The following is a 60,976-nucleotide window of genomic DNA, read 5'->3' as shown; positions in this document are numbered from 1 at the left end:
ATATATATATATATATATATATATATATATATATATATATATATATATATATATATATAATTTGCTGTCTTTTATATTTTAAGGTGTTTTATTTTAAAGTAATAAAAGCCTGTAAATGTTTGAACAGGAAGTATGCCATACGAACAGGTAGCTACATCAATGGCAGTGAGAGGCATGCGTAAAATAACAAGCCCAAACCGAAGTCGTAAATCAGGAAAAAATGATAATACATCAAGGGTAAGCGTGAAAATTCGATATTATAATGAGATTCGTACATTCGCATAAGAAAGTGGTTTGAAACTAACAGTCGTAACTAAACTACCGCAGCAGGGATGAAACTAATTTACGTGAGAGAAAATGACTTTAATACATCGTGGGTTGGTCTACGAAGTCACAAAAACCTACGAAAAGTCAAGACATGAAAGAAAAATCAATGATACATAGAGCCCATATATATATATATATATATATATATATATATATATATATATATAGACAGAGAGAGAGAGAGAGAGAGAGAGAGAGAATATTAGATGGGCTTCCATCTAGGGTTTATGTGACGTCATAAACTACAAGACTGTTAGATTGAGTAGTTTATAACTGTTACAGAAAGCTGAGATGGAATTATTTTGCTGTAACTCACTGAAGCCTAGCTATTATTCTTTATAATACATGGATATTAGTATCTGTAATAAAAAAAAGACTTTAATGAATAATAACGTAAATTAAGTCAATATTAAATCATCTTGAATATAATTTTCTTTTTAAAAGAGCCAGGCTCCACCCAGAGTGGACACGCTACCGCTTCATTAAAAGAGCCAGGCTCCACCCAGAGTGAACATGCTTCCGCTGCATTAAAAGAGCCAGGCTCCACCCAGAGTGAACATGCTTCCGCTGCATTAAAAGAGCCAGGCTCCACCCAGAGTGAACACACTACCGCTGCATTAAAAGAGCCAGGCTCCACCCAGAGTGAACACACTACCGCTGCATTAAAAGAGCCAGGCTCCACCCAGAGTGAACACGCTTCCGCTGCATTAAAAGAGCCAGGCTCCACCCAGAGTGAACACACTACCGCTGCATTAAAAGAGCCAGGCTCCACCCAGAGTTAACACGCTACCGCTGCATTAAAAGAGCCAGGCCCCACCCAGAGTGAACATGCTTCCGCTGCATTAAAAGAGCCAGGCTCCACCCAGAGTGAACACACTACCGCTGCATTAAAAGAGCCAGGCTCCACCCAGAGTGAACACGCTACCGCTGCATTAAAAGAGCCAGGCTCCACCCAGAGTGAACACGCTACCGCTGCATTAAAAGAGCCAGGCTCCACCCAGAGTGAACATGCTTCCGCTGCATTAAAAGAGCCAGGCTCCACCCAGAGTGAACACGCTACCGCTGCATTAAAAGAGCCAGGCTCCACCCAGAGTGAACATGCTTCCGCTGCATTAAAAGAGCCAGGCTCCACCCAGAGTGAACACGCTACCGCTGCATTAAAAGAGCCAGGCTCCACCCAGAGTGAACACGCTACCGCTGCATTAAAAGAGCCAGGCTCCACCCAGAGTGAACACGCTACCGCTGCATTAAAAGAGCCAGGCTCCACCCAGAGTGAACACGCTACCGCTGCATTAAAAGAGCCAGGCTCCACCCAGAGTGAACACGCTACCGCTGCATTAAAAGAGCCAGGCTCCACCCAGAGTGAACACGTTACCGCTGCATTAAAAGAGCCAGGCTCCACCCAGAGTTAACACGCTACCGTTGCATTAAAAGAGCCAGGCTCCACCCAGAGTGAACATGCTTCCGCTGCATTAAAAGAGCCAGGCTCCACCTAGAGTGAACACGCTACCGCTGCATTAAAAGAGCCAGGCTCCACCCAGAGTGAACACGCTACCGCTGCATTAAAAGAGCCAGGCTCCACCCAGAGTGAACACGCTACCGCTGCATTAAAAGAGCCAGGCTCCACCTAGAGTGAACACGCTACCGCTGCATTAAAAGAGCCAGGCTCCACCCAGAGTGAACACGCTACCGCTGCATTAAAAGAGCCAGGCTCCACCCAGAGTGAACACGCTACCGCTGCATTAAAAGAGCCAGGCTCCACCCAGAGTGAACACGCTACCGCTGCATTAAAAGAGCCAGGCTCCACCCAGAGTGAACACGCTACCACTGCATTAAAAGAGCCAGGCTCCACCCAGAGTGAACACGCTACCGCTGCATTAAAAGAGCCAGGTTCCACCCAAAGTCAAAAAGCTGCCATGAATGAATCTAAAACATGTCTTGTGTATCGTGCAGTACGAAATAAAATTAACAGTAATTCTAAGGGAAATTGCCTATATGTATATGCCTATGTATATTGCAGCTAATGGTTAAACTCAGATTATTCTTTAGTAATGTGCGGCCCGCTATACACATTAGGTTAAACTAGTTTTCTGGATATGTGGCCCATGATAAAAGTTTGGTTGCGCACCTTTGATCTATAACTATCAATCTATATCTAACTATCTATCTATAACTATATATCTAACTATCTATCTATCTATATTTATTTAACTGTCTATCTATAACTATCTTCTATCTACGCATTTCATGTATTATGCATTGTTCCTCACTATCTTGTAAAGCGCTTTGTGATGGTGGTCCACTATGAAAGGCGCCATATAAAATAAAGATTGATTGATATGTATCTATCCACCCATTTCTCTTAAATGTTGCCATCTTCTGCGACTTCGCTCGAACAGTTTTTTGATTTAAGCTTTTTTCAATCGACTACTCAAATCAGGTTAAGAGTTAAGAAATTATGTGTAATTTGTATCCAAATAGATGTTGGTCCAATGTTGGTGATTTCCATGAACATAAGAACATAAGAAAGTTTACAAACGAGAGGAGGACATTCGGCCCATCTTGCTCGTTTGGTTGTTAGTAGCTTATTGATCCCAGAATCTCATCAAGCAGCTTCTTCTTATTATTATTATTATTTATTTATTAGCAGACACCCTTATCCAGGGCGACTTACAATCGCAAGCAAATACAAATACATTCAAGTGTTACAATACAAGTAATACAATAAGAGCAAGAAATACAATAATTTTTGTTCAAGTGTGACAAACCACAATTCAATAATACAGCAGATAATAGTGATAGTTACATCAGGATATGATTAAATAGTGATAGTTACATCAGGATATGATTAAGTACAAAATACTACAGGTTAAACACTTGGCAGATTACAATATTCTGAAGTACAGGATTAAATGCAGTAAAATAGGGGGCAGATAAGAGCAAAATAAAGCACATTTAAATGAAGGGTGATAGTGTCCCAGGATACAACAGAGGAGTTCTACAGGTGCTGTTTGAAGAGGTGAGTCTTAAGGAGGCGCTGGAATGTGGTCAGGGACTGGGCAGTCCTGACATCTGTAGGAAGGTCATTCCACCACTGCGGAGCAAGGGTGGAGAAGGAGCGGGCTCGGGAGGCAGGGGAGCGTAGCGGAGGTAGAGCCAGTCTTCTAGTGCAGGCGGAGCGGAGAGGTCGAGTGGGGGTGTAGGGAGAGATGAGGGTCTGGAGGTAGCTGGGTGCAGTCTGGTCAAGGCATCTGTAGGCTAGTACAAGAGTCTTGAACTGGATGCGAGCGGTGATCAGGAGCCAGTGGAGTGAGCGGAGTAGTGGAGTAGCGTGGGCGAAGTGAGGCAGAGAGAACACGAGGTGGGCAGCAGAGTTCTGGATGAGCTGGAGCAGATGGGTGGCGGACGCAGGGAGGCCAGCCAGGAGGGAGTTGCAGTAGTCTAGGCGGGAGAGTACCCGGGCCTGGACCAGGAGCTGGGTAGCATAGTTGGTGAGGAAGGGTCGGATTCTTCGGATGTTGCTCAGGAAGAATCGGCAAGTGCGTGCCAGAGTGGCGATGTGCTGGGAATAAGAGAGGCAGGGGTCCAGGGTGACTCCAAGGTTCTTAGCAGAGGAAGAGGGAGAGAGTGTGGTAGATTCCAGAGGAACAGAGATAGAGAGATCAGAGGAGGGGGAGGAGGAGGGAAAGAAAAGGAGGTCAGATTTAGAGAGGTTGAGTTTGAGGTGATGCGAGTGCATCCAGGAGGAAATAGCAGACAGACAGGTAGAGATACGGGAGGAGATTGTGGAGTCAGAGGTGGGGAAGGAGAGGAAAATCTGAGCATCATCAGCATAGAAATGGTATGAGAAACCATAGGATGCGATGAGGGGGCCCAGGGAGCGGGTGTAGAGAGAGAACAGGAGAGGACCCAAGACTGACCCTTGGGGGACTCCAGTTAAGAGTGGGTGAGGTGTGGAGGTTGCTCCACGCCAGGTTACCTGGTAAGTGCGGTTGGAGAGGTAGGAGGAAAACCAGGCCAGAGCAGTGCCAGAGATCCCCAGGTCAGCAAGAGATGATAGTAGAATAGAGTGATCAACAGTGTCAAAGGCAGTAGAGAGGTCGAGGAGAATTAGGACAGAGGAGAGAGAGGCAGCTCGGGCACACTTAAGTGAGTTGGTGACAGACAGGAGGGCGGTTTCAGTGGAGTGAGTAGAGCGGAAGCCAGATTGGAGAGGGTCAAGCAGAGAGTGGTTGGACAGGAAAGCAGAGAGCTGGCGGTGTACAGTCCGCTCGAGGGTTTTGGAGAGGAAGGGTAGGAGGGAGACAGGACGGTAGCTCTGTAGGGAGGTTTGGTCGAGGGTAGGTTTTTTGAGGAGGGGAGTGATAGAGGCTTTTTTGAAGGCAGAGGGAAAGATGCCAGAAAGTAGAGAGGTGTTGAGGAGTGAGGAGATGAAGGGGAGTAGAGCAGGAGCAGCAGCTTGAAAGAGCTGAGTGGGGAGGGGGTCCAAGGCACACGTGGTGGGTTTGTGACCCTGGAGCAGGGAGGAGAGGTCAGGGTCTGAGAGGGGCAAGAAGGTGGAGAAGGAGGGCGAGTTAGTAGGGGATGTAGTGGGTGTAGGGGTTGGAGCAGGAGGGGGTGCGGGGGAGGGAGAGGTGTTAAAGAGTTTGCGGATATCTGAAGGATCCCAGGGTGGCAGCTTCAACAACATTACAGGGGAGTTGGTTCCAGACCCTCACAATTCTCTGGTTCCAGACCCTCACAATTCTCTGTGTAAAAAAGTACCTCCTATTTTCTGTTCTGAATGCCCCTTTATCTAATCTCCATTTGTGACCCCTGGTCCTTGTTTCTTTTTTTCAGATCGAAAAAAGGTTGACATGTGGGGCATGTTGTCCATATTCTTCTTCGTAATAACTTGTGAAAAGTAATCATTTAATATATTTGCTATTTTTTTTCTTTGTCTATGATTTTGCCATTTGTATATCTTAGACATTTAACCTCCTCTTTGAATGTTCTCTTGCTGTTATAATATTGGAAAAACATTTTGGAATTAGTTTTAGCCCCCTTAGCATTTCTATCTCTCTCTTGGCCTTTCTAACTTCCTTTTTGACCTGTGTTTGCAGTTCCAAGTACTGTTTCTGTGTATTTTGTTTTTGGTCCCTTTTAAACGCTCGTAAAGTGCCTTTTTTTTAAATTGAGCTATTTTGTTTTAGATTTAGATTTGTCTACTTTTGGGATGTAATTGTTTTGCAATCTAGTACTATATTTTTAAAAAACAACCATCCTTTTTCTGTGGATGTTTTCTCTATTTTACTCCAATCTACTTCTGTTAGTCTCTGTTTCATACCTTCATAGTTTGTTTTTCTAAAATTGTAAACCTTAGCTTTAGTCGTTACTTTTTGGGTTTTAAAAATCACTTCAAATGAGATCATGTTGTGGTCTGAGTTTGCCAATGGTTCTCTGACTTCTGTTTTAGTTATTATGTCTTCGTTATTTGAAAAGACTAAATCAAGACATGCCTCCCTTCTAGTCGGTGCCTTGACAAATTGCGTTAGGAAGCAGTAATTTGTCATTTCCACCATTTCAATTTCATCCGTCATGCTCCCCACCGGGTTCTCCCATTTTATACAGGGGAAGTTGAAATCCCCCATTAGTATGGCTTCCCCTTTGCTACACGCATTTCTAATGTCATTGTATAACAGATTATTTTGCTCGGCATCTGAATTTGGCAGTGTATAGCATGTTCCTATTATTATGCCCTTTGAATTTTTGTCCATTATTCTGACCCATATTGATTCTGCGTTGTTTTCTTTGTCTAGATTTAACACCTGGGCTTCAAGACTATTTCTTAAGTATAGCGCTACCCCTCTGCCTCTTCTGTCCTGCCTGTCTTTCCTATACAGTGTATACCCACTAATATTATATTCATCTTCATCACTCTCAGACAACCAAGTTTCACAACCACCTATCACATCATAGTTACTTGTTAGTGCAGTAGCTTCAAGTTCTAACATTTTGTTTCTGAGACTTCTAGCATTTAGATAAATACATTTAATGGCTATCTTACCTGAGTTGTTGCCCTTGTTTTGATGTGGTCTCCCTTCTGTTTTTTTGTTTTTTCCCCCCTTCCTTTCTAGTTTAAATACTTCTGAACCTTCTCAACCTTTCTCCAAGTAGATTGGTTCCCTTTTTGTTTAAGTGCAGTCCGTCCCGCCTATATAGATAATCCTTGTTGTAGAATGAAAGTCAAAATGTTTCCATTGGTGCTGGGTGCGATACTAAGGCGGTTGTTGAACATGAACTTCTACATGCACTTGGATTTTATCATGAAGAGGCCAGAACAGACCATGATGACTATTTGAAAATCTGGTGGGATAAAATTCTGGTGGGTTTAACAAAATAGTGACAAGGACATACACCTGTTTGTTTACCTTTACCTTTAAAATGTATTGCTGCGCATATACATTTAATGTAAACTTGTTTTGAAATAGTAAAAGAGATTTTAATCTCAATGTGCTTACCTAGTAAAATAAAGGTTTAAATAAAAATATATATATAAAGTTATATGACCTGGAATAAGCAATACCTGGCACATCTTTTGAAATAGGAATTTGCAAGCCTTTAAGACACGATTGGGATTTGGGAGGATTCATAATTCTGTAGTACACCATTAATTAAGGATTGTATATCACTGTACATTGTTATTTCTACAGTGAGCAATCATAGCAACAAACTACGCACATGCTTACCGCTGGGTCACATGCTGAGGCGCTACGAAGCTCATTATTCATGATCTTTTCTCCTCAACAAACTATGCATCAGAAGAAATTGTCAGTGGAAAAAAAATACATGGTTACATTTTGGCTTTGACGGTAGTAAAATGAATTAGTTGTTAACTACAACTTAATTTAAGGTATTGAGAATTTGAATGCAGTTCTGTGTGTGAAGTTGAGTAGCGTTAGCTGTACAGAAGCTCAACCTGCAGTCGTACAGATATGTTTTAGGTCGCTCTTTGTGCTCTTTTAAAAAAACTTCATAAATTTACATCAATCAGAAATTCAACACATCTGCTGTACTGTTTATAGAAATACATCTCAACAAGAAGACTTTATCAATTGTGCGTATCCCATCAGCCATCAGAACTGCAGCCCACTTCTGATTATCCTTATAAAAAACACTGCAGTATATCATGGGAAAAGCCTAGCACAGTGTAGTAAATCTGAATAAAATCACAGATAAATTGTGATCAAGCACAGACAAACAAGGTAAATCACAAGCATGCTTTAAAAGTAAAAAAAACTGGTAAAAGCACCGGAAAACACAGCAGACTGTAAAAATAGATACCGTGTACATTTACTGTAGTAAACTATATATATATTTTTGTAACAGGCGATGGTAATTAGTGTTCCCATGGTACCCTGCGGTTTATCTGTAAACACAATAGGAGATATCTGCATTAAAATGTGACTGTATTAATAAAGACTTTTTTTTACAGGCAAAGAACACAACTTTAATAAATATGATGACACTGACCTTAACACTCCATATGATTATGAATCAATCATGCACTATCGGCCACTTTCATTTAACAAAAACAAAAGTGTGCCGACCATCACAACAGCAATACCAGCATTTAATGAAATCATCGGACAGCGCCTGGACTTCAGTGCCATTGACTTACTCAGGCTGAACCGAATGTATAACTGCAGTAAGTGTTTACAAAATCAGTTTACCCTCCAGAACTTCAAAAAGCTCAATCAGAATTGTGCAAGAAACAGAGGCAAGTCAACTAACGTTTCTGCTTTGCCTTCTTTAGTGTACTCTTAAGAAGGCACTAGCTGAAATGTTTGTATACTTGACTTTGTTTCTTATAGTTTTAACTTTAAATCGGTGTACTCCTGTAAATTCATAGTTTTTCCCCCAAAATTAAATGATCTAATATTATTGTTTGGATTTGTTGTTTTTTTCCCCAGCTTCTACCCATACGTTGCTGGACCAGTGTTCTTTTGAATTAATTAATATCTGTGGTATGGTTCAAAACATGAACGATGATGCTGATTGGGTTCAGAAACAGAGCACTCCAGGGATGGAGGATCACACTTTGATAGGGAAGTGCAGAGGTAAGCACTGTATTTAGTAGTCTGTTTGCACATTAGATATACTGTATGCAAATTGGAAATGTTAAGAAGTAATGCTATTCTTCTACCTACTGATGTTATTTTTTATTTTAAAATAATTTACAGTAAGGCATGACTGTATTTGAATAATCTTAAAAATACACAGTACTTTGCTTAACAAAATATGTTTATAGAAGCCCTACACATGAAAATGCCACAGATAATATAATCTGTCAATAGCTTTAGTTGCCAGTGTGACAAAAACAATGTTGAGAGGGGAGTAGTTAGCTTTTTACAACAATTATACATGTAAAAGAATGGGTGAATGTCATGTTTTTACTAAATACTGTACCTAATGTTATAGTGACTTCTTGCACGATTTAACATGTAATGTGTGTTTGCTGTTGTCTTAAGATGCAGGATATTTTATGCATTTTGATACCTCAGGTGGACAGAAAGATAAAAGTGCCCTGTTGGAGTCTCGTATACTTTATCCCAAGAGCAATCAACAGTGCCATCTGTTTTTCTACAAGATGACAGGAGGCCCTGATCATTTGTTGGTAATCTGTCTTAGATTGGATGATGGAACTGGGAATGGTTCGTAAGGCTATGAAAGTACAGACTAATAAAGGTATTTAATTAATGTTATTAATAATAGTAGTAATTATGTGAAAATAGCTCTGCTTAAACAACTAAAAACTAAAAACAAAAAAACTAGTTAAATACAGATGATTTGTGTTTCAGGTTTGTATTATCCAAATGTACCTGCAATAACATAAAGATAAGATAACATTTATAGTGCTAAAGAGACCAAAGTTCATCTTTTCATTTGGGGAACTGAAAAACGTGAATGTGTTGCCTTATGAATAAAAAATGTATAGGTTTAGTGTACTGTTTCTGCAGGTTGACAGTTTAAAAAAAAGTGTGAGATCAGTTGCTACTTTAATACAAATAGAAACACACTAACTGAACAAAACAATTGAAGAATATAAGTAAAATGAGAAAAGCCTGCAACATTTTTATGGGCATGTGGCGTGTCATGTGATCCACTAAAAGCTGCACGCATTTCAAAGTTTGGGGGCTCTATAACAAAAGGCCCTTCCTCCCCATTTAACATACTTTATTTTAGGGATTATCAGCAATCCCATATTCAGGGATCTAAGGTTACGATTGGGGATATATGTGGTAAGCAATACTCCTAAATAGGTTGGTGCCAAGTTATTTAGGGCCTTATATGTTAATAACAGTATTTTAAAATCAACTCTGAAATTTACAGGAAGCTTTTAGTCAAGATTCCAGCAGCAGCATTTTGAACCAGTAGCAAAAGACACAATAAACATTTGGGGATGCCAGAAAATAACACATTACAATAATCAATTCTGGAGGATACAATGGCATGTACCAGTCTTTTAGTGTCCGATGTAGAGAGTATAGGTCTGTTTTGCAATATTTCTCAAATGATAAAAAGACAATTTTGTAATATTTTGATATGTTTCTCAAATAAAAGAGTAGGGTTGAAGATCACAGCTAAATTTCTCATTTCTAGTGCAGGTTCAGAGGGTAGTCTGTTGAAATCCAGGCCAAATGATTCAGGCTTATCTAGCTGGTTTGATGAACCCACTAACAACACTTCAGTTTTTTCTGCATTCAACATTAAGAAATTTTGAGACATCAAGCCCTTAATATCAGTAAGACAAGATACTATATTGGTCCCAAAAGAGGCATGACCAGGTTTTAGAGACAAATACAGCTGGGTGTCATCTGCATAAAAATGGAAATTTACTCCATGTTTGCTTATAACATCACCCAGAGGGAGCATATAAATGGAAAATAATAAAGGACCTAAAATAGAGCCCTGTGGGACACCACAAACTTTCAGACAATGCAGATTTTTCATTCCCAATTAAAACCAATTGAGACCTAACAGAAAGATAAGACTTGAACCAGAATAAAACAGCTCCAGGTAAACCCACACAATTTTGCAGGTGATTAAGATAGAGTGATCCACGGTATCAAAATCAGCACTTAGATCTAATAAAATTAAAACTGATAAATAACCAGAGTCAGTGCCAATTAATAGATAATTTAATACTCTATAAAGAGCTGTCTTAGTACTATGTGCATGGCGAAAACCAGACTGAAGTTTTTCATAGATGTTGTTCTGTGTCAAAAATTGATGTAGTTGACTTGCAACTACCCTTTCTAATATATTTGCAAGAAAAGGAAAATTTGAAGTAGGCCTGTAATTATGTTGAATTGTTGGATCCAAGTTATGTTTCTTGATCATTGGCTTTATGACAGCTACCTTAAGAGCCGATGGAACCAGCCCAGAAGAAAGTGAACCATTAATAAAATTAAGAATACAGGTATTAAGAGAACAAAATATTTCTTTCAATAATTTAGTTGGAATAGGATCAAGAATACAGGTAGCAGGTTTAATATGCACGACTATATCATTTAAACCTGTGAAGGTCACTGGAGAGAAGGAATCAAAAATAACCAGAATAGGTCTGGTATCTAATGGGGTTAAGTCTTTCATCACCAAAGATATCTGTGAAATTTGATTTCTGATGTTTATAATTTTACTATGGAAACAGTCAATGAAGTCATTGCAAGAGACTGTGGCAGCAGAAGGATTACACGGAGGATTAACTAGTTTATTCAGCAAGATATCTAGAATTATCTTTGTTAAGTTTGGGTAGTATGTTGATCTGGCTGGCTCCATAATCTTGGCACACTTTAAAACAGGTTAGGTTTTTTTAACTTGTCTCTAAACTACAAATTAACCAATTTTAACAAGTCAAGTGAGTGTGAATTGTGTGAGTGGCTTCAATAAATGTATTTCATTGTTTAATTGTGGTGGCAATTCTAGTCGTGCAGAGCCTCATAACGATATGGATTAAAATTGTATTGCTTAAAATTCTACATGGTAAATGATATTTTATCAAAATAGGACAATTCTTTGATACAGAACTTTGCACTCACCCGCACTCTTTTTCGTTTATCTGTTTGTTATCAATAAACCTTAAATTGAGAATTCCACACTGTCACCCTGAGTCCTGCTTCATAAACTAGACAATATAGTGGCAGAGCAAGAGCTCTGCATGTAAATAAAGTCTGGGTGTTGTTTGTGTTTTGGTGGTGGTTGGCAGGGATGGGGTTAATTCCTGTCCCTGCCAAAAACATGTGAGAATGTGGCTGTTCCCAAACGAGATAATTGGTGTCAATTGGGAACAGCCACAGACTATAAAAGAGAGCCTCCAGCTACATTAGACCAGAGCTCACTAGGGAGTTGGTTTGTGAAGAGAAGTGCCAAGTTCAAGAAACAAAAAGATATTGTGTAAAGTGTTGATAAAGGTTTGCGACTGGTAAATGGTTTAGCCGTCCATTTTGATAGTGAGGGACTGCGCTTGAGCTAGGCTTTTGTTTTGTTGTGGGTTTTTTTGTGTGTTGTAAAAATAAAACTGCACGAAAGTGCTTCACTGTGCAATTCCTGTGTCTGGATCTATGTTCTAAAGGGCAAACGAGCCATGTACGGAGAGGCTACTTTACTCATATATATATAATGGAAGAAATATGAAATTTACATTTGGAAATAGAAGTTACAAACAGAATGATAGCACAGCAATAGGCTCAAAATTAGGTATGCATTTTGCAAGCACGTATATGGGCAAATGGGAGGAAATGTTATTGAGTAAACTAGACAAGGGACCATTAGAATACATAAGATGTGGATGACATATTTGGAATATGGACACATGGAGAAGAATCTCTTGTAAAGTTTCATGAATTAGCAAATGATATGCACCCTAACATTTTGGTGGATTTAAGGTGGACAGAAATCTAAAATTGAATTTAGACACCTTGGTTAAACTTGATCAAGGATCTATTAAAACAGATCTTTACTCGAAACCTACTTTGCATAAGTACCTACATCTTTCACCTGGACATCCTATCTATACTGAAAGAGCAATTCCTAAAGGACTGGGTATAAGGATAAAAATAATCTGTTCTGATGAAAATGACTATAAAAAAACAGAGAAATTAATTAAAAATAAATCTTAAAAGAGGATATAAAGAACAGATTATTGAAAGAGAATTGAGAAAAGCTGACAAACTCAGTAAGAATGAATTACTTGATTATATGAAAAGGGAAGAGAGGGTTAAGAGAGTATCATTAATAATAACATATTCTAAATTATTACCCAACATTTAAAAAATAGTTTGGAAGTGTTTACGTATAATTCATAATTCAGAACAAATGAAAAAAAAATAGCTTTTAGAAGGGATGCAAATTTGACTGACATTTCAGTCCACAGTAAACATAAAGGAATCATAGATACTTTAAGGGACATTGAAACCTGTAAAAGCACATGAAAAGTGTGCAAATATATTGGCAAAGATAAAAGTGAAATTGCAAATAAAGAAAAATAAAGTGGATCATCGTGTTGTGGACTGTGGGGATTTGTCAGTTACACTCAAATCTTGCGATCCACTCCTTCTTAAAAATCTAACTGGGAGAGTTTGTTCTTGCTTTTTCTATCTATCGTGACGTTCTCTCCTCAGTCTATTCTCACCGCTGCCTTGAGCTGGATCAATATCTTTTCTATGTAGTGGAGTTCTCTGTTAGATACAGGGGTACCATGTTCTATGAGTACCACAAGGCCTTTTCAGCCAAAGCTGCCTCCATTCTATCTGGTCTTCGCCAGATATGGATATTTTTAACCACATTTTCAGCGGTCTGCGAGCCAACGCCTGCGGTGTTTGCGCATCCACAGCACGCTCTACCTCCCTCTGTCCAAAAGCAACTTCCAGTTCTTTTAAAGTAGGCCAACGCTCCACCCCTCCACGCTTTACTGCAAGATTATCAGATCCAAACCCTATCCATGCTTCAGCCCCACCCGACAGACATTCAATCCATGACAAACATGGTCGCAACTTCAAGTTCTCCGGTGCCAAGCAGATTTGCAACAACTTTAATTCAGCAGTCTGTTACTCCAGTACTTGCAGAAATCAGCATGTCTGTAGCTTTTGCGGCGACGCCCACTCTAAATCCATCTGTCCATCTCTCCACAAATGACAATCAAACTTACTGTTAGCTCCAGACCCATAATCGTTCCTGCTTTAGCAGAAGTGCTGCATTTTCATCCAGAGGATTCTCCGCCGGCCTTAACACTTCAAGACCAATATCGATGCCCTATCAAAAATGCCAGGTGGCAAACAATTGTGCAACAATCTCCTACAATCCCAAGGATGCGCTTCATGCAGCTTAAACTTGCAATGAGTTTCTTTTCACCCACTTCAGCAGATCTCTGCTCTCTATAGCAGGCCACTGCACACTACTGATGCCAGTCCACCACACTCAATCTCCAACCTCCTGAAATCCGCCAAATGCTACATGGCTGCAGCCTTGGCCACTGCCACCAGATCATCTTACTCTACCAGCTTGTCAGTATTTACAACCTTTTGTGCTCAAATTCATATTCAGCCTATCCTGTTCAACCAAGACTGCATCCTAGCCTTCACCGTTTATGCAAGAGACTCTCTTCATCTGGCTCCAATAACCATTAAGTCATACATCTTCGGAATCCAGTATTTCTACCGCCTAATGTCGGTACCTTCTCCAATGATCGTATCCATCCCTGCAGCACGTCTAACTATCCTAAGGATTCTCAAGAACACCCCCCCCCCCCCCCCCCTCTGTTCACCTTTCGCCTACCCATATCAATTGACATCTTATATTCCTTAATATCAACAGTCTGGAAAGTCTGTTTTCCCCCTTTGAGGACCTGGTTATGGAAGCCATGTGTTTAACAGCCTTCTTCGGCTTTCTCAGATGTTCTGAGTTCACTGCCTCATCAATTTTCAGCTTCCCTGCATCAGGCATTTGTTCCTGCGATCTCTCCCTGTTCCCGGACTCACACGTCCTCATCTGGCTCCACACCTCTAAAACTGACCAACTTCACCAAGGACATTTCATTCAGCTCTCAAAAATCAACTTGCCAGTATGCCCCTACTCATCCATGTAAAAGTACATTGCCTCTAAGAAACCATTTCTCCCATCAGACTCACTGTTCATCCACTCCTTCCACACAATTATATCCCACCACTGGTTCTCCTCTCATCTTGCTACCCTTGTTGTCTAAGCAGGGCTGCCTCCTCAATTGTATTGCTTCCTCAGTGGCCGAGATATATGTGTATATATATATATATATATATATATACAGACGTGCTCAAATTTGTTGGTACCCCTCCACAAAAAACGAAGAATGCACAATTTTCTCTGAAATAACTTGAAACTGACAAAAGTAATTGGCATCCACCATTGTTTATTCCATATTTAATAGAAATCAGACTTTGCTTTTGATTTTTTATTCAACATAATATTGTAAATAATAAAACAAATGAAAATGGCATGGACAAAAATGATGGGACCCTTAACCTGATATTTTGTTGCACAACCTTTAGAGGCAATCACTGCAATCAAACGTTTTCTGTAGCTCTCAATGAGACTTCTGCACCTGTTAACAGGTAGTTTGGCCCACTCTTCCTGAGCAAACTGCTCCAGCTGTCTCAGGTTTGATGGGTGCCTTCTCCAGACTGCAAGTTCCAGCTCTTTCCATAGATGTTCGATAGGATTCAGATCAGGACTCATAGAAGGCCACTTCAGAATAGTCCAATGTTTTGTTCTTATCCATTCTTGGGTGCTTTTAGCTGTGTGTTTTGGGTCATTATCCTGTTGGAGGACCCATGACCTGCGACTGAGACAGAGCTTTCTGACTCTGGGCAGTACGTTTCGCTCCAGAATGCCTTGATAGTCTTGAGATTTCATTGTGCCCTGCACAGATTCAAGGCACCCTGTGCCAGGCGCAGCAAAGCAGCCCCAAAACATAACCGAGCCTCCTCCGTGTTTCACTGTAGGTATGGTGTTCTTCTCTCTCGTTCAATTGGCTTTAAAGCTCAGGTTATTCAGGATAACAAGCTTGTCAGCAGAACTTTCGACAATGTTTGATTTCTGTGTTAAACTGTAAGTTGTTTATTATTGTTTTTGTTCACAGAGTTAATTCTGTAGAATGTACATTTATTAACTTTTGCTATTTAAGCCATCAAAGTATACAGTACAAGCCAATAACTAAAAGTAAAGTCAACAGTTTGTGGTTGGATTGTTTTTACTAAAAATAACGCTGTAGTTATTTTAGTAATTCTTATTTCAATCAAACTATAAGAGTTGTACTGAGTTTGTACAGTACTGTATACTGACTGTAATTGATTCATTCACTGCAGTTCTTTCAACTGTTTTCATAAGGACATTTAACTAAAATAAACTTGTAAATACTGTACACATGTGAGTTCTGTTACTTATTTTATATGCATGTTAATGCCATGGCTCATGTGCACCCGTGGTTAACTCGACACACCATCAACATTAAATGGCATCCCCATGGGATGTTGAGTTAATCGAGGTTGACTGTATATATAACAAATGAAAGTAAGATGTGGATACATTTACATTTTCCAATGTGTAAATGCTCCTTTTCTAACGATATCTCTGTTTTTTGCATATTATTTCCTGTGTTTTGAATGGCCTCTCTGTAGCTGTTCACAGAAGGCTTCTGATCACTGTTGACCACATTACTGCATGTGCAATTAGTTTTGCATGATGTGACACATTCACCTTCATTGTTGTATTGTTCTCTAAAAAAATACTGTTTCTTCCTAGTGGAAGCCCTTAGATCCAGTGCACTGGGGGAGACAGTTAACAGAGTAATCAGGCAGAGTTTAAACTAGGGACCTGGGGGGCAAGGAGGCTAGAGCCAAGACTATAGCCAAGGGGAGTTACACTACAAACTACACAGCAAACAACAAATACAATAATTAAAAACGACTGGAAATGATGCAGAGTGGAACAATAATACAACAAACAAGTACAATCAAATAGTCACTGATGTTCATAAACGTATATGCCTATATTTAAATGCAAGAAGCATTAGAAACACATTCCTGTAAGTAGAAGCCATTATAGGAATAACTGAATCCTGGTTAACTCCAGACGATGGAGACGAGTTCAACATTATTTATATTGAAGGATATAGGTTAGTTAGGAAAGACAGACCCAATATAAAAATGACTGGGAAATACTGCAAAGTAATGGCAACAACAGTGAATCCATATGGATTTGATTAAGTGAACAATTTCCAATACACGAGAGTAGATGTTAAAACTTCATGCTGATTTGAACTCAGCTCTCGCCAAGATAAGCACCAACTAAGACGTAGCTTTACAGTAAACTAATGTGATCCATATGTGTCTCCATCCATTTGCGCTTCCTTCCATATGATAATGTAGATATCCTTCTGTCTGGTGTTAATGGCTGAAGTGTAATGCTGGCTCCAGGGATCAGCTTATTTTGCCTCCCTGGCGCATCAGCACACACAACGGCTGCGATGCTGGCTCCGGGGATCAACCACAGTGCGGCCTCCCTAGCGCATCAGCATGACAACCGTCTGGATTGAGCTAAGTAGGGTACATCTCTGGGGTCTTCAAGTGGGCACCTTCCATCCTCAGTGTTTTGTCGACTAGCCCACGACACCTCAAGAGGGCTCGACGGTGATTCTGGCGTCCCAGCATCACCCCCCTCCGTCCCCCACTCAACTCAGCCCAGCTTACTTAACTGTACATCAGCGTTTCTTTCTTTCTATTGTGCTTGAGATCCCCAGCCAGAATCTTTCCGTCTCAACCACAGCCAGTTGCTGCTCCTCTCTGCTGCTTCAGATAAGTTCTTCACTGTGCGACGCAACTCTTGGCCACTGAATCCGACGTCTCTGAGAAACTGGGTTGTAGAGTGTGCCACAAATCCTCGACAACCCACCTCCACTGGGTAAACCCGGACTGTCCATCCTCGCTGTTCCGCTTCAGTGGCTAGTTGAGCATACCGCAGTTTCTTCCTCTCATACGCCTCATCTACAGCATCCTCCCATGGCACTGTTAACTCTACCAGGTGAACAAGGCGTGCTGATCCAGACCACAAGACAATATCTGGTCGAAGGTTAGTGGTGGCAATCTCAGGTGGAAAAATAAGCCGTTGACCAACATCTGCCAGCATTTTCCAGTCTCTAGCAGCTTCCAGTTGTCCTGGGCGAGGCTTGGTTTTAACACCTTTTTTTGGTGGTTGCTCTCCTGGGCGGAGGAATGTTGTCTTTTGTGTGTAATGTTTTGATGGAACAGGTGGCAACTTATTGGTCATGTTACGCTTGTCTTCCAATGCTAAGTCCAAACATTGCAGCACCTGGTCATGGCGCCAAGTAAACCGTCCTTGGCTAAGAGCCACCTTACATCCTGTCAAAATGTGCCTTAATGTTGCAGGTGATGAACACAAAGGACATGAGGGATCCGCTCCTACCCAGAGGTGTAGGTTCTGTGGTGATGGGAGAACATCATAAGTTGACCTGATGAGGAAACTGATCCTGCTATGTTCCATTGACCATAGGTCTTGCCAGCCAATCTTGCGTTGTTCCACACTCTCCCGTCTCATCCATTCTCCCTGCTTGGCCTGGGAAATGGCCTTTATACACCTCATCCTCTCCTCCTGCTTTTGCACCTCGTTGACTACTAGCTTCCTCCTTTGAGCTGGGGCTGCCTTGTGCCATGTAGGAGGAGCTGAACTGAGACCAAGACCCCCTCTTCCATGCTGAACTTGCCCCATGATATCACCAATTCGAAGGGCAGCCTTTGCATCTTCCACAGCTTTCTTTGCCGCCCACTTTCTTCCAGTTTTCAACACAGGTGCTGCCTCCCTTACGCATTTGTCGCATGACTCTACTAATGTCATTTTCAGTCTGACCTTGGCGCACTTAAACTCCTCGGTTAGAGCGGAGACTGGTAGCTGCAGTATTCCTTTACCATAAAGTCCCACTCTGCTGAGGCAGCATGGAACTCCCAACCATTTCCTGATGTATGAACTGATTAAAGCTTCCAGCTTCTCTACTGTTGTCAAAGAAACCTCGTACACAGTCAGTGGCCACAGCAAGCTCGGCAGTAGACCGAACTGAAAGCACCAAAGTTTTAGTTTGCCTGGTAGAGCGCTGCTGTCTATGCTCTTCAACCCTTCCACTGCTTGTTGTCTAACTTCTCCTACACGAACTGTGTCCTTTAGATCCCCATCGTACCATCTTCCAAGACTCTTCACTGGCTTCTCAGACACTGTTGGTATTGCCTCACCATTAATGAAGAATGTTTTATCTACTACTTTGCCTTTAATTATAGAGATGCTACTTGATTTAGTGGGCTTGAATTGCATTCGTGCCCATTCAATGTTATTGGTTAATTTGCCCAATAACCGATTAGTGCAGGCTACTGTTGTAGTCATGGTTGTCGTGTCATCCATGTATGCTCGAATTGGTGGTAGTCGCATTCCAGAAGCCAAGCGCTGTTCTCCTACTACCCATTTTGATGCCCTAATGATTATTTCCATTGCCATGGTAAAAGCCAGTGGAGAAATGGTGCATCCTGCCATTATTCCAACCTCTAGGCATTGCCATGTAGTGCTGAATTCTGAAGTTGAAAAACTAAATTGCAAATCTCCAAAGTAGGCTTTCACTAAATTTGTTATTGTCATCGGTACACTGAAAAAATCAAATGCTGCCCAAAGAAGTTCATGTGGCACTGAACCATATGCATTAGCCAAATCCAGGAATGTCACATGGAGCTCCTTCCTCTCCTTTTTAGCTGATTGAATTTGATGCCAGATCACATTGATGTGTTCTAAGCACCCTGGGAAACCTGGAATGCACGCTTTTGGTATTGACGTGTCAATGAAGCAGTTCTTTAATAGGTAAGTTGACAATCTCTGAGCAATAATGCTGAAGAAAATCTTGCCTTCTATGTTTAATAGGGAAATAGGACGAAACTGACTGATGCTTGTAGAATCTTTTTCTTTAGGTATAAAGGCTCCACCTGCTCTGCGCCATGCTCTTGGTACAACCTATTTTTCCCATGCCACTTTCATCAATTTCCACAGAATTCATAGAACTCCTGAAGCACTCTTGTACACTCTGTATGGAACTCCATTAGGCCCTGGAGATGATGAAGCCCTTGCTTTTTTCACAGCTTGCTCTACTTCTTTCCACTTAGGTGCACAGTCGTCCATTTGGTATTCTGGTGGATTGATAGGTGGGATGTCTGAAGGAAATGACATAGGCTCCTGCCTTTTTGAATCTGTATGTGTTTCCTCCAAATATCTCTCCAGCTCAAACTTAGATGCTTTTAGTGTGCCATTCTTCTCACTGGTAAATAACTTCTTTACAAATTTGAATGGGTCTTTATAAAAGTTAGCTCCCGCATGCTCCTTCTTTTTGTAGCGTTTCTGTAGGCGCTCAGCTCTGCGCAATGTTGCAAGCTTATCTTTTATGACCCTTTGTAAGAGACTGAGTCCCTCCTTCTGACTTTGTTCTGATCTTCTCCATTGCTACCTCAGGCTGCCTCCTTCTCTAACTAAGCGTTCAATCTCCTGCTGCCATCTAGACTTTCCAGGAATAGTTTGTACTTTTTCCTTCCTTTTTTCAACTCCAAACCTCTCGCTTCCATATGCATAGATGATATCCCCAAATTTATCCATCTTCTTTTCAACTGTTCCACTTAATCTTTCCAATGCAAAGCAGAGATCTGTGTTTACTGTGTCCCATGCAGTTTTCTCACAAGCTCTTGGCCATTTAACTCCAGGCTTGTGCCTGTTGAGGTTCTTTTCTCTCTTATGCTGGTTTGTCTGACCGGGTTCACAAGGATCATTAGGTTCATCACTAACTGTGTCCATGCAAGTCCTCCTCACGTCTATGACAGGGGTGCTGATATCCTGTGAACTGTGGTTTGCATCCTGTCGCTGGATTTCATTCGACTGACTTGACTGACTTCGTAAGAAGTACTGATCAATGCGAGAACAAATCTAATGGTTTAATAGTGAGAGGCCCCCAAGTTCTGATGAATCATTAAACGAAAACTTATTGAATCATCAAAATATTAAGTAAGGAAGGGGACACCTTAATTATGGGAAAGTTCAACTTCCCAAACATAAACTGGGATCACATGACCTCAGACAACAGTTCAGACGTGGGAGAATTAGTGCAAGATTGTTTCTTATCACAACTGGTAAATGACCTGACTAGATTCAATTCATGTCTAGATTTGGTATTAACAAACAACAAAGCAAGGATCCACAACTTACGGGTAATAGAGCCAAATAAATCAAGGGCAGTACATAAATCAAAGACAATGGTATACAATTCCAGGAGAAGTTGAAAACAATTGGATTACATTTAGGGATACAATGTTATAAATGCAGGATACATTTATACCAAAAATGATAAAAGGTAAACTTAAGAAAAATAAACCACGATGGGTAAATCTATCTATTGAGCTGGGTATTAAAAACAAAATAAAATTATATATTTCTGTTAAATCAAAGGGAGCAGCCTCACAAATAGAATACAGAGAGGCCTGTAGAGACCTTAAAAAAACACACTAGGAGAGCGAAAAGGGAATTCGAGGGTCAAGTAATGATAGATAGTAAACTTAATCCAAAAGAGTTTTTTCAATCTGTTAATGCTAAAAGGAAACTGAAAGAGGAAGTCATTAGTTTACGTGACAGCAGTGGTAATTTAGTGACTAAATACAAACAAATCACAGATGTACTTAATCAATATTTTATACAATTATTAACAAAGGAAGATTTCTACAATATATCTATGTTAACAGAATGTACACAAACATAATTACCAGAGTTTGCTATAAAAGAGAATGGCGCTAGCAGCACCTAAAATAAACAAATCCCCAGGGCCCGATGGAATCTGTCCAGGAGTCCTCAGGGAAACTAGAGAACAGATTTTTAAACCAATATGTTATATATTCAACAAATCTATAAATAAAGGAGCCTTCCCACTGGACTGAAAATATTATTCCTGTATTTGAAAAGTATAGTAACAACATTATAGTAATGACATTATAGGGAACAACCAGCATGGCTTTAGGAAGGGTAGATCTTGTATAACTAATTTACTAGATTTTTTTCAGGAGGTGGCTACTAAAAGCTTTTGACAAAGTATTGCACGGAAGACTATACCTAAAGATTAAATCAGTAGGAATAAACGGTAAAGTAGCAGCATGGATTCATAACTGGTTACAAGATAGAAAGCAAGAGTTATAATTAGAGGCCATGCATCAAACGAGTATTGCGACCATTGTTATTCCTAATCTATATAAATTACCTGGACCACAAAGAAGGGGAGTCAGAGGCCACTTAATAGAGGTATTTAAAATTGTCAAGGCGTTTAACAAAGGAACTGCTGTGATTATTTTTCACAGGTCACAGAGAACAGAACCAGGGGCCATGGATGGAAACTGAAGAAGGGCATATTCAGAACCAAGGGGAGAAGGAGCTTTTTCACAGAAAGGGTGGTAAACTATTGGAACAGGCTGCCTGACAGAGTTGTTGAAGCAGAGACTCTCGGATCCTTTAAGAATAGACTGGATCATGAACAATATTGTATAACCCTCTCTGCGACCACATTAAGACCTTTAGCTAGCTGCCTGGAGGAAGGGCGGTCCATCTAGCCATGGATTCCCAGTGTTTCATTTCCCCTACTAACCTGGTTAGGGGTTTTTGTTTTTCCTCGCCAGAGTGCTAACAGATCACGCTGGCATCGAAGCGAGCGAGCACAGGTGGGCCGAATGGCCTTTCCTTGTTCTTGAATTTATTATGTTCTTATTTTCTTATGTTCTTATAGGAGCAAAAACAGCTGATACAATAATTATTCAGTGAGCAGGGATAGATTGATTTGTGCTTGTGTCCTGGTTGTCTTATTTTTCTTGTCCAGGGGTCGCCCTCTGGCTCGCTGTGAACCACTCTTGAGGAGTGGGGTGGTGGAGGGGAAGACGGAGAAGCAAAAAGGGAAACAGGGAGAAGTGCTTGAACTAGGGTTTAAATAGCAAGCTAATTGAAGGTAGGAGAGGATCCCTTCCTCCTGCCCCCTGAACCATGCTCCTGTTTCACAAGAGCAGTGCATGTTTAACTATATATAATAGTCTCCGCGTTTAGGAACACCTCTTAAGGGAACAATTCACCTAAGGGAACACCCTTGTGGTGAAACACAGACAGCGATTCATCCACAACTGATACTTGTGAGAGTGTCTTGAGGGACACTGATTGGTTTATTAAATCTTTCCAGAACCGGCATCTTATCATTGAATTGTTTTGTATTCTGATTTCCACGAATGCACCGCTACAAAATGGCATGTAAACAAATGCAAAATGCACCACTGTTTCTCTTGCTACACAAAGTTGGAAATTGTTCGAGCATTTGAAGAATCAGACACACGTCACTGAACAATTTGGTGTTTCCTGTTCTGGTGAGTTGCTTCACCATTCTGTTAAATAATAAGCATGTCTTGTATCTTGCTGCTGCATTTTGTAACGTGCATAGGGGTGCTGTGTTAATTTAGTTTGACAGTTTTTTAACGTTGTTATCCCTAAGTAACACCCATTATTTTTGCCTCTGACATTGTGATAGCCCGAAACACACCCACCAGCTAATTTCATAGTACATGGTGATTTAAGCTTTTTGACTTGTTGTTTTGCTATAATTTTATTAACGTTAATTTGTCTGTTACTTTATTATTACAGTTTATTAACATACACTTGCCTATTGTTTTGCTTTTACTTATTTAGTTCATTTCATATGTTGATGCATGTGCGTCATGACAAGTAACACATATGTATTTATTTATGTATTGATTCATATTGTGTCTGGTGGCTAACTGTCTTAGAGAACACTTCAGCTATAAGAACACTTCACTTGCTTCCCGAGGGGTGTTCTCTTACTGTACTGTATTCTATTTTAACAATATAAGTATTGAAGGGACCATAATCATAATCATTAATAGTCATAGTCATTAATTGAATATTTGATCAAAATACAAGAAGTTGCTTTGTAAAGATGCATTGAGTAATTTAAACTAACAGACCCTGGATCTCCCACCTCGGGGATTCTATACCTCCCCGTTTATGGTATTTATTTTTCTACATTATGAAAAGTCAACCCAAGAGCAAATATATACTGTTGTCCTATGGATGTCGCAATTTACATTCCCATCAAAGGAGTGGTCCTTTTTTCTGTAAAATGATTCAATAAATAAATGTTCTCTTGTGTAATATATATATATATATTCATGTTTAATCACCAAACTGTAACTGACCTACAGTATTTAGAAAGAATATATTCAAGAGCTTCATTTATACAGGTGGGTTAGTTCTTAGATGGGCGTGTGTGGGGCTGGAGTTGTGGTTGTGCTGGTAGAGCTGTGTAGTACAGTATATGCAGAGTTTATTTACTGTATAGTCGGTGCTTGGAGGCTGTCCTGGTTTTCTTGTGGCTCTATCTAGGAAAGACCACGCCACCCAAGTTTGTTATAACATAATTCAATAATACAATTGTAACCTTAATAATCAAATATCTTTATTTCAGGAATTATTTCTAAAACAGATACTTGTTTTAAATATACATTTCTAGGTGCGTGAAGTATTCCCACAACTCAATAGCTATTGCTAATGTTACTACAATTAGAATGTTTTAGACTTATTTACTAAATATGTATAGATAAAAAAAGTAAACCAAAAAAAAGTTGAAAATAAAATTAGACACATTGAAACTGAGTTATAATTAAGGTGCATATTACAAATCATTACAGGAGTGATAGGGGTGCGGTAGCTTTACATGGCTTTCATCATATATAGGGTTTACAGTTTTGTTCAATGGCTTTCAGCACCCCCACTTTAAAAATTGTTCCAGTGCCATTGAATCATCAGATATTATTTCACACATTTTGCTTTACATTGAAAAATACAATTATTTCTGACAGTTTTTATATTAAAAAAAGTAAAAATTGAATATTTAATAAAATAATGATCTAAAATTAATGATTCATCAATTGCTACATAAAAGGATTGTGCTTCTTAAAAAACAACAACAAAAAACAATCGAAAAAAAGAGTAGATATGAAAATATCATTTTTATTGATTCCTTACATTGCTATAAGTTGGGTTTATGATGAATGTAATCATTCTAAGTGGTTCTGAGTTTTGTTGCTTAAATAGTCAGTTATTGTTTCTTAACTGCCTGGCACTGAACAGTTTCCCTCCTTTCATACGAGTCATGTGACAATGAATCCTTTCAACTCTGCAGGTCCCACCTACTCTACATATATATGAGAGAAAGCAGGTGGGGGAGGACCCATTGTCACATGACTCAAATGGAATGAGTAAGTCTGTTCAATGCCAGGCAGTAAGGAATATCCATGTTCACAGGAAGCCAGGCATTATTGGAGCAACACCATCTAGAACCGTTCAGAATTATTGCAAATGCCATTCAATAAATACATTTAGACAATCAATTTAAATGACATTTTCAGCTATTTAACCAGTTAAAGGAAATCAATCCCTGACCCTCCCACCTGGGGGAATAATGCCAGAGATAATCAATGCCTGTTACAACAGTTATCAAATTCTCACGAATATTGTCTTATTCCCCAAGCAAATCCCCAGTATCTACAGCTATGGCCAAAAGTTTTGCATCACCTAGAATTTTAAGATTGAGACATAATTTACAAAAAAAAAATGATGTGAATATCATTTAAAGCTTTTATTTAACAATAAAGCTACCGGAAGCCATAATAGTAGTACTGTATTTCATGTTAGATTTCGAAATGTCACATTTTTCAGTTTTTGTCAGTTTTTCGTTAAGTATATGGAAAACTACAAAGGGGTGTGTAATGTAATATGCTTTATGAAGCAAAACTGTTACAGTATAGAGGGGCTGGGGAAGCAAAACAGGCACATTCCCCCCTTGGGCAGGATAGCATGGTAAATCTCAAGCTAATGCCCCACATTTCATAGCCCCAAGGAGGAGGGAGTGATGACTTTGACTGATGCATTACTATTGAGAAAATTTGTAATAATACAATTTTGTTTTGTGTTACAACATAGCTCTAAAAGTATGTATATTTCTCAGTACACAAATTATTACCAGTTTACTTTCAATTTAAATTTGGTTAAAAATAAGTTTGTCCATTATATATATATTAGAACCCCTTTGTTGTTTATTGAAAAAACTAAAATGTTTGGAACATTTTAGGGTAATATTTAAACTTAATAATAACTTATTTTTAAAAATCCTACATTTATCATAAGGGTCTATTTAAAAAACAAACAAAAAAATTGAAAATAAGTTCTCCTTTTTGTTCAGCAGTTTTTCACCAATGTTACAGATTGTTCTGCTAGTTTTGCTTTCCCACTTGTAAACAGTAAAACAGAGGGCTTGGTTTTCCAATGCTTGCAAATTGCCCACTTGATATATTATCTGTGGAGTGGGCTACTCCCCTTTCTAGTTGTCCATTGTGGAAAATACAGGCCAGTTTTATAGACTATACATTTCCTTAGGGAGACACAAAACACCTTCTGTACATATGTGCTGGATTTATGGAACCCAGAGTATTTTTTACAAGAGCTGTTTGAATTAATGTATTTTTATGTGTCAGTTTGTGCGCACATTGTAAATTGAGGTTGCAGTAATTACTAATGAGTCTGAACGGAAAAGTTGAAACAAGTAAGAGTATTATACAAATGCCAGAACAGATGCTTTTCTAATGCTTAAAAAAGGTTAGTTTCTAAACAAGGCAGCAACAATGACTACAGCACATTTGCAGCATACATCACTATTCTGGGCTGCTGTTTTCTTTAACAACAGTCTACAAGAGCTTAATTCATATCAACCTTTATTTTAATAACAAACAATTTACTTATTTAAATATCCTTGTAAAGAGGGCCTGAGATTGCATTCCAGGTTCTTCCAATTTCCAATCTAGAAAAAACAACAAACAAACAAACAAACAAACAATTATCCTTAGTATTAGGGCCCAACCTAAACCACTCCTGCACTTTAAAAACCTGACAGTGTAAAGTATGAATGTACAGGTTCTCTCTTTTGCCAATCACCCAATTAAAAATAGTGTTTTCTTTTTTGCACATGTGTATTCTATAGAAAAAATGTCATATAGGTAGAAATCTACTGGTAAATAGCAGGATATTAAGACACTTTACAATTAATTATTGTAATGTAACTGTTTACATATAATTTACTAATTGTACTAGTGCTGTAACAAAAGGGCAGAAATCTATCATGTGAAATACAAACACATATTCCTTTTGGAAGTGTACTAATTCTTCAATTAAATGGTTGCTTTTTCTTTGGTCTAGAAGAGGAATTATAAAAAGTATAGCATAAAGAGGGTCTATGAAAATCTTTAGTGTTCAAATGATATGCAAGGGACAGAAAAATGACAAACCTGTCACCGTTACTTCACTTCTTTACAGAATTTTAGGTTTCACTCTTGGACTGTGGAGCGTACTGAAATGTAGAAAGAAAGAAGATATGTTGTAAAATAATGTATACGTCTGAAAACTGTTAAAAGGTCATGCTAGAATTAGGAAGCAGTTCAAACAAAGATGCACTCACCACAGAGTTCACCCGTTTCAAGAGGGCTTCTCGCACCTATGCTCAGACATTAGAGAAAATTATACAGTTATACAGTGACCTGTTATTTCAGAACAAAAAGCTAGTAACAGTGGTTAACTAATGTATCTTACTGTGGTTTCATACAACGTTTTGATTGGCAGTACAGTAAAGTGAATAAAATAACAAAATAACTGCAAATATTTAGTTTAGCTATATATATATATATATATATATATATATATATATATATATATATATATATATATATATATATATATATATATAGCATCTATTTAAGTTTCCATCCACTATTTCATCAATTTCTTAAATATTTATTTTATTTTATTCTATTTTAATTTTACCTCCTTCATCTATCTTTTACCCATCTTTATGTACTACTGTTTTGTAATTTCTTTGTTTTCAATTTATTTAAGCTATTTACTTTCCCTACAACATTTCCCTATCGGCCTAGCTGACCAAAAATTTAACATTTTTAAATAGTAAGTGTCCAATTCACACTAAAACTGTACGAGGACCAATTAAGCAAAACAAACCCTTGTAACTTGGGGGAAAGGGCCATAGTAACACAAATTTCCCCCCAACTGTGTTTTCAAACTGATATCTTACTCAGGAGTTTACTGATCAAATTCAAACATTTGAAAATATGAAAATGAAAATACTGCTCATACACACCTTTTTCTCTGTAAAGCACCCAGTTATCAAAATAAGCAGGCCCTTTAAATAATAATAATAATACAAATATGTTAGTATACTTGTTAGTTTAGTATTGGCTTAACAGGTAGTTACACATTTATGAATTTTGAAAATGTAAAACAGAATCAACATATTAAATAATGTGTGCATACCTGTAATGAGTTAAATATAGAAAATAAGTAGTGAACTGATTTTGCTCCAAACGTCTCAGGTAGGTCAAATATCATGGTAAGGAATCCCAGGGCCCATGTTAATCCAAATGCTGGAGTCAGGATAATAACTGCTTTCAATATACTTTTCACATTCTCCTTGACATCTGCTTTATCTCCTTCTGATACTGAAGGTCTCATTACCTTTGAAATGACCACAACCAAAGCAAAAGTATTGATGATAACAATGATTCCAACAGGTAGAACAAAAGCAAAAATGGATCCCTTCATCCCCCCTTCATACATTAGCCAGCAGGAATCTTTCCTGTGGTATTTAGCAGGATTTACCATGTATGTTCCAATCACAATGCATATTGGGCCTAAGTAGCCAAGAGCAAATGAAAAAGATAGGTAAATTTTCTTTCTCAGTTGTTGGAAGAGGAAAATCATTTGGTGAAGGAGCATTATGCTTTGACAGAGCATCCAAAAGAACATCACTAAGAAAGAAATATGCATGGCCATTGCTAGAGGTAAACAGAGTTTACTGCCTTTGCCACCTTGGAAAGAAGCAGACAAAAAGCAGCAGTCTGCAATAAGCAAAGACACAGAAATGTTAACCAGGGCTGTGTGTCGAAAATGAGAGATGTTTGACTTAACTACTGAATTCCATACTAAAAATTCAATTATGAGACAGAGCATGAGGGAACAAATGGACACACCCACGCCAACATAACCAATTTCGTCAAGCCAAGGTAAACTGATAGGAAATTTTGACATTAGCACAGAGAAAGATGTCAAGTGGTCACAAACACAAGATGAGGTGGCTAAGTTTGAGTCTTGTCTGTCCCATCTGCAGCCTTCACCGGACCATCCTCCTTTTCCATCATTTGCTTTGAAATCCCAGTAAACACACATCATCTTATATTTTGAATTTGTTTCATTTTCCAATTGAAATGTAATTTCTACTCCTTGTGGTTCTGCATCTACTAATGTGATGGATTGAATTTTGCTGTTAACACCAAAGCCTTGCATTGTATTTTGGGGTAAAATTGAATTTAATGAAAAAAAAGTTAAGGTAGAAATTGTGGCTTTCGAGGAGTTTGTTTTAACGTTCATTTTGACAGGTGCATGTGCGGATTGTATTTCTATTGTATTATTTGCTAGTATAGGACTGCATATCAACTCAAGATTTTGAAATGTTTTAGAAAATGATCCATTGTTTGCAAATGCCAGCTTTGCAAAGTTTTCAATAGTCTGAAGGAAGTCAGAAGCTTTATTAGTAGATTCTTTCCATGTTGTTGTCAAAGAAGGGTCCAAGAGACAGTTTGCTCTAGCAACATATTCCTGCATGAGGTAAGAAAATCATAGTTAGCACAACATGCACTATACCATCAAAGAGATTATTTTTATTAATTCAAAATGAGCAAGTTATTTATACATGTAACATGAAAATAATAAAGCCAGAGGGTGATACAGACATTAATGTTGGTATATTCCGATATTGGATTTTATAAAAATAATATTAGCTCAAGTGGGCTAACTGTGACTATGAGAGGGTTTTTGGATAAAAAAAAGGATCATGCCATACCATTATGTCACACAGTATCATTAAGAGAACATTCACACTATCATTCACGGAGTCCACATAAGTATGTGAATTTCAACTTATTTCAACATTCAATCAATCAAATTTATTTTGTGTAGAACCTTTCATGCCAAGGCATCTCAAAGCGCTAAAAACATTGAAAAGAGCTAGTCAAAACATCTGTCACTGAACTTATTATGCCTCTATTTATAGGTTTCAGTAAAAAAAAAGACTTACTATCAAAACATCCCCTGAGAATGTGGTATTTGCCTTCATTGAAGCAGAAGTTATTAGTGTCAGAACATACAACGATGCATTAAGGGCTGCAGCTGAGATTGGTGTACTTGTATTTTCAATCTTTGCAAGGTCTGCTAACAAATTACTGACAACTTCTTTCGGGTTTCCAAGACCTTCTGCCAGTTTCTGTAAAAAAGACAAACATATATATATATATATATATATGATCATTCCGTGGGACATAATGAATATTTACATACTTTTAAGCAATTAGTTATGTGGCTAATATTAGGAAATACAAGTAAACTCAATGTGTGTGTGTATAGATGTGCATACAACATTTTGTCATTTTGAAATAATATTTTAATATACTGTAGTGTCAATCTGATAGTTTAAGTTAAACAAACAAACGATGGACAGTTCTTTTTCTTATCCTTCGTGAAATATATTAAATCAATACAAGTTACTGAATTTGATGTAAAGACGTGTAATGGCCAGATGAAGGCTCTTGAGCTGACATTGTTTTTCTGTGTTCTGACATAGTTTGTTTTATTCAACTACAAAGTTTTGTCTGTATTGGAAATCACATTGAAACAACATGAACCCTAAAAACATCAATGTTATGAAGAATAATAAAGATAACTATTTATACAATCAGTATATTCAGAGTTTTGTCTTGTCACTTGGCATATGTAAAGTCAAGAAAGATGATGGGAGACATACTGTACAGAATGTAACAAGCCGGGGTAAGTAACTGTAAAGTATGTTCTTTTGTATTCTGAATATAACAAAAAAGAAATATTTTAGACCATTAAGTTACTAGCCTTGTACCATTCATACCACACAGGACAATTTTACACCACATTTACCCAGATATCCCCTTCATTAAAAAAATTAAAAGCCATTTACAAGTTTTTATATTCTTTTTCATGAATTGAAGAATTTTAAATGCACAATGTTTTTAAAGATTTTTGGGACAGTGCCAGTACCAATATTAGCCTGTGGTATATAAATATACTAAAAGAGATATACTGAGACATCTGGCCTGCTCTGAATATGTACAGAATTCTCTTTCACTTGCTTGCAACAAAAATTTGGCATGACCTCAACATGAGAAAAACTTTCTACATCTATAAAACCAATCCCAGAAAAATAGTACAGTTTAAAATGTTTTTTCAGTATCGTATTGAGAAGACAAAAGCTAACACAGGCTTGTTAAATAGATATCCAGTACAAGCAAAGGAGCTTTGTTAAAATTTACCAGTGCATTTTGAAGTACTTCATATAATTTTCTGTCGATACAGTCTTCCAGTGATTCTTCCCATTTGCTTTCTCCACATTTCAGTGTTCGTGTCCCCACCTCAGTATCTGCACACTGCAGAACTGCCACTTTACCACTTTTGGTTAATGGCCAGTCTCCGTCTTTTGGACAAGTATTATCATCACCTGGAATTTTGATGGAAGCAACATCAAATCAATGTTTGTGATATTTCAAAATTGAAAGGTTGTTGTCACACAGTTCTCAGAGTAACATTTTCATATGGATATGTTTTGGTATTTACAGTTTTAATCATGTCTGATGGGAGCGATGGGATTTGAATACTGAATTCCTTGCTGCAGGGATTTAGGGGTATATTCATAGAGGGTTAACGCCTGTTGAAATGAGAAAACAGGAGTACATGATCGGTTTTCGTCCAGTTGCTATTCACGATTTTCGTCTAGAAGGCATATTTTTAACGAATTGAGAGAAAAGTTAACGATTACCTCATTAGCATAAAGTTTTCCTTGGTCCTGAGCGTCAACCTGATATTCATAAGAGTGAACGACAGCAAAATGCTGTTGATAACTAGGAGTTATTGAACACTGTCTACAGTCAAGTCTAAACTAACAGCAGCCTTGGCAGATTTTTTTAGACCTATTTTATTACTACAGTTGCTCTGTTATACAGTTTGACATACCCGTTATTTAACGCCTATTTTGAAAAAAAAATTATAATCTGTAGCTTTTATATGAAGGAACAAGTTTAATATAAATATATACTCACACAGGAACGTATTCTCTGGCATAATCATTTTGAAACAGCGCTGTGAGGCGGAGAGCACGTGAGAGACTGAGAATAGGCAGTTATTTTATTATTATTATTTCTTTGCCGTGATCCGCGGCTGACAGCGGTCCCTTTCTTTATATTTATTTTACCTGTATTCACAATAAACAGTTTGGATGAATACTGCCTGTGTAAACCTGTTTATTTTCATGAATTGTTACAATATACACTATATCAGTGCTGCTGATGCAGTAGGTGGGAAATTTGAGCTTGCTTTGTATTGCAAAAAACACTGCAGGGTCAGTGTTCGAAAGGGAATCTTTTTTTTTTTTTTCGCGCACCACAAAACGATTTTGTGTAGTGTGCAATACGGCGTAAAACTTTTACTGATTCATAAACATAAACTCATCCCTGATTGTTTCTCTGCTTAAGTGGGGTTTAATAATAATAATAATAATAATAATAATAATAATAATAATAATAATAATAATAATAGAATTACAGTAGAATGACAGTATTATCCAAAAGTCCTCCTACAGTGCTTTTAGTTTATTTTATTTTTTTTTTTTTTGGTTTGCAGTTAAGAATGGAAATCTTATACCTGCATATGGAAATGTGTTTACCAGCATTGCCAAACAAAACGAAAATACAAAGTATTTATTTAAAAATATATATATTTTTTCTAAATTATGACATTCTTAATTTTTGGCAGACGTGATAGGGACATCAGAATCAGGTTTTGCAAACTGCCCGTGACTGGCAGCTGCAGACTCGGGTTTCGGTAGTAGGCTACTGTCTGAGGATTCCGTTTTTCTTTTTGCAGCAGCTACCGACGCCACCCAGGGAACATTAATAATGACGATGTCATCAAAAAGAGGCAGATTTTTATTCTTGAACGACTGTATATCCATTCATAAAGTGCTTTGCGACAGTGGCATGTATTCTCAGATCATTTTATGAATAGCAATATGGACGACTTTCTTTAGTTTTATAATGAAATTCGTTTTATTACGGTAGTCGGCATGTACTTTTATAAATAGGGCCCTTAGTTTCAGTTAATTGCATCACTGTTTCAGAGAAAATAAGTTATATTAGTAATGGAATCAGCATAGATATGTTTTAAGTGACATTTTAAGTGACAGTAAGAGCTGACAACGCTGAAAAAGATGGGAAATTGTCAGGTAAGACCATCACTGCGCTTTTACTTCACCCATGTTGTGACAAGGCTTTCTAGCACCCGCTGCTTAACTGGTACAGTAGGTGGGTTCACTTCAGACAACATAGGTAGTCACCACCACTGGGCAGGTCAGTGGGTTGCTGAGGATTCAAAAGTTCTCTGAAACAGCCTAATATGCCTCAGATCGGTGGATCTCAATCCTGCTCCTGGGACCCGCCCTGTGTCTGCTGTTACTTTTTTTCCAACTCAATTTCTTTATTGAACATTCAATTAAACTAACAATTGAGCTAATCAAAGCTGTTGAATGATTTGAAAGAGATGGAGATTTCAAGTTATGTATAAAATTGTATAAAACTTGAAATCTCCAACTTCTTATAAGCTGAAGAATAGTTTAAAAATGTGATTAACCAAACTGTTCGTTCAATTGAGTGTTAATTAAGTAACTGAGAGCTCAGTTGGAACAAAAACCAGCAGACACAAGCGGTCCCCATGAGCAGGGTTGTGAACCACTGCTTTAGAAGTTAAGAAAGATCGCTGTTTGTGACTAAAACCATTGACATGTGAATTGCAAAAGAAAAAAGAACAATTAGAATATTTCTTGTGTTCTTTTTCAACTATATAAGCATTTCTAACAGTAACCTTTGTTTTAAACCCTTTCAGCTATTTTTATTTATTTTGTTGACAAAAGCCATACTCGTGTTTAATACGGTGGCAAATAAATTTGATGTATGTGTGGCATAGTAATGAGATCATTGAAAGGACATAAAATAGTGTCAATCAGCGTTTTGTTGGTTTAGCAGAAATGAACACACCTTTAGGTTGCCACAGAATGGTCATCTTTGTATTGGAAATTACACATAGTTGTGTAATGTTGTTCATAATGAACAGTACACAGTTTCACTGGAATACTTACAAACATTAAGAGATTAAACAAATGTCAACAGTCATTACTACAGTTGTTTTGATTTTAATCACAAAGGACCGTGACTCTTCAAAACTTCTAAAGGATCTACTGTATTAGGCTATTTCAGAGAACTTTTGAATCTTGGTGACTACCTATGTTGTCTGAAGTGAACCCACCTGCTGTACCAGTTACCAAACAATTTCCCACCTTTTTCGGCTTTGTCAGCTCTTACTGTCACTTAACATAGTTTTTTGTTTTTAATTTCAGTTGTTTTTTTCTACTGGAATGCTGAGTTAAAATATCTCTATACATATGCAATGGAAAATACATCCATTGTGGGTTTCTCTGTGTAAGTTTTAGGTTTGCAAACCATCTTAGTATTTGCAACATCCAGTTATTATTAAAGCAAATATTTCCAACTATGATCACATTTTAAATATATTATACACTTATACATAGACTTCTCATTAATAGACAGTGTATTTGAATTTTCTGTTTACTTATGTGGAGTCTGTGCAATGATGTGGAATAATAATAATAAAACAAAAAGTTGAAGGGAACAATACTTTACAAATGCATCAAATAACTGCTGCAAAAATTGATGTGCAATATTAGTATAAAATATATAACTGATTGGACTATTCCATTGGTCATGTTAAGCTTTATATGTAAGATGAACTAAACCACACATACCAGGAAAAAAAGTTAACATGAAAACAGTACAGAGTGTAAATAATGGTAGAAGTAGAATAGAAGACAAGCTTACCAGAAACGTTTTCTTTTCACATTTAATAATGCACTTATTTTACAGCCACATGTACTCACCAGGCTTTTTTTTTGCATACTATTGTATAATTGAAATAAGTTGCATTCGGATTTGCCTCGGTGCTGTCAATTTAAGTTTCAACAGTTGTACTGCTATGTGGCACTACATTATTTGCATTGCTAGCATTTGACTACCTAAACTTTGATTAAACTTTTATTTTTTCTTTTGCTCATGATTGGTGTTTAACTGTAAACTGTATTTTTTTTTTTTTTTTTTTTAATCGGGCCTACTACAGACACACACATATTGCTGGAGAGTGCACATCTGCATAGCAAATAACTTGCACAGTACAGTAATCTGTGACCCCTGTTTATAGCCTACAGTGTCCATTTTCTTAAATATATATATATATATATATATATATATATATATATATATATATATATATAATTCACGATAGGAAGCAAAATGCTACAGTATAGGGACGAGGCCCTTATCCCACGTTTGATAATGTCCAAACAGCATGAAGTTCCCCCGATTAGTTTGTGTTTTAAGTTTCCGTTCTTTTAGATATTCCCCTGGTCATTTAATTTTGTTTTTATGTATTGTTTTTATTATGACTGTTTTCGTTATTTTTTTTTGTATAATTAATATAATTCTTTCATAGTTTGAGTGTTATTCATTCACATATATAGGGTGCTATATGATGACATTTATAAAAAAAAATTATATAATAGCAGTTAGTCTTGTTCATAGTAAAAATGGTACTATGAACTGCATTACTTTTAACAAATGTATTTACAATGACTTTGTAAGATGTTAGAAATGAACCTGGGTTTACAAGAGATGTACTTCTTGTCATCCTAGCTTTTATTTTCTCTCTAACACTGATATCATCATATGGTACATTTCTTAAAGACATTGTATAAATCAACAAACAACTTAATCACGGCTACGATCCTGTTTATTGAAACAACTTAATCACGGCTACGATCCTGTTTATTGAAACAACTTAATCACGGCTACGATCCTGTTTATTGAAACAACTTAATCGTGGCTACGATCCTATTTTTTGGTGAGCTAAAATGTAGGCCTACTATAAGCGATGGTAGTACAATGTACAAGTTCCTGTACATTGCTGAACACGATTTGAATGTGGGTAACTTTTAGCTCCCGTCTTTAAAGTAAAACACCCAAGTCACTTTAATAGCTTTGCAGGACGAATTACATTTTAAGCACGCCTATGGCTGAAGAAAATACAATAAGATATTTGGGTTTAAAACGTAAAAAAGACCTGGAACAGAAAGATGGTTTAACAGGTGTTGATATATCAATGGAAGATGTAATCGGCTACTTGATCCAGACCGACCTTGTACTTGCATGAAGTTCAGCTAATGGCTGCTTTACAACAGAAAAAAAATAACCATACCTTCGTCTCGTTGACAAATCCTTTCTTTCCCATATAATAGATAACATAACTATCATGAAAAAACTAACAATTTAAATGACAAAAAAAAATGGAATGCAGTATTTCTACGGTTAAATTAATGCAATATAACAACTGTTAAATATTGAAGTATTGATGTATTTTTGTCTACTGGTTAGTTAAAGTTTGCAACAACAGCAATACTACAACTACGACTACTAATAATAATGAGCTTGTTATCTGAATGTCGAGTAGTGAGTCCCACAAACATTGTTTAATTTATTTAAAAACAAATTAAATGAAAACAACCAAGTACAACATTTACATTGATAAATAATGTATTGATAAAGAATAGCAAAGAGCTGTCTACAAAGTATTTGTTTAGCTTTAATAATAGCTTACCTAAAGGCTAGCTCTTTAAAGATCTGCTTCTGACACAAATTACATGAAATGGCAGACTTGTAGTCGAGTCCTCAAACCTCGAGTCTGAGTCATCAGTGCCCGAGTCACAGTCATTCGAGTCCGACTCACTGTCAGTCAAGTCCAAGTCTGAGTCCTTGGTCCGAGTCAGAGTCCTTGAAACTAACTCAAATCAATTTTCATTAAACTAGTGCTAGTAGTGGGGGAACAGTTTACCTAACGGACATTGTCTGATATCCCTCTGGAAAAATGCACAAATAATAAAAAAAGATGATTTCAATTTATTTTTTCTAGCTATATTATTCTAAACATATGCCTTTCAACTTGTCTGTCACTATCTTCTTTTGTTTTCTTTTGGAATTGGAATACTGTTTAAATGTACCTGAAGCTTATAGATAAGCTTCCAGTTCAAGTTTGTGTGTGTTGCTTTTCACTTGATAGAAGCCGTGATCTGGACTAGTATCTACTTTGACTTCAATTCAGGTAAAAATCTGCCAATCTGATTCAGACAAGTTTCGATTTGACTAGTGGCTTGTTTTACACTGAATTTGACAGGTGAATTCATTGACGTTGCTTGCAAACAGCGATGGTGTGAGCTGGAAACAAGTGGCGAGTAGAAGCAAAGTACAAAATGTTTAATCACACTAACTAAGAAGCTCTAAAAGTATGATTATAACTTATATGGTTATTCTTTTTTCATTAATTGTTTTCAGTAAACTCAAAATCACTGAAATTCAATGTTCTATTGCTTTCAGTGCAAATAAATGATATTCCAGAGACTCAGGGAGCTGAGCAATATAAAATTACTTATTTTTCAAGAATGCAGTTTAAGAAATGTAGTACAAAGCCTTGGAACACGGTTTAAAAGTAGTAAAGCGAAAGGCTCATTGAAAGCCAACTAATTCTTTACTTGTTAACCATGCTGACATTAGTTATTCCTTATAAAACTTAATGCAAAAGAGGAAAAAACGTGGTCTTTGCGATGGTTGCAGTTGGATTTATAGCTGGCCTCGGGGTGTGTTTAGGCTACAACTGTAATTGGCTGCAAAGACAACAGGGCTAACCAGTGATTGGACAATGTTTTGTTGGGTGGGTTTTTATTTTGCAGTTTCCTAGTAATGGAAGACGTTGTATTCTGAGAGATGTAGTTGTTGGTGTAAGTTTTAGGGGAAGTGGGACTGGAAAGGTAGAACTTCTTGTGTAATAGAAAATAAAAAAAGCACTCATCACAAAGCCTGAATGTCCGATTCGAGATTAAGTCTTTTGTGACAAAAAATGCGACTCAAGTCCAGGATTCGAGTCCCACAAGTCTGTGAAATGGTAACAAATGTTCCAACAGTCTTCTATAGGGTTACAATATTACGAATGTAGAAACATATATAGCACACCCAAAGTTGGCTTCTCAGTACTCATTCTTTGATATAAACATGTCCACACGTGTTCCAGCATTCGCTATGTTAGTTCTGTCTTTGTGTATGCTTATCAAAGTCACTGCATTTAAGATGTTTTTGCTTTTGCTGTGGAGAGTGGCTACAGCAGAAATAATTTAATATATTTTCTTTTTTGAAAAGCCTGTCTGTCTGTCTGCCACTGACATTTTGGAGGGTTCAGTACAAAAGTGCTTGATGTATTCATGATTTCTTACTAAAAAAGTAATTTGAGAACAAAAAAAATTACTTTATAAGATTGCCAGAAAAAAAAAAAATTCTACAATTTACGTTTTTTCAGGTAAGCATTTAAATATGTAGGAACATTTGTTGTATAATAATTTTGAATGTGACAATGCTATTTGTTCTGCTTTAATAAACGTTGTTTAATTGTAAAATACTTTGAAATACCTATTTTTAGACAGTCAAATGCTGTTAAAAAATACAGCCCTATAATAGAGACACACACGTATATTTCAGAAATACAAGCAATGGGTACAGACTGTAGTCTCCCAAAACGTAAAGAATGGGTTGTTTGTTAATGGGCTCTCTGCTCCTCTACTAAACCACAATGAATTTGGTTACACAACTACAACGGCTAATAAGAAATGTTTACCCGAGTTTGTATGTTTGTGTGGGACGGGGCCCAGAGGGATAATTCCTTAAAGCGACAGTAGCCTAATGTACATACAAAACATTGACAGTGATGCGGTGCGAGCGAGCATCCAAATTCAAGACCAAGGGAAGCAATATGTGGGGCCCTTTGAGGCGTGGGGCCCTGTGCGGTCGCATAGGCTGCATAAGGCCGGCCCTGTACGCAAGTGCCTTTTTCCCCACCGGCTACAGTTTAGAACAGACTTGCTAAACGTGCGTCATGAATACAGCACAAAAACGACTGGAGGTTTTATGCACAGTTAAAAATGATACATGCGCCTAAGACATATTATAACCCTCATAGCCCATCTTGGACAATAAAGTTTAGAGTAGGTCAGTGATTAACCCACATTAGATGAACGATGACAGCCTAGAATTCTGGAACTGTCCTTTTAAATTTTAAAAACAATCCGCTACATAGTGTAGTCTCCGGTATTGCAGCAGTTCTAAATAAATACATAATTAAATAAATACATAAAAATCTCTGTGAATTGATACATAGGCCTACACAACAGAAGTGTATGTGCTGTGGACGCAGGGGTTACAATTTCTCTTATGCGATCAAGTACAAATAGTACGATCAGACGTCCCGGTTTAACACAGGCGTGCGTGCTTATCCCTCAGTGCGCCGTGCATTTTCATTTAGTTTATATTCAATATGAATCTACAATATGATACAATATACAATACAATATGAATCTGAATATCCTCCGCAGCGGTTATTCCAGCTTGGATACGTGTAGCCGCAGTCAATTATCTAGCTGGAATCATCGCTGCATCGGACCATAGTGCGTAAAACTTACTTTTTAGTAAACTATTCCTGTTAGCTTTAGTGAAATGGTTTTCATCAAATCCTTAAATTAAAATTATTACAATAGCTATGTTAAGAGGAAAACTTACCTTTTATAATTGAAATGTTTATGCCTTGTGATTTCACCTGCCCCATAATGTTTTCAAATGAACACATTACAGTAATATCATCAGCAACATCAGCACAATTGACTGTTGTTGAAGATGTATAGACTTCTGAAAAGATACAATAGACTTAGTTACACAATAATATAAAAAACAGTAAAAGAACATTGATCTTGACATGAATTATCTCCAAATTCGTCTAGCTTTTTCAGGATATGCAATTATTCATTTAAATTTAGCCTATTTACACTAACTGCTTCACATGTTATATTTGATATTGTTTGTTTTCAACTGAAAGCCTTTTTCCTTAAGTGATATTAATTTAGCCCACCCCAGAATAAAATAACCCCCCAATCTTACCCAAACACAAACCTCTGCTGCTATAACAACCTTCCACGTTAATCCTCAATACAGTGCTTTTAAAAAACAAATTAAAATGAACCCCAGGACCAGGATATACTCAAGAGGAAAGTATTTGCTGCTCCACTAGCACCGGCAAAAGGTTATCAGCAGCTGGCTATGTTTTGTTATGTTATGTTAATACATGCACAGAGGTGATAATAATACATTCAGCCAGACTATCAATTTCAGTGTTGTTGACTATCAAGTTATTTACAAGGATCCAAGCATGTGGGATGGTTCTAACAGTACAAGTTGCAGTAAATTATAAGTAAAAAGTACAAATGTGATTTAAGATTATGGAATTCAGAAAAACAGGAATCTGTAGTTCCTGGGGCCAAAATACTGAAACATAGAGTTCTGGTTGCTTTTTAACTGTTCAAAATTAGATTTGTTTGATGAGGCGGCAGCCAGTTGTCCATCAAAAATTAATCAGCCCCCTCAAGAATATCCAGCCAATAGGGGCTCCCGAGTGGCACATCCAGTAAAGGCGCTCCACGTGGAGTGCAGGATGCGCCTTACAGCCAAGAGATCGCAGGATTGAATCCAGGCTATATCACTGTCGACCGTGACCGGGGGTTCCTAGGGGGCAGCGCACAATTGTCGGAGCTCTGCCCGGATAGGGAGGGCTTGGGTCGGCAGGGCAATCTGCTGTGGATCCGCAGAGTGAAATATGACGGATTGGCAGGAACATGTTTCGGAGGAAGCGTGTTTCAGCCTCCATTTCCCGAGTCGCCGGGGGGTTGCAGGGTTTAACCGGGATAAAAAAAATTGAACCACACAGTTCAATAAATGCTGTTAATATATGGAGTTGCATACTACTTAAAGTAGTAGTAGTAAATATTAGTAAATGGTAACTACAATGTGACTGCATGTAGAGTATATATGTATTACCTTTGCTCTGAAAATCCAGTGGAAACAAATTGGTGTTATTTGAAGGTTTTTCATAGCATTCTAAATGTATTCTTTGTTAAACTTTACAAATGTAAACTTTGATTTTAATTGTGTGTTTCTTACTTTTGAAAAATGTTAGAAGGAGTAATGTATACTTTGGAGTAAAAATAATAAGAATATTAATTCAAATATGAATTGGTTAATGGAAAAATTGAAATTATTTGATGAATCCAAAAAACTGTACTTCAGTAAATCTGACCATTTAAAACACAAGCTTCATACTGCAGACTATGGGACTTCATACAACATACACACAGGTACTGTACAGTTATGTACTGTACACAGGTACATTGAAAGCATAAAGCAAGAAAACTTTTATTTATTTTATTTACTTTTATGTATTTAATAAGGAGAGTCTTACCTTCAGTGTCTTTCAGATTTGAAATTGCATTAGTCCATTTCACTGTATAAGTTTCATTGCTCTTTTTGATTCTGCAGGTTGAATTTACTTGAATTACTCCGTTCTCCCTACAGTCAGGGAATTGTGGGTTTGCAACACCCACAATATAATCTGGTAAGAGGGCTACACGAAGGGTTTTGACTCCTTTGTGTTTTATTGAACCTTGTGAAAACTCACAGGTGTAGATACCTAGGAAAACATATATTTCAACAGGCAAAAAAAATAAAAATAAACCAGAAATAACTTTTAACAATACCTTCAGTTTTTATAATAACAACTTATTTGATCTTTGTTCTGTTACATTTGTTCAGCCCCCAAATAATTAAAATGCAGTTCTGCTGACATGTACTGGTGCATAATGACAGAGGACACTGCTTTTGATCTGTTTTTGTATTCTTCTTTTCTCCAGTACTAGCTTCACATGTCATTCTAAGTGATTTTTACATTTCCCTAACTTCTTTTCAGGATCGGTATTTTGTAGTATACTAGTATGCATGCCCATTTGTCTATTTTATGATTATTTGCAATTATTCTGAATGGTCTGGGTTCTGTTCCTCCAATATTAGTTGTTATCATTTTATACCTGTCTTTACTTAGCTTGCCCAGAGAATCGGTTTTCTTTATTATTCTGTTCAAATCATGTGACAATGTGACATTTTAACTCTGCAAGCTGATCTGGCCTGTACTCACTTGGAGGAAACTGTTCTTGATCACTGAGACCCATTTATGTATTCTCTTTTTATAAATGATCAAATTCTAATGTGAATAATGTGTTTATTTCTCAAACTCTATTTTAACCTGACAACAGGACATATGTACAGTAGTCCTCTTTTGACACAATACATGGTATACAAAATATAACTTTAAAGTGGAATTATAACCTTTAAAATTAACGTAAATAGTACTTTCCCTGGGCATATTTTAAATTCTACACTGGGTGATTATAAAGTCACTTTGAATTGAATGAGGCCATCTTTTATTGAGTGTTGTGTGTCCCTGTGAATATGCTGCCTTCTTTATGATGGAACACCTCTTCAAAACTAAGGGAGGGCATAAACTGTACCAATTACAGACATCTAGGATACAGTACTCCACATCACCCTCTTTGACTCATGGCCGTGTTTTTCCTCGCTCAGCTGCTTTGTTTTTTTTTCACAGTAATTGCAGAAGTGGCCAAGTGACTTTAAATTTACTCACACTAAGAGAATATTATGGCCAATCCATTCCATCACATGGCTTACCTCTTCCATAGCTAGGTATTTTGCATTGAAGAGTAATACAAATGTATACATACCTCCCCAGTTTTCACTGGCTTTCAAAATGGTAATACTGTAAATTGGTCCTACAGAACCAAATTCCACTCCGTTTCCTGGTAGAATTTCCAGTGATTCTCCTTTTTGACTCAAGAACCATTTTGGTTTCACTGTATTATCCTCCAGATTACAAGTTATTACAACCCGATCTTCAGATTTAACAGTCTTTCCATTTCCTTCCTTGATGGTCATTTCAACAATTCCTAATTCAAGAATTACATGGTAAATATATGAATAATATATTTGTTATGTTCAGTACTTTTATTCATCTTCATTTTTTATTAAGATCACTTTATCTTTTCTTGTTTCACTGTTTACCTTTGTCAGATTATATCTCCTTAGCAAGTGTTTATAATTTTTTAGGCCATGAAAAACTTCTTTGCTCTTAGTGGTAGGATATTGAAGTAAATAGAGAATGCGTGATGGTTTGTTAAAAATTGTAATAACCAGAAATCTGGACTCCTACTTAAACATTCAAAAATTATTGTTGTGGTCTCTGACACTGCCATCCCAATTGTTTGAACTGTCGGAGGAGGGGGTGGCGCTAGACAGTGACTTGGATTATTATTATTATTATTATTATTATTATTATTATTATTATTATTATTATTTAACAGACACCTTTATCCAAAGAGACATGATGACCCCTAATTTTGGTTTGTACCAAACCATTTCTGCTGGTACTCATGTGAGAACCTAATGTTAAAAGTCAACCCCTAGCTATTCCTGATGTCCAAAATATCATGCTTCATCGCAACATGCTAGGCTGAACAGACTTGTTATTAGGACTGTTGATATGACCTAAATTGTTTAGAACAGGTCCTTAAGTAACTCTCTTTAATTCAACTGGTCAGTACATTTCTCAACATTTACCTCGGGGCAGGAGAAAAAATGGTCTTCCAATGATTGTTGAACCCAGATTATGCTCCCTCCTGCAACAATACTGCTTTTCTGTTCACACAATAAGCTACTAATTTTAATCAGAGCACCAGACTTGTTGCATGAGGGAGCATGAACTGGATACAGTGGGATATTTAAAAGAGAAATATTTTTCTCCAGGCAAGTGCTCCCGAATAAAAATGTTGAAAAAAAGTAATCCCCTTGTTTATTTACACCCCTCCCCTCCCCCTGGGAAATAAGTCAAGTAAAAAAAAATCACATGCTGCTGATTCACAGATGAAAATACTAATATCAAACTTTTACCTTTAAAAAGCAATGCGTACCTGTTATGTTTACTGTCATCATACTGCCATTCAATGAACTAGAAAGATCCTCCATTCTGTGTAGAAGCATCTTATTGGTGAAAGGTGCATTTGTGAGCATTACAAATTCAACAATAATGTTTCCTGTGCTTGAATTGATTCTTTTTATTTATATAAAAAAAATGAAAACAAAAATTATTGTTAGAAACAAGAAGGAACATGCATTCATATATCAATATATATATATATATATATATTCTTTTTTTTACCTGAAGCTAATGATTTTCACACAGTCAAATTCATTCAAATCACTGAAATGTATCTTCAACTGAAACACAAAAAAGTGACATGTACATTATTATTTACAATAGAAAACTACCGCGGAACCTTTATTTACATAATCACATGGATCCCATGAATTTAAAGTGTAAACCTGGGTTTCAAATAGATTTGTATGTTTCCCATGTGTCATTGATGTTACTTGATTTCCAATTATTGCCTTTTTCTGTTTTTCATCACATCATTGAGACTTATTTTTAAGCAAGGTTCATAGTCACAATCCTTGCTGTTGAAGACCATTTCAAGATGTGTTAGTTCAATATCAAACAAGGACTTTTTGCTCCATTAATGTGAGACTTAAGACTAAGAGACTTACTAGGTTATACATCATAATGATGTGGTGTGAACAGAAACAAGACTAGTATTGGAAACTAGGCATGTGCTGAGCAACGTGTACCAACAAATAATTGTAAAGAGTCACTTTTGTTATTTCTCGTTTTCCAGAGAAAGAAAGTATGTAAGAAAAAAAAATGCATTGCGTTAGCTTCTGGCTCCAATAGGGCAGTGATGACTGTCAATCAAGTCTAGAGACAAAGAATGAATCCAGGGTGGGAAGGAGGAGGGACCATCAGCACAGCAGTTTCACTTTGAAGAAGGGATTTCCCAAGGATATGCTTTCCACTCTATTTTGAGTGTCTCCCCAAGAGTTGTTTAAAACACATTGTATTTTTTCATCAGAGATACATTAAATATCACTTTCAAAAGTTTGTGTGTTTGTGCATTTAAGTTGCAGATCAATAAGCAGCCATTAGCCTAAAATTGAAAATGTCTTTTATTTTGTTGTACGCAAGCACCTGTCCATCACAATAAATAACTAAAATCCCCAAATAACACTCAAATAATAAATTGTATGCCTTGAGATCTGTTGTCTCCTCTAATAATAATAATAATAATAATAATAATAATAATAATAATAATAATAATGTAATTAACTTTAATTTAAATATAGCACCATTCACACCGAAGTGTCCCAAGGTGCTGCACAATCAAAATGTCCAAGATACAAATTAATTTATAAACACTGTAAACTTGAATACAAACAAGATAAAAACAGAATTGTTCAACTACACTGATAAACAGTGTAAGAAAAAACATGATAACAAATCTCAGTTCATATTTCAAAACCTAGGAAGCTTAAGATGTGAAAAGAGGTACGGTTTTGGGAGAAGTTTTAAACTCAGGAACAATGCAACTAAAGCTACGCCCACCAAGAGTAATACACTTGGGTGAAATGTATTTAAGAAGTCCAGAATTGGAAGACCTAAGCTGTCTCCCAAGGATGTATGGGCTAAGAAGGTCCAGGACCCTGACCATGTAGGGCATTGTATGTCAGTAGCAGAATCTTGAAAGTGGCACAGGAACAGACAGGTAGCCAATGCAAACACGCAAAAACAGGAGTCATGTGTTCAGTCCGTCTGATGCCCATCAAGATTCTAGCTGCTGTGTTTTGTACCAACTGTAAACGATTGATAGAATGAGCAGGAAGACCAGCAAAAAGGGAATTGCCATAATCTAAGTGAGAAGTGACAAGAAATGACAGATTGGGAGACAGGAAAGGACAGATTCTAATGATTTTGAATCCTGCCTTCACCACTGTAGAGGTGTGTGTGTCAAGCATTAACCTAGCATTTAACTGAACACCTACATTTCGGACCACCGAGGAAGCAAGGGAACAATCACTAAAAGAACAAGAAAGTCCAGGGAGAGACTAAAGCTGGGATTTAAACCCTACCAACAGCAGCTCAGTTTTGTTAGCATTTAATTTCAAGACATGACTTGACATCTATGCTTCTATATCGGCCAGACATGCAGATAGAGCTGCTCCAGTAGTAGAATTAATTTTAGAATAAATTTGGGTTTTATCTGCATAGGAGTGAAGATTTAACCCATGCTTCTGTATAACATCTCATATAAATATGAAAAAGGACAAGACCAAGAATAGAACTCTGCAGAACTCCATGGACTACTTGTAGAAGAATTAGAACCAGCACAGGACACACACTGATGTGGATCTGAGCATTCCAAATGAATCTGATGGCACTGCACAGAATTAGATCTGCACTGCACTATTTAAGATGCAATTTCCAAATTTCCCTGTGTACCATAAGACCTGTGTCCCTCCACCTACACTCAAACTGGCGTCCAGATGATTTTAAATGCCTAAGATTTGTGGTATACCAAGAGGAAGATTGATCCTCTGGAATTAATCGAGTTCTAATAGGAACAACTGTATTAATAACATTGATCAAGTTAGAGTTATAAAGAGCAACTGCATCATTGACATTGGTGGAAGCAGTATGATCACTAGGAAAGTCAGAAAGAACCTGAACTCAGACAGATGAAATAAGATTGTTTTTAGGGTGATAGAAAATATACTTTTTATTCCGGGGTGCAAAAAGTGCTCAGAGATAGTAGTACCTGTAATATAGAGATTGGATTATTCAAAGCCCAGAGAAATCAAAGGATCTAAGGTATGCCGTGAGTATGGGTAGGGGAAAACAGACTGGGAGAGTCCCATACACTCTAGAACAAAACAGTAAATGTTGAGCCATAGGGAAGAGGGAGAATCAACATGAATATTGAAATACCCTGTAATGAGAACTTTACCTGCACCAGTGCAGAATAGAGCAGAACAATGAGAAAAGTCACAAATAAAAGATAGTTTGTGCTTTGGAGGATGATAAATAATAGAAAGAGTCAAAGACAAAGGTGAGGGAGCAAGGTGCTCAAACGAAGAAAACTCCTTGATTGAAATCACTAAGGGAGTCAAATGTGATTTGTAAATAAGTGCCAGACCCCCACCCTCGTATATGCATTTTTGTTAAAAAAAGAGTAACCCTCAGGAGTAGCCTATTGAATGGGGTGGAGGTTTCTGTAAGACTTAACAAATCAAGGGAGTTATCAGTGATCAAGTCTGCAATAAGCGGGGCCTTAGAAGCAAGAGAGCATGTGTTAAATAAAGCAACCTTAAGTGAGGGTGATTGTAACAAAGATGCAGGCAGAGTTCCCATCCACGCAGGAGTACAAGAGGAAAAAGAATTGGAACAATAGTCAGAAATCTGTTTCTAATCTTTTTTGCTACAGAAGAACGAAAGGTCTGGGAGATCTATACATTAGGAGTAGATCTAGGAGTTAGGACAGTAGGCTTATTTCACCTCCCTAAAGGAGATTTACTGTACAGTTTAGACAAACACATGATTAAAGCCAAACATCCACAAAAACAGTCAAAAAACTGTCAAAATCCTCGTCTCTGTCCTTATCTCATCTGCCGCTCACACCGACAGGGAAGATTTAATTAGCAGCAGAGACAGGTGCATGTAGCAGATGCTGGTAAGAGTCCCGTTCACAGCAACAATTAGCAGTGCAGGCAAAAAGTGTAAAACCAAAAACAGGGAACAAAACAATAAATAAAATAAACCTGCCTGCTGCAAGTGTCAAAACAGCCATGATTGTATCATACTTTACTGTGTACTGTACACAATCAGCCCCCATCACAATAAACCACAAAATAACTAGTAAATAAATCATAATAACTAAATACATCTTGCAGATCTGCAACCTGGTCTAAGTGGTCTCCACTTCAACTGTGTACATTAATCACCGCCCCATCATTGACATCCCATGTGGTTTGTCACACTTGAGAATTATTGTATTTCTTGTTCTTATTGTATGACTTATATTGTAACACTTGAATGTATTTGTATTTGCTTGCGATTGTAAGTCGCCCTGGATAAGGGCGTCTGCTAAGAAATAAATAAATAATAATAATAATAATAATAATAATATAATGTGATAATAAATAATAAGTCTTGCTTTACAGTAATTTACTGAGTACTAGTATTTATCCAAGTATTGGTTTTTGAGTACGAGTTCGAACAATGGGTTCTCTGCACACCCATATTGGAAACTAAGTAAGATCAATGACACATGGGCAAGAGAGTAATACATATTTTAAACCCTTTCCATTGTACCTTTAATTTGAATGATATTCTATTATACATTGCATTACAATGGCTGTGTTTATCACAATAATTAGAGGCAGCACACAATGATTGTAGCACTATTGTTCCTAGAAAAAAAATTATTTGACCCTGTCCTTTTTTGCCACAATATGGGTTTACAACTTAAAGGTAATTAAGGAAGGACTATGCTAATATTTTGGGTGTCACACATAAGTACTGTACTACAGCTTTGGCCAAAAGATATGCACCTAGAATTTTAGGATTAAGACCATTTATTTAACTATATGAACATCATTTTAAATTTAACATCATGTAATCAAAGGAACTACAAAATGATATCGCAAAAGTCTACCAGAAGCCATAATAATAGTACAGTATTTCATGTTAGATTTTCGAAATGTCACATTTTTCAATTTTTGTCAGTTTTTCGATAAGTATATGGGAAACTACAAAGCGATATGCAATTCAATATGTTAACGTAACATTATTCAGCAGTTTTTATTCAACATTATGAAGCAAAATTAATTATATAGGGTGATGCAAAACTTTTGACCATAGCTTTATGACAGAAACACACATTGCCTTAAAAGACGTTTACAATGACTTTAGAATGATGTTACAGAAACGTTCTGGTCACCTAAACGTGGCCACCCGGGTTTACAACTGATGTAACTGTACTGACTTGTCATGCTTACCTTTTGTCTTGTGGGACTTACTCCCTGAATATGATATTAATACATGAATGTGTATTAGAAATGTAACTGGATTAATGAAACTGTGTGTCTTGAGAAACAGGGCAACCTGAGAAGAGGGCCTCTCTCTTGCAGAAATACTGGACTATGTGACCTACTGAACGAGGTGACCGGGGCTAGGTGGTGCCTGGACTGGATTAGGCTGAAAGGACTGTTGAATTATATAGAAATAATTCACATGTGCAACAACAATCGTTTTGATGCAAGGAAGACATAAACTTGTGATGTCCCAGTGGAAAAAAAACAAACATTAAAACATCAAAGGACTGTGAGTTTAAAGAGGCAAGATACACAAATGATCTCATGAAAGTGGCTATTTAGCGAGTGAAAAGACTATAAATATCCAAGCAGAACTAAACATGTTGCACTCTACATCGAATGCTAAACAAGGTGCTGTCACTCTGCTAAGCGAAGCTGCAACTCTGGGACTCTGCCTAAAAATGGACCCAAGAAAAGGAAGCAAGCTGCAAGCGAGTCAACGACCACAAGCAATGAGACTGAGGTCTGGCTGGAGGACTGCCGTAAAACTTACAGAGACTGTTATCAGACAAACCAGTCTGGGTCTGCTGTACACCTAAAACCACAGTATCCAAAAGAAACTGTGCCCTGCTACCTGCGTAGCTAAAAGATTCAGCGAAGAGGAAAGAGCAGACGGGCGCTGTTGTGGATCCTATACCGAGGACTTAAGACTTGGTTGCAGCTGTTTGTTGATTCAATCGAAAACTGAAAGCTTTGTTGCTGAAAGTTTGATCCAATGTGGGATTGAAGACTTTGTTGCTGAGAGGAGAGCTTTTTGTATTGGACACTTCAACAGATTGAGTTTCCAAACCAGCCGACCAAAAGTCTATGCTTCAAGGAACCGTTGAGTATAATTCCAGTTGCGTTTTCCTTTCATGGAACTAAATTAATTAATTGTAACACATTCACAAAGAATTGAACTGCTAATTATTTAGTTTGCTTGCGTGTGAAATAACTTTTAGTGAAACTTGATGAAACTATAAGTAATCTACCTCATATTGTTGTATGAAGAATTTCTTTAAAAGTAAACTTGCTGTAGCCTTAATCTATATACCATTAATAAGCTTAATGTGATCTAAGATTGTCTGCATCATTTCAGTTGAGGCTGTGCTTGTATGTGGGCATGTATGTGTGTGAGCAAGTTACTACCTAAGTCACAGCTTGCTTGGGTTGAGGAAGTTGCTACTTTGTGTGTGAGGAGATAGGTGGTGTCATATTTCAATTGCCCTGCTAGCCAGCATGAATGCAGTGAGAGCTTTTGACTTGTGTTTGGTGCTTAGAGACTAAGAGATTTACTTTCTGACTTTTCTGATTTCTGTTTAATATTTGTGTACTTAATAAAATACTACTACTGTGTGTTCATAGTAAATCCTCGACCTTTGTAACATGTCAATTAAATATTATTATTAAGAGAACTAATCAACCCAGACAATCTCTAAATTATCAATTCTTGAATTGTTCCTACAGTCTACGAGGATGGTTAAATGCAATTATTTGTTAAACGTTACCCTTAAGATTCCCTCGTAGCACAGAAAAGATGTGTGCTGTGCTAAAGTGCTGCCAATCAAACACAAGCACTACTTTTTAACTACGTACTATTAAGCATCGTTGCTTCACTGTAATATGAACTTCCAGTTAAAACAACATTTGTCTGGTAAGAGATGTACGATTCTTAACTCTAAACCAATGCATTTTTTAAATAAAGACTATCGCTACAATCATGTTTAGAAGTGCTTTTGTATTAAATACATTCTAACAGCAGGATTTGAAGGTATTTTTTCCTGGATTTTGACTCCTTTCGACAAACAAAATAATGTTAATTGAGTCCGAAATCTCGTTGAAATGTAGTCTATAACAGCAAGTGTATTGTGGTATACAGGTGTATTATACATACCTGGTCTCCAACCTTTTGCTTAAGGGCTGTGTAGGCAGCACTGTTAATGTCATTAAGATCTTCTGTGAACGTGTCAGGTAGAATGAACGTTCCCCTCACAGTTACTGTAAAATTATAAAATCACATGTAACAAAATTAAGTTAGTATGTCTTGTGTTCTTGCATTTATTATTTCCTAATATATCTGCAAGCTTTTGGTTATCTGTTTTAAAATGAGAACAGTTTTCATTTTAATTTGAATTCATATTTAATAGAAATGTCAGACTAAGGTTTCTTTGTCCAATTATACACAGAAGTCAAGAGTCTGTCTCTAGGACAAATGATGAGGGACGCGGTCTCACAGCCCAATGTTTGTTGGCACATCAAGATTAGTACTACTCAGAGTATTGAAAGCAGCCCTTTATGGCTCCTTGAAAATTATTTTAACAAATAAGTGTAAGAAAAAGATCCCTTGAAAAAGAATGGAAAAGTCTAGCTTTTACTCATTTTAATGTTGGCAAGCTTATATCTACCTCAATTTAAAAAAAAAAAATGGGTCAAACAGATGGTAGTGTGCATATGAGTATAAAAAACAATGGCACATTATATCCAATGGAAAATAACTTACCCCTTTTCTTAGGTTGACACGTGGGTGTGTCATCTGATACACTGATGCTGCAGAATGTTTTGTTCAAACAGCATTGTGGGTACAATGTGCATACAGGGCCACTCCAAGTATAGTTTTGTTGGCATCTACATTCTGCTACTTGGCCAGTGACACTGCAATCTATAAAATAGTTATAGAGAATGTAAATGTTGTGCTGTTAGGAAAAAGCACCAAACAATGTCCTCGGTAAAATATCACATAAGCTTTTCTACAGTTGCTATTTGTTGGATAAGTTTTACAAGAAATCATATTTAACTCAAGACTATTTTAGGAACCTTGTATGTATTTTTTACATATCCCCCTGTTCTCAATCTTATCTTCATATAGGCCTAAGGATCATACCGTTTTTTATTGTATTGTAGTGTAACCCCCCTCCCCCCGTTCCCACATTTTCCACATACTTTTATAGTCTACTTTAATTAAATAAAACTTTTAGATGTTACGCATTTCTATTTTTTAAGTAGTAAAACTTGTACTTAGTAGAAGTTTTATTTTATATACTTTTGTGTGCGTGTCCGTGTGTTGGAAAGGTAACGAGGCACAAACAAGTAATGCGTGATAATTCGGAATTCACACGACAACAAGTTAATTCTTTTCTTTTATTATTTTGTTTTAATCTTCATGGCAACTCATGAAGCTCTCCTCACGATATTCAGAGTCGTTCTTTTCCCAATTACTAGCCAGACACGGATATTTAAATATCCCCTCCCCTAAATTACTATGAATTGAGTAATCTGCAATGGCACAGCTGACTTTTTTTCCTAAATCAGAACAACATTGTGAGGAAAACTGTCATGACTTGTCCATGTAAACACTGTCAATGATACCAATTCTATTTTGCTGTAAGAAATAATGTATTATGTATGCGGCTAGATAATAACTATATAATTACATATTTATTTACTGTATTTCATTTGGCAGATGGAAAGCCTATTTATAAACTGGGTTTAAATCATTCAAGAACATTCTTAAACAACAACAATAGCACCACGTTCATTTCATGTATTGGTTTTCACACTAGAGGAGTTTACAACAAAATATGAATACGACTTCCAAAGTCTACAAATGTCACTAACTGCAAAGTACATTCCTACTATATCAGGACTGCAAAGTAAATCATTTTTAACAGTGATCCTAAAAGTAATTGATTTGGTATAGCTTACATATACAGTATACATACTTAAATACATTCTTAAGCGCAGCACAGAGGAAACACATTTTTACTATGGTAAGGAAATGCCAATACTTTAAACTTTTTATCCTGCTAATGTTTACTTTTTACCTACAGGTGCCTTTTTTTTGTTTTTTTTTTGGTTAAAAATTAGTCAAATGGTTCCTGGTTCTTAAAAAAAGTGACATGATGACCTTTCTACTCTGTTGGCCTGCTTAGTGGCACAGCATATAAGAAGATATAACTGAGAGAGCTGGAAGGTCATAGCCTCACATGATTTCTCAAGAGGAACCAAATACAATGAAATAACAACATATGTCTGCAAGCAAAACGGAAGCGGACAGTTAGAGTCAGTAATATTATAAAAAAAAGTGTAGCTACAGTATTTGGCAATAAATACAATTAATAGTAATATATATCTCAAACCTACCTGTAGTGATGCTAACGTTGGTTATGGTGACATTGTTTGCATCACCAGTCAGGATAATAGGGAAATTTGCAGATTGTATGATGAATGACATACTGTCAGTTATTTTTCCATCAAATATTAACTCTGCATAATATGGCATCATTGGTAAGTCTGGAAAATGCAACAGTGTTATAATACAAAATAGCATACTAACAAAAAATATACAAATATATTTCTTATACCTGTTTGATTTTTTTTTTTTTCTTTTTATAAATTTAGTCATTGCCAATTATGTTTATTATTTTCTCCAAATTTACAATGGCCAATTATTTTTTAAGTTCAGCTCACCACTACCACCCCTGCGCTGACTTGGGAGGGCGAAGACGAACACACACTGTCCTCCGAAGCGTGTGCCATCGGCTGCTTTTTTTCACACTAGAGCTACAGCGTCGGAGGACAACGCAGCTCTCGGGCAGCTTACAGGCAAGCCTACAGGCGCCTGGCCAGACTACAGGGGTCGCTGGTGCGCGGTGAGCCGAGGACACCGTGGCCGACCTAACCCTCCCCACCCCCCTCCCCCGGGCGACGATCGGCCAATTATGTGCCACCCCCTGGGAGCTCCCATCCACGGTCAGCTGTGGAATAGCCTGGACTCGAACTTGCGACGTCCAGACTATAGCTCGCATCCTGCACTCCACGTGGAGCACCTTTACTGGATGCGCCACTCGGGAGCCAAACACCCAACATCTTTTCACTCTCCAGCCCCAAAATATACATTTAACACTCATTATTATTACACTTTGAACCATTGCCATAATGCATTGTTAGCTCCAGTCAGTGCATAGAATTTCAAAGCAGTTCTCAGCATCACCACCTGTTGACAGACCTGAACTGTTCCAATATAATAAGAAAGGAATGCATCATCAAATGATTTGTGTTGTCATTAATGGCATTTGATAAAGCACTACACTTGCATTTACTCATTGCACTACAATGCAAAATACTGCCTAATTATTAGGGACATTCTGCAGTACTGCAGCAAAGTTTCTTCATCCAAAATACTGCAGCATTAGTACAGCACAGCAGCAGTTTGTCAGAAAATGTTGGATGGTGTTATGCCACTTTTCATAACTGGAAATCAAATCCTTATTTATTCGTCTCCTAGCAAGGCAGAGTGCAGATGAATGAAGGTTGTGGAGTATATTCTAATGATCTTAATATTGCTGCCCTAAAATGTATCAACCTGATTTCATTTCATTGTACTTTTAATTTATGGAGTATTGTAATACATGGGTCACTAAATCACCCATACAGACTTAATGACCGACGGCATTAAGAAAATTGACCCTCAAAAAAATGAATGATCTACTTCACTTGTACTATGTAAATTAGCAAAAATGCAGCAAACAGGAAACGAGTATGTGCTGTAAATATATAACTTCTAAAAAGATCTAAAAACAGACATTTATATAAATCAGAAAGCTTGAAGGTAAATATAATATAAAAAGAATACTTACTTGCTTCATCTGTAACGGTGACCTATTGTAAACAGATATCAATTGAAATATATTTAGTTCGATCCCATTCCATTTTTTTTGTCTTTCTTTTTATCTGCATGTATTTGCAGAGGATGATCCATGAACATTCATGGAGTACTGTAGATATTCCATGAATGAGTAAAGTTGAATAACTGACTAGCCCCTGAAGGGGGCAAGTGGGTTGTTTATGGCTATAACCATGAGTACAATAATCATTCTGTTTAGTATTGTTTATATAACAAGTAAAATATATGGAGAACAAAGTATTTAGAAATCTAAATGAAACCGCTGCAGGAGAATTACAAGCTATGTGTTCTCAACTCATGCAGTTCAGGTATTATGGCTATATTCTTTTATGCAATTCAAAATGTGCATTCTCATTTAAAGACACACAGTGTACAACCTTACAGTCTAACCTAAACTGACTGCGTATAACAAAATCTTCCTTTGTGGTTTAAACATGTCTGCATGTGTTTTTTTAACTCTATCTAAATGAGATTTAAAGATGATATTCTGGTGATTTTTGAGTGTGGACTCTATAATAGTCAGTGTGGCTCAACATTGTATTGCATTTTACATTATATACGGATATGTTCAATTTGCTAGGGGGGGGAAAACTTATATTTACAGTGGAATGTATTTTATTTATTTCAGATGTTATTTATTGCATTACACATACAAATGTACATTTGTTTTCTTTGCATTATACATTACATTTAAACAAAGTTTGAATATTTAATATTTAGTCCAGCAATAGAAAAACGCTAGAATCCTAAAAATCATCAGAACAGTTTTCTTAATCCATTTCAACCATGTAACAATGACCTTTGCCAACAACACCTATCTCTCTCTAGAAGTAGTTGTCAGACACATTGTCACATCATTTCAATGGAAAAAGGAAGGCTGTTCAGTCCGAATTCTTGGGATTCTATAGACAAGCTAAAAGCCAGGCAAACAGAGATAAATGAAAAACCATGACTACTGGTATGTATGTGGGCATGTAGATAACACACAAGCTTTTGGGTGAGTTTGTTATTCTTCTGCCACACACCGCTCATGACATTAATACTATCGTTCAAGTTTTTCATGAGATATCTTCTGTATGCCCCTTTTTCAAGATTTCAGTAAGAATACTGTAGCTAGCCTAACTCATTTGAAGGTACTGTGCAGTGAGCTGCATGTAAAAAAGTGCATTCTTCATACTCGGTATTTTCAGAATTCCATAATTAAAATATACACATCAAAGTCTAAATGTAGATAAAAGTTTAATAGTCAGTGTGTATAATAGTCAGTGTGGCTCATTATCTATACTTAGTAATAGAATGTATTTGCGGTGTAGTATGTCACAATTAATGATAATACAAATAAATAAATAAATAAATAAATAAATAAATAAATATATAATCGGTTCATTAACTTTTCATTACATAACATTAACTCATGAGTAGCATTAAGGTTGATTGAGACTGAAAAAACCCTGGAGCACTCAGAATGATTGCACAAATCATGAGAAATAAGAGAAATTCCATTTGAAGCAAGTTTAAAATGACATTTTTTCTTTTCTAGTACCGTTTTAAAATGTATAATACAGGTTTAAAGTACATAGAGATCCTTACCTGGAAGGTGAAGACAAACAGTGCGCAGCTCAGCACAGCCAAAGGAGAGATCTTCATTTTGTGTCTGAAAAAGAAAAAGATATATACACACAAAATATTTATGTCACCTTTCCTCAAACCACCTACAGTAATCACACTTCTGAATTAAAGTTTTTAGAAAGCATTTTGTTTTTTAATAGGGTTACAACTCTGTTCTGACCAAGTGTTTGTTTGTTTTTAGCTGTAGTTGGATTAACAATAAAAATACATCTTTCATTTATATTTTTTTCTTTTTAAAGATAAAAACAAACATCACAAGGATATTACTCCACATCACCACGATGGTTACGAGTGATTAAAAATAAACAAAAAGCTAATGATGCCCAAGGTGTGCAAGTGAAGCAAGCCATGGTCTCTGTGTAAAACGAAAACAAATTTCGGAACTGTAAAAAGTAAAAATAAATAATAATAATTTTATATATATATATATATATATATATATATATATATATATATATATACCTGCATATCCAAATGGTTACATTACATAAAGAGGACTCAGTAAGATGAAGAGCTTTTGCACTGCACTATGAGGGTGAAGATGTGAATATCATACTGGATACACCAATATTCAAGCCCTTTATTTGTCAGTGTTTTTTTTTTTTTAAATTGTATTTGACAAAGATCATATTTAAATAATTGTCATGTTTATTAGATACATTTGTAAATAATACATTATTTTCCATGCAAAATGTGGCTGTCTATTTAACATAAAATAGATACAGGTTAACTCACACAATTGTTATCACTGGAAGCGGACAGAAAATTGGAAAACAAGAAGATTTAGAGTTGATCAATGCAGTGCAATAAGTTGGCAAAGAGGATCATACCCGACTTCAGATAGACTTCTGAAAGAATATGACACACTGAGGATGCTGCATCAGAACAGAGGATGCTGCATCAGAAGTTTGTCCTTTGATTAACTTTTGCTCTAAATTCGTCCCTGATTACCCAAAACGGTATTGGAAGCTAAGCAGAAAAGATGCAGTGTGGGAATGAATATGGTCTCTGCATACTGCAAAAAGACAATCATGGGATTGCTGAATGTGGAAAGGGAGTGGGGTTGAGAGTCGATCTGCACAGCCTGGTCTCATGAGCAAAGTGTTACTACAGCAACCTTTTAAAAAATACCTCTTCATTTAACATAGACATTGCTATAGCAACACTTTAAAGTAGACATTGCTATAGAAACATTTAAAGACATTGCTATAGCAACATTTTAAAGAAGACATTGCTATAGCAACATTTTAAAGTCTGATTTTATTCATTTCAAATATGTATAACAATTTTGCTCCTTTTTCATCATTCACTGGTTATTGGTGACCAAACAATACTGGTATAATTTTTCACCCGAAGCACAATAACCTTCTGTATGTCTTTTTTAAATGTATTAATCAACTAATTATAGTAACATTTGACTTAAATTCAGTTTTGGCCGGCAAAAAGTTGGGAAATGGTGTGTAAAACTAACATTTGCATTATTATTGTTTTTTTTTTTTGTTTGGTTGTTTTTTTTTAAAGAAAGATCATTAAAATTAAACCAATATTGTTTCTAGTACACTGTTTATTGGTTTTGCATCCAGAACTGAGGCAATTTATATTTTATCCCATAAGTATTTATAAGCATACATAGTTTTCAGGTTTTCTTTGGTTATTGTCAAAAATAACCAGCATATTTTAAAAAATAAATAAATAAATAATGTCACAAACATGTATAGTTATTTTTCAATCTTAAGAATAACATTTAAAATATGTTTTTTTCACTCCACAATTCATGGTTATTGTTGCCAATAAAGACAAAAAATGAATTGAAATGATAAACTTCAACCAACACAGATGTTTCTGGTTGAGAACTACAGGTCATAAAGGGCACATGCTGTATATTCACAGCTGTTAATAAAAACTTTCATGAAAACAATACAATTCACTGTCAACATGTCCAACTGTGAAATAACCAAATTGGAAAAATATTCATTGCAACAACAGGTTAATACCATTTAAAATAAAACGTTTTTATTTATTGTTAAAAATAAAATAAAATATTTACCTCGGTTGCAAATGGTTACTGCAAGTGTTCTGAATTCTTACTTCAGTTTCAGAAGGGTAAATAGTCCATACTCTCCTAAACGGCTGTACAGTAAGGATCTCTCAGGGTCTTATCCAGCGTCTCAATGGAAGGCTGAATGGAAAACACTAGCTCTGATGTTATCACAATCAGAGTGAGCTTACTCTTTGAGCTTGATTGTTTTCTACTAACCAAATAAGTTCTCCATCACATGTACCTGGTTTAAATTTGCATTAAAAATATTGCCTTTGCCATCTGGTCAAGTAAATATTCCAATCAATTGTTATACCATTTCACTTTCCATTCCTATTTGAATGACAAATATATCTATTTTTGCCTGTAACCTTGGTGGGATGCAGTTCTCTCTAGGCTCCTACAAAGAGACACTTTACTAATAAATACATATACTGTATTTTCTCTATAGTATGACATCACCATCCACTGTAGAGTCTGGCAATGCTAGACTATTCAAGTATACAAAAGTTTGCAGAAAAAAACTCCTTTCCAGATGTTACCCTAAGCCAACAAAACAGCCCCAATGTTTAGGAACACTTAAGTGGTAGTGCTCACTTACATGTTTGTTTGTGTGTTTGTTTGTTTGTTTGTTTGTTTTAAATAACCATTATCATTAACTATTGAACATCCACTAGTATGATATACCAATACAAAAAAAATCCTCAAGTGCTCATAGTTCATCAAACCATTGTGTTGGTGTATGCAATAAACTATACACAATGGCTCAGTGATCCATCAGACTTTCATTCACTTGTTACTAATGGTCTGCACACTAACTTGTGGTTTTGCTTCTAGCTTATATCCACTTTACCTCACACGGTGGAAAATATCACTGAGACAAATTTAAATTCCAGATTCTTTTGGGTTTAAATCTAGGAAATTATTCTAAACACAGTTCATTATTTTGTCTTTCCATATGTGTGGCTCTTTTCTACTGGTATAGTAGTGATGTTGACTTTTCTTGTACTATATTTTTAATTTCATGAAGCTTTTTTTGTACCATAATATTATTTACAATTGACCTGTACAACAGACTTGTATTTCTTTCAACTGATAGGCATTTAACTTAAATAAAAATAAAAATGTCTTGACTATATAGGTTTTGTTTTTGTTTGAGAACATTTTTATTACTTTTTTTTATTTATTATAGTTATAAAATCAAACATTGTTTGTTAATTATATATGTTCTCAGGCTCAGCTTCATGATGGGCTTGTATAGCCAAGCCAGGCTAGGCTGACATTAAATGTTTCTGGCCCTGCTTTTATTTTGTGGTGTATCTTATTTGTGGCTAGCCTTGCATTTGTATACAGTAAGTCACATTTGAACCACCGACAGTAAGTTAGCTGTTTTGCAAAATTAAAAGACACAAAAAAATAGTTTTTGACCTTTTAATTCAGGTGTTCGTCAGGGTCCTAGTGAAAGTTATTTTAAACTAAGGCATCTAAAAATACACATACATAATGCAAACTGCCAGGATACAGCAGAGGTACATCATCCTCCTGCTCACTGGTAAATCCATGTCAGTTATATATGTGAAGCCATCTTGAGGCAGGGAATGCAATTTAAAAGTTTAAAAAAGTGGTCAAAATGTAAAAAAAAATAAAATAAAACAATACACACACCTTACATAAACAGCTGTAGCAACACATGGGAACATGTAACACAATAAAATAAAAAGGTCCTTATGTACCCTTTAAGATGTAATGACATTTAAACATGTTTTCATTATTTGTTTTATTCCAGAAGGATTCCTGATAATATTCTGATACTAAATCTGCATGCTTGGATTATTTTGTCTACACTGAAATTACTTTACATTGTTTATGTATTTCTTATTAAATAATGTAACCAATCACCTGTTCTAACTCTCTGCATGCAGTTAACGTAACCATCTCTTACCTTTCAGCAGTGCTAGGTGATTCAAACTGGCAGCAGCTAATTGCTAGATTAGCCGGAAGGTGCCTATACTGCTCCATCCCACAGCCGATCACCGGGGTTAAAGGGGGGGGGGGGGGAGTGTGATACACTTTTGTTACAGATTCTGTCTCCGGTCGGTGAGATTAGATGAGGTTAAAAGCTCTAAAACCATGAATGCAGCAGAGCCCACCTGTTTTGCATTGAGGTTAAGGTGCTAGCTTGTGGTGTGCAGTGTTGCCTCTGCCCTGGTACAAACGCATTCGTCATTTTGTACTTTTGTAAATCAAGGGGTTCCACTTCCCCCCGGCATTACAAAGTTAACTTTTAAAAAAAAAATTTGAATATCATTTTTGGCAGAAACAAGTAATCTACATATAGGGACTCCCCCTTTTCCAGGTGAAATAGTTCATTTGCATATGGTGAGACCACTTTTTCAGGTTCACAACTGGACAGGATTATTGATGCATAAGTAAACCTTGCCCAGACCAATAACCCCTTTGATAATGCTGATTGCCAGTGTAGCGAGTGTGTCTTAAATAATTTCATTGTATTTGAAAAAAACACACAGGGGCTGGAAGGCAGTGCTTTCTTTTCAGTTAATTCGTATGGTTGGGCCAAAAAAGATTTGTAACAAAGTATTATTTCATAGATCTAGGTTGCACACATTATAAATTTAAGTTTCTATGTCATCAAAAGTAAAAAAAAAAACCAGTATAATCTAGTAACATTTGAGTGTAAAATCTAAACAAATGTAAAATAAACAAGTTGAAAAGTGAATCACCTGGATACCGGTACTTATGAAGAGGAAGGAATTTAAAAAGACGGGCAGGCTGCTTTGATGTTAATCCAGTCCAGAAGGCAGTAAAGCAAGTCCAGGAAAGGATTGTGGGAACAAGAACACAGCACATTTATTTTAGTAGTCAAATGCT

General features: G+C 36.8%; 1 protein-coding gene across 2 annotated transcripts; it reads right to left on the bottom strand.

Moving 5' to 3' along the window:
- Positions 1–25,242: 25,242 nt before the first annotated feature.
- LOC131737341 (adhesion G-protein coupled receptor F1-like) lies at positions 25,243–58,261 on the bottom strand. Of its 2 annotated transcripts, XM_059025783.1 has the most exons (18): positions 58,097–58,261; positions 56,011–56,074; positions 54,374–54,395; positions 52,878–53,027; positions 51,238–51,396; positions 50,632–50,735; positions 43,936–43,994; positions 43,688–43,827; positions 42,446–42,667; positions 41,113–41,340; positions 39,384–39,509; positions 30,927–31,111; positions 29,666–29,851; positions 27,847–29,187; positions 27,674–27,715; positions 26,981–27,016; positions 26,811–26,872; positions 25,243–26,326 (listed from the first exon to the last, which is right to left on the bottom strand). In XM_059025783.1, exons 2-17 carry the CDS (start codon positions 56,065–56,067, stop codon positions 26,843–26,845), a joined length of 3,087 nt encoding a protein of 1,028 aa, XP_058881766.1. In that variant the 5' UTR covers positions 56,068–56,074; positions 58,097–58,261; the 3' UTR covers positions 25,243–26,326; positions 26,811–26,842. The 2 variants fall into 2 exon arrangements, with proteins under 2 accessions (XP_058881766.1, XP_058881767.1); XM_059025784.1 differs by lacking the exons at positions 25,243–26,326; positions 26,811–26,872; positions 26,981–27,016; positions 27,674–27,715; positions 27,847–29,187 and having other exon boundaries at positions 29,484–29,851.
- Positions 58,262–60,976: the final 2,715 nt, after the last annotated feature.

Source organism: Acipenser ruthenus, chromosome 6 (assembly GCF_902713425.1).
Source record: "Acipenser ruthenus chromosome 6, fAciRut3.2 maternal haplotype, whole genome shotgun sequence".
NCBI classification, from domain to species: Eukaryota; Metazoa; Chordata; class Actinopteri; order Acipenseriformes; family Acipenseridae; genus Acipenser; species Acipenser ruthenus.
This window is presented reverse-complemented; position numbering and strand designations above follow the sequence as displayed.

Bases quoted from the DNA above. Each gene is read 5' to 3' on its own strand.
- LOC131737341 (XM_059025783.1), bottom strand. From the start codon at position 56,067: ATGAAGATCTCTCCTTTGGCTGTGCTGAGCTGCGCACTGTTTGTCTTC. The intron at 43,995-50,631 runs GTATGTATAATA...TTTGTGTTTCAG, and splicing joins AGCAAAAGGTTGGAGACCAG to TTGAAGATACATTTCAGTGA. The intron at 27,716-27,846 runs GTATGCACACAT...TATTATTTAAAG, and splicing joins CTATATTTAACTCATTACAG to GGCCTGCTTATTTTGATAAC.